Source organism: Pelodiscus sinensis, chromosome 1 (assembly GCF_049634645.1).
Source record: "Pelodiscus sinensis isolate JC-2024 chromosome 1, ASM4963464v1, whole genome shotgun sequence".
In the NCBI taxonomy this organism is placed as follows: Eukaryota; Metazoa; Chordata; order Testudines; family Trionychidae; genus Pelodiscus; species Pelodiscus sinensis.
Window position 1 is genome coordinate 127,583,745 of NC_134711.1, and position 70,301 is coordinate 127,654,045.

Consider the following 70,301-nt stretch of genomic DNA (forward strand, 5'->3'; position numbering starts at 1 on the left):
ATAAAGATAGAAAAATAGAAATAATGGTACCAAGTAACAGCTTACTCTTTCTATGTGTACACTTAAGACAGAGGACCACATCCAGGTACAATTTTTACCCCCTTCTGTGCCTCTCGACTCCAGCATGTCAGGCCAGGGCCTGTCCCTCAATTCCTAGGAAAGACGAAAATACGAGGTGGCCCCATAGAACCTCGGGAGGTCAAACACCTAACCCGACCAGCAGGTAGAGGGTAGAATGACACTCAAAGTGAGTGTGTGCTGGGCCCATCTTTTATACTCATGGGGTCACGTATTTCTCTTTCTTATCTGTCATGCCAAATGGGGCTGGTCTGTCTTTTGTGAGACCAGTTCTTACAAGGGAGTTGTGAACTTAATTTACACTTGTAAGAGAGATAACTAAATTGGAATTACTGGGGATTCTTTTCTCAGTGGGAAATTCCTCTTCCAGGGACTGTGTGTGTGTTCGAATCAACATAGGTGCCAGCTGGTGGCAGTCTTGCATATCCTGATCTCTCCTCATATCTATGTTTCAGCTTCTCAGGATCAGATGAGCCAGCATAGACTATGCTGATTTTATTGCTCCTTCTCTGTCCTGTATGCTTCAGGGAGGCAAATAAGATGGATGTGATGGAGGCGGGCTGTCTGGCCACAGATATACATAGATCGATTATAGAATATATATATATACAGAATAATTATAGATTCTATATTAGAGATAGATAGATAGATTATAACATAGCGAGAGATATCTCTATCTGTCTATACCAATTCTATCTTTCTCTCTCTTTCTATCCATCCATCTATCTATCCAACTAACTGTATCTATACTATCTCCATCTACCTATTCTATATCTATCTATCTATCTATCTATCTATCTATCTATCTATCTATCTATCTATCTATCTATCTATCTATCTATCTATCTATGTCAAACTAAAATTATACTATATCTATCTATTTCTATACTATCTCTATCTATCAGAGTATTCCTGGCATGGAGACCAGCTATCATCCTCTGTTTAAGTTCCAGGATTAGTATACAATGGAGAGAAAGAAAGAGTTTTGAGAGCCTTACCCTCGAGCAGAGTTATTTATTTCTGGTCTAGCAGAAGACTTACTCCAGGAACATGGATAGATGCCCTGTATGTATTTCAGAGAACTGTGTACTAGAAGAGGAGTGCTGTGGCTTATTCAAGTATTGCAGTTCTCCTTCTCCTCTCATCACCAGCTACAGGTAGAAGCCTTGCAAAACAGAACTCTCTGGTCCGGCAACATCCATGGTCTGGAAGGAGTACAGATGTTCCCAGACCAGAGAGTTTCAGTGGAGGGCTGGTGATTGGGCTCCTAGCAGTTGGGCTGCCTGGTCAGGTGGGAGCCCAGCATGCTGGGAGCTGCGCTAGAGATGGCCTGCCTGGCTTAGCAGGGAAAGGGTGAGGGTCTGGTGGAGCACTGGATTTGCAACAAGGGTGGGGGAGCCATCTGGGAGGCTGGTGACTGGGCCAGAGCAGGGGAGGTGGGGTGGTGGTAGCAAGAGAGCCAGAGATGACCTCCCTTCGATCAGCAAAATCCCTCATCTGGGATCAATCAGTCCCAAGGGTTCCAGACCAGGGTGTCTAACCTGTACAACTCTTTCCCCTGCAACATTTATAATGATGCATCTCTAACACATGAGCTTCTCTCCTTTACAGGTTCTGGAGACCTGGGGAGCCCAGTGAACTCAACAATGAGAATTGTGCTGTCATGCATGTGTCAGGAGAACAAAACGCAAATGGAAACAGGAACTGGAATAATGTCCCTGTTCCAATACATTCCATCGGATTTGTGAAACTGCAGCACTTAGATTTTGAGGGCAGAAACCCCATCTGCCCATCTCTCGCTTGGGGTCATCTCACAGAGAGATCTGACCGGGGGGAAGGGAGGGAGTTTGGAAAAGCCCTGGGCTATTATGCCATTGGGGTAAGTGGTAGAGGATGATGTTGGGGCCCAAACTCTCACACTAGATTAATTTTGAAGAAACCTGAAAACTGCTGAAAATATCTTAAGTGGAACTAGCAAAGTGCAGTCAGCTCTGCCCTGTGATGTCATTGAAGCTCCCAGATACGTGGTGAAAGAGACAGGCTGGGAAAGGCAGGATCTGCGGGTTTGCCATGCAGAATGTTGTAGGGAGGTTTCCTATCCATATTAACCTTCCTAGGGCTGGTCAAGGTAACAACTTACATTGTCTACATGCTGCAGCAGGACTTGTTAAAATCAGGAACAAGGTCCTGTTCAAGCTGCAAAAATAACTAGGTCTGACAGATTTCCTCTTGACTCTGCTATAGGTCAGTTCCACCTTATGCCAAAGATGGTGCTTTTTCCATGTCCCTGAGCAGGGACGGGGCATGTCTATTAATGGAATTAAACTGAATTACAGCAGTTTACAAACCAGTTTAGCTACATTGGTGCAACCCACTTGTGTTCAGACTTTTATTGTGGTTTAGGACTGATTCTTTATACCAAAGCAACTAGAAATCACCTAATCCAAATTATTATTTGGCTCTTTTATAAAGTAATAGCAGTGTCCGCATGGACCATTTTAACCCAGTCAGCATCTAAACTCATTTAGCCCTGGTCTACTTTAGGACCTTATTTCGAAATAGACTCCCACAAGGTCAAATTTGTAAGAGGTGTGTCCATACTACCAAGACTGTTATTTCAAAATAATGAGCTTTGGAATTCAAAATCTGTACTCCTGCTTTTCATCAAAAGTAACTCTTATTCTGAAATAGTTATTTTGAAATAATGGTGGTGTGGATGCTTCGGTGCTGCCATTTCGAAATAACTACCCCTCCCCCCTGGGTAATTCAAATTAATTACTTCCCAGTGCTTCCTAGGGCTCTAAGTCCAAGGTAGCACAACTACATCAAGGGAGCCTGCCTCAGACTAACTTCAAGGCTTCCCTGTAGTGGGAACATGCTAGTTCAAATTTGTTAATTTGGGAGTTAAATTGAATTTAGTAATTTTGAAATAATTTCATAGCGTATACCTGGCCTCTATGAAACTGGTGCATTTGTCTCATGGAGAAAAGTCCACAGCTGAAATCAACAACACTGAGCCCTGCTGGGTTGGGAGAAGTTTCTGTTTTAGCTGGGCCCTCTAATCTGGCAGCACTTGCCATGTAAACAATGCCTTAGCAGTACAGCAAATAGCTACTATTCCTAATAATTTTTGTCTGGGATAAATGTTCACAAGTACCATGTGAGCAGAAGGGCTGTAAAACCTCTGTAAAAACCCAAACTGTAAGTATTATGGCCACTGATTCTTGTCGGCAGTTTAAACATATTCTTCCTATCCCACAACAAATCAATGATTGGGCTACAGCCACAAACACCTGTTGTGCTGAGGTGCAGAAAGAGGGCAGGATTTCAGCTGAGACACTGATCCTAAGACTGTAGCTCCTAGGCATTGAAAAGACTGTCTAGTTCACAGCTCACCCTGGTCTGGGTACCAGGGCAGAATAATTCCCTCAGCACATACTCCACTTCCTTATCTCACCCAGCTTTGAATGACTTGAACAATGAGAGAAACTTAAAAAACAGCAAATGGTCTGGTAGCACTATAAAGACTAACAAAACATGGAGATGGGATCATGAGCTTCCTTGGGATCAACCCACTTCTTCCAAACTATTTGTTGTTTTTTAAGTTTATCCTTTACAGATTAACTCAGCTAGTCCTCTGAAGCTTTTGAACATTGTCTGGTTCCAGTTCTGCCAATGCCTTTCAGCCCTGATCTGAAGCCCCCTGCTATTCCAGCCCTGGGCTCCCCACACAGCTTGACCACTGCACCCCTGTGACTTCCCACAGGGCTCCTATTTCTTTTAGTTTTAGAATTTAAGGATGGATGGATAGGTTAGACAAATAGCATAAGGGTTTATTAGAAACAGATCCTATGTATTCTGAGCAAACCACTGTTTCAAATGTTGCACCAACCAAAGAGACCCAGGAAATGCTCAGACCTCCTAAATAACACTCATTTTACATAATGGACATGTAGGGTGACTGTATGTCCTCTTTTGGCCAAGACAGTCAGTACCTTTCTTAAGCCCTCTTAAGGATTTTTGTTTCTTTATTTGCAAAACTGGGCATTTTTCTCGAATTCCTCTTGCTAACTGATCATCAAAACCATGGTTTTGCCAATAAGCAGGTGAGACCTCTAGTGGAGGACAGAGAAACAGAAAGGGGGCGCTCAGGAGAGTGGCTCAGTCTGGGCCACCCTAAGTGGGTGGGTGGCAGGAAGGGATTGGGTGTGGGCCAGCCCCATGCAGTGGCCTGTTTTCTCTTTGGGAAAATATGGCCACCCTAGAGACACCTGATATAAGGAGGCATGATCAGGCACATTGGAGCGCCGAGGGGGAAAAGGAGCCAGTCCCTAGAGAGCAAGGAAATGAGGCTGGAGTTGGCAGGGCTAAACTGGCTGAGTCGCATGTAACTCTCACAGGGCACAGGAGGGAGCAGGTGGATTTAACAGCTGAGAGAGGTAAGCAGGGCAGCAGGAGGAGAGTGTTGGCACTAACTCCCTGTGTGGGCACTCTTATTTACTGTATACCAAGGGTGCCCTTGGGCAGTGTGGCTTGAGGCTCAGTTACAGCGTATTAAGCACTTCGTCAATTCCTGGGGCATGCTCGCCTCCCACCTCCCAGCCCTTCCCCACAGGCCCCATCCCCACCCTTCCTCTTCCTACCCCCGCTCTTCCCCCCTGCACCTTGGGCATGCCACTGAAAAGCTGATTGCTGGGGGTAGGAGGCACTGACTGACAACGCCACTGGCGGAAGGAGCTGATCAGTGGGGCTGCTAATGGGTGCTCAGGCCCCAGAGCAAGCACAGAGTCGGTGCCTATGCTAGTACACAGAGACTTACTCCTGGGACACCCTTTAAGTGGTCTAATGGGCAGCATTTCCCTCAGGGCTCCCTCCTTAACCGTTCCTTCAGCTAGTGGGATTTGATCCCCCCAGTCCTCAAAAAAGCTTGTGGGGCTGCAATCCAGCTCTCAGGAGACCATCTAGAGCCACCTAGTCGGAGTCCCTGTGACTTCCCCAGGTCCTCGGTCCCCAGCACACAGCCCAGTCACAGCAGCTCCATGGGGGGCATGCTGCTAGTGCTTTCACAGCCAGTGTCTGCCTGGGGGACACCCATTTAGAAGGATTCTCCTCTCAGGGTATACCATGTGGGGTGAGCAACATCCCAAGGAGGAATTATCTACCCCAGGGAAATCCCACAAGGCCTGAAGGAAAGGATGTGTGTCCTCTGCGCACCCAAGGTCCCTCTGCCTTAGGAGAAGGGACTGAAGTTCTGTAGAGGGCAGAGGGGAATCATAGAATCATAGAATACTAGGACTGGAAGGGACTTCGAGAGGTCATCAAGTCCAGTCCCCTGCCCTCATGGCAGGACCAAATACTGTCTAGACCATCCCTGATAGACATTCATCTAACCTACTCTTAAATATCTCCAGTGATGGAGATTTCACAACCTCCCTGGGCAATTTATTCCAGTGTTTGACTACCCTGGCAGTTAGGAACTTTTTCCTAATGTCCAACCTAAACCTCCTTTGCTGCAGTTTAAGCCCATTGCTTCTTGTTCTATCCCCAGAGGCCAAGATGAACAAGTTTTCTCCCTCCTCCTCATGACCCCCTTTTAGATACCTGAAAACGGCTATCATGTCCCCCCTCAATCTTCTCCATTTTCTCCCTAACTTTGGGAGCTTTATTTATTGGCTCATTTTACTTTCATTTCTTGTTCCTCTCTCAGTGTTTTTCCCATGTGAGAAGAAGTGATGCAAGAGACAGCAAACCTTCTTCTTCCCCCTGAGCCCACTCAGCAGGGTTTCTTAACTGCTGGTGCTGAAATTTATATTCTCCTTGGTTGTGTCTCCAAATACACCGCAAGTTGAAGTCCACACAGCTTGTAACTCACACATCTGCTGGGTGCGCTACGCTGTCCCATCTAGTGGCACTGAGACCGTTTACAGGGAGAATAATGAGTCTGCTCAACAACCTTAGTTGAGAGACCCTGGCTGAGCCCCTTGATCACTGAGGGCATCTCCCTCCTGTTCCTTAATGCCTGTTATGTCTCCAGCATCCTCAGTGGGTTTTGCCTGCAGCTTATTCAGCTGGATTGGAAAGTAAAACAAATAAGATGCAAGAAGCTGGGATCATGCATGACTCTCTGGGGGTATGTCTACACTACAAAGTTAGTTCGAACTAACGGACGTTAGTTCGAACTAACTTTAATAGGTGCTACACTAGCGCTCCGCTAGTTCGAATTTGAATCGAACTAGCGGAGCGCTTAGTTCGAACTAGGTAAACCTCATTTTACGAGGACTAACGCCTAGTTCGAACTAGCTAGTTCGAACTAAGGGCTGTGTAGCCCTTTAGTTCGAACTAGTGGGAGGCTAGCCCTCCCCAGGTTTCCCTGGTGGCCACTCTGGCCAACACCAGGGAAACTCTATGCCCCCCTCCCGGCCCCGGACCCCTTAAAGGGGCACGGGCTGGCTACGGTGCCCGTGCCAGGTGCAAGCCTGCCAGCACCCAGCTAGCAGACCCTGCACCTGGCACGGCACAGAGCCACCCACCCGATGCCCCCCAGCCCACCCCCTCTTGCCGGGACCAGGCTGGCGGCTCCCGGGAGCTTGCCCTGGACCGCAAGAGGCGGGCACCTTCCTGGGCTAGTGCGGACATCGTGGACCTCGTCCACGATCTCCGCACTAGGCACAGGAAAGTGGCCATCTAGGGCAGGAGAGCTGCCAGCCTGGCCACCCAGGACCAGGTGTGCATGAAAATCAAGGGGGTCCACTGAGGCCCCCGACACTGAGCCCTGAGCTTACAATGGCCGTACTGGGTCAGACCAAAGGTCCATCTAGCCCAGTAGCCTGTCTGCCAACAGCGGCCAACCCTAGGGACCCTGGAGGGGATGGACCGAAGACAATGACCAAGCCATTTGTCTCGTGCCATCCCTCTCCAGCCTTCCACAAACTTTGGGCAGGGACACCACTCCTACCCTCTGGCTAATAGGACTCCATGGACCCAACCTCCATCACTTTATCTCACTTCCCTTTAAACTCTGTTCTAGTTCTAGCCTTCACAGCCTCCTGCAGCAAGGAGTTCCACAGGTTAACTATTTGCTTTGTGAAGAACAACTTTCTCTTACTAGTTTGAAGCCTGCTACCCATTCCTTTCCTTTGGTGTCCTCTAGTCCTTCTTTATGGGAACTCAGGAAGAACTTTTCTGAATGCACCCTCTCCACCCAACCCCTGCTTTTAGAGACCTCTATCCTGTCCCCCCTCCGTCTCCTCTTTTCTAAGCTGAACAGTCCCAGTCTCTGTAGCCTTTCTTCATCTGGGACCTGTTCCCAACCCCTGATCATGTTAGTTGCCCTCCCCTCTCCCAGCCTTTGTCTTCCCCTCTCCCACCTCCTTTTCCCAGTCTCCCCCAGTTTTGTTCAATAAAGACAGAGTCAATGTTGGAAGAAACGTTATCTTTATTTTGTACATCAATAAGAAGGGGGGCTAGGGAAGGGTAAGTGGAAGGAGGTGAGGGAGGAATGGGGTACGAGCCCCCGATGGGGAGGACTGGGCTGGCTCTGCGGGCTTCTGGGGGTGGAAGCTCTCCTGCAGCCCCCCAATTACTCCCTCTCCCCAGATGGCAGCCTGCGGCAAGTGCAGCCGGGCTGATGGCCGAGTGGTGTGATGTGCCCCTTAGAACTGTGTGTCCGGGGTGGGGGTCGGGACCCTTTAAGCGCAGCCCTCGGCTAGCCTGAGACAGTATCTCCATGCTCTAAGTCCTCCTTTTATGCCCTGCCGGCACTGCTTCCGGCCATCCTTAAGCCCTGTTCAGAGTCCACTCAATGTGGACTTACTAGTTCGAACTAGCAAAACGCTAGTTCGAACTAGTTTTTAGTTCTAGATGCGTTAGTTCGAACTAGCTTAGTTCGAATTAACTAATTCGAACTAAGTTAGTTCGAACTAGCGCTGTAGTGTAGACATACCCTGGGGGAATTTCCCCCTTGCCGTCCGCATGAGCTGTGTTATGAAAGGATCTGTCCTGATTTTTCTCTCAGCCCTAACTTACAAACGTAAAGATGTTCCTAGAGAAATGAGTACATTCAGAAGCAGTAAAGGGAAATGCAAGTTCATGTGGGAGGTTGACAGCTGATAATTCACTGCTTAGGAGGGTCACTTAGGCTATGTCTACACAGCAGCATTATTTCGGAATGATATCCGTTATTCCGAAATAACATAGTCCAACTCTACACAGCAAGCAGTTATTTTGACATAATGTCAAAATACTCTCAAGCTGGAGGACTGCTTACTCCGACTCCTGTAACTCTCAGGCTGTGTCTAGACTACATGCCTCTGTCGTCAGAGGCATGTAGATTAGATAGATAGGCAAAGTCAAATGAAGCTGCGATTTAAATGATCGCGGCTTCATTTACATTTACATGGCTGCCGCGCTGAGCCGACAAACAGCTGATCAGCTGTTTGTCCGCTCAGCGCTCTAGTCTGGACGCTCCCCTGCTGACATCAAAACCCTTTGTCGGCAGCCCCGTTATTCCTCGTGGGATGAGGTTTACCGGGGCTGCCGACAAAGGGCTTTGATGTCGGCAGGGGAGCGTCCAGACTAGTGCGCTGAGCGGACAAAGAGCAGATCAGCTGTTTGTCGGCTCAGCGCAGCAGCCATGTAAATGTAAATGAAGCCGCGATCATTTAAATCGCGGCTTCATTTGCCTTTGCCAAAACAACAAATCTACATGGCTCCGTTGACAGAGCCATGTAGTTTAGACGTACCCTCATTGTATGAGGAGTAAGGGAAGTTGGAGGAAGAGTACTCTAACTTGGACTTCCTGCTGTGTAGACAGCGCCAAAAGCCAAAATAAGCTATTTCGACTTTAGCTACACAATTGACACAGCGCCAGTTGTGTAGCTTATTTCGGCATTAGCACAGCTGTGTAGACATGCCCTTAGGGTATGTCTACACTACCACCCTAGTTCGAACTAGGGTGGTTAATGTAGTCAACCAGAGTTGCAAATGAAGCCCGGGATTTGAATTTCCCGGGCTTCGTTTGCATGTTGCCGGGCGCCGCCATTTTTAAATGTCCGCTAGTTCGGACTCCGTGCCCGCGGCTACACGCGGCATGAACTAGGTAGTTCGGATTAGGCTTCCTATTCCGAACTATCTGTACACCTCGTTCCACGAGGAGTAACGGTAGTTCGGAATAGGAAGCCTAATCCGAACTACCTAGTTCATGCCGCATGTAGCCGTGGGCACAGAGTCCGAACTAGCGGACATTTAAAAATGGCGGCGCCCGGCAACATGCAAATGAAGCCCGGGAAATTCAAATCCCAGGCTTCATTTGCAACTCCGATTGACTACATTAACCACCCTAGTTCGAACTAGGGTGGTAGTGTAGACATACCCTTATTGAGATACAAAAACTGGATATAAAATAAGACTAATTACATTTATGGGGGCAGTATCATTGGTGCTGCTAGCATGGATAGAGGTACTAGCCAGCCTGCTTCCAGGCATCATCTGCAGAGGTCAAGTAGCGTCCCCCTTTCCTCCAGTCTGGGATCATGCTGCGCAATGAGGGTATGTCTACACTACAGAGTTTTGTCACAAAAACAGCCGTTTTTCTGACAAAACCTGAGTAACCTCCACACTGCAATCACATTCTTTCAAAAGTAAATCAAAAGAACAGAGGGGTTTTTCCAGCATTGGTAATCCTCTTTCTATGAGGAAGAAGCCGTTTTGTGAAAGAGCTCTTTCGGAAAAAGGTGTGTGTGGACGGGGAAGAGGGAGTTCTTTTGAAAGAAGAGGGAAGAGAAAAAAGCACAAGTGCCCTGGTGGCCACTCCGTCTATAGCAATCACAGCTTACATGTGAGAGAGTGTCCATTCAGTGTGGATGCTATCTGTTGAAAAAGTCGATTGCTTTTTTCATGCACTTTCTTAGTATGGACGCTCTTTCGGAAACGTTTTTTTGGAAGATCTCTTCTGGAAAAGCTTCTTCCGAAAGAAGCCTGCAGTCTAGACATAGCCTGAGGCACAATATGTGAGAAAGGGGTTTCCTGTGAAGCACTAGGCAAGAGACTGACCAAGAGTCTGTTCTCACCCATCAGAGCCAGTGTCCACGCCCACTGGCTAATGCTGTAATTCTGGTTTTCATCCTCTTTGTGTCTGTAGTTACTTAGTGTGGGACACTAGCACGTAGCACGAAGAGCAAGAGGAACTGTCTTGGCCGCACTGGTATCTGAAGCAAAGAACTTGTCTCAGAGGATCAGGCAGGGAAAGGTCCATGAGAGTGAAAGTCAGCAGAAATGGCGCCTCAATACATGGGATTCCCTTTCTTTCCCAGACCTGGAATCTGATTTAAACTCCTATGTGAAATGAATTGGTTCTCACCTTTCACAGGGCTGATTAAATGCAAAGTCCACACAAACCTACTGGTCTGGCTTGGCTGCATTTGGATGAATAAACAGGCAGTGATACAGCGAGAGCTGGAGGGAGGAGTGCTGGAAGTGGAAGTGGTGATGTTCTCTCTGAGACAGTAATGAAGGTCTCTTTGGGGAGAACTTAACATCAGGAAAATCAAAATGAAAGATTTTTATTTGGGGAATAATTAAGCAGTTCATTTTCTGGTGCCAGTTTGAAGCTCTCCCCCTTCAGCTGGCTGTATTGAAAGCAGTGGTTCAGATCCTGCTTATATGACACATACGTAAAGCAAGGGCATGTGCAGTGAGGTGCATGCTGATTGCACATAGCATTGACTGTGAGAGCCATATGTTCCCTCTGCGTCCAGTCAAAGCACTGCTACGGTTCAGTCAGCACATCCAGCAAATTCTAGGTGGGCAAATACAATTAGCAAAACTAGCCTTTCCCGGAAGACCATCTTGGTTAGGACAAGCTTGCAGCCCACTGAGATGATCCACTCTCTAACTCTCTAATCATATGATCCACTAACTAACTTAGAGTGCCCATCACTGATTTAGTCTGAAGTGCCTGGAAATGGACAAGATCTGTTAGTTCACACATACCCCTTGTCTGGCAGCCAGGGTTTAACCATAGTTTCTCAGTTAGGATATGTCTACGCGACAGGCTTCTTGTGTAAGAAACTTTTTGTGAAAGAGATCTTCTGCAAAAACTACTTGCACAAGAGAGCATCCACACTGCAAAAGCGCATTGAAAAAGCAATGCGCTTTTGCTCAAGGGAATGTCTAGACTGCATGGACACTCTCTTGAAAGGAAACTCTGATTGCTATTTACAGAATGGCCACCAGGGCACCTGTGTTTTTGATTGCCTCTTTTTGCACAAAAAACCCTGTTCCGCATCCACACGCGCCTTTTTGTGCAAGAGCTCTTGCGCAAAAAGGAGTTATTCCTCAACTCTTTCCATTTTTTTGTGCAAAAAACGCACTTGAGTTGTGGTTGCAAAAACAGCCATTTTCCTGCAAAAACTCTGTAATGTAGACATAACCCCTGTGTTGACATAGCTTGTCCTTGGCTGCACGTGAGGTTAAGTTACACTCATCACTGGGTAAGTTGCACTCACTGTTGTCGAGCATTGTCAGCAAAGCATAATGTAGATGAGGCTGTGGAGTCACACCAGGCAGATAGAGAAATAACCAAGGAACCACTCTCTTGAGAAAAAGTGAAGGAGAGACAGAGAAAGAAAAAAAAGGGTCAGGTGCACAAAGAAAACTAGAGAGGGAGACGAATATGTATTTTTATTGGGGTGTAGGATGCAACTTGACTCCGCTATGAAGTTCCTGTTTTTTTTAAATAAAACCATGAGGAGAAAACCTCAGACTGGTTTTCCGGGTGAAGAAACACAGAAGTTATATCAAGGGGTGTAACTCTGTCTCCAAATGCTTCTCAGCTCAGCTTAAGGGCTTTCCACTCCCAGTTTCTTCTCCTCTTGCAGGTGAGAGAAGGGGTGGCAGACACGACTGAAGGGAAGGACTCCGTGGCTAGCCAGTGTCTTCTTCTGGGCTCTAGGCAATTAAAAGTTCAGCTTTCAATGTGATGGCCACAAATATATAAAGAACGGGTAGCAGCCACGGTCTGTGAATGGAGTCAGAGATCATCTACACTGAGGTGAAGTTCAAGAATGCACCACCACCTGCAGCAGCCACAGGTAAACAACAAGCTATTTAGGGAAAAGGTGGTTAAAGGATTTGTGAGGACTGTGCTATGGAGCTTTGCACTTTTGTGCCATTGGTTCCTCTTCAGCTCCAGATTAGGGACACGGGGTGACTCAGACGGATGAGGGAAGGGCTACGGAGCCTTTCCCTTCTGGGATATTGGTTTCCATTTGGCTCTGGGAAAACATTGATGCAAAGGATCTGTCTGCATTCCCCATGCAGTGGGAAAAAGGCTTTTTCTGGGGTTATTCTGATTAGCAATCTTGTGTGCAGTGCTATACATTTACAAGACACTTTACAAACATGTCCCCTGACCTAAAGACCCTACAGCCTAACGGCAAGTTCCCAATCTGAACAGTCTAGGACGGTGTTTCTCAACCACTGGTATGAGTACCTTTAGGGGTACTCAGAGAAGTCTGGGGGGGTACGTCAACACAACTTCAATTTGGAGAAAACTGAATTATTGTTGTAAGTTTAATAGCGCTTTATTATTTTTGTACTTTTTACACCCAAAAATTTCATCGCCCGCCCAGCTACGATTAAGTTGTTTAAACAAATGTGTTGCAATGGTAGAAAAAAAAATCGTGCATCTGAAAACTCCAGGTACTGGGGGTACTTTTTTTTTTTTTTTTTAAAGGGGTACTTTTATAAAAAAAAAAGATTGAGAAATACTTGGTCTAGGACAGGCCAAGAGCAGCAACTGAAGGAACACGCGCAGCGGCCACGCAAGGGGAGTCGGTAGGTCTCATTCCTGGAGGAAAGAGGTTTTTAAGAAGGAAAGGGGACCCTTAAAAGGACAGAGCAGAAATGTGAAATTTGGAAAAGGCACATGGCTGAGAATGAGAGAGAGAAACAAAAGGAGTGCTGAGGAGACAGGCTCAGCGAGAACAGAGGGATCACATCTGCCGTCTGGTGCCAGGTGAGCCTTGTGAGGCTCCAGTGCATGTTCATACATGGTGGCAAGCAATGTGGGGCTTCTGACACTGGGTTGGCTGTCGCTGGTGCATTGCTTTTAGAGAACAGTAGAAATAGCTGCAGATGCTTCATGCTGTGACAACATTGTCTTTCCTGGTCCCAGAGCCTCTCTAGCTGTCCAGGGTGAGTGACTAGAAGAACAGGGGTGTGAACCGTGAGGGAAGACTCTGCCAAAGAATATTCTGCCCACAGTATTTTAAATTTTTTCTGCAAATGTGATTTATCAATAAATAAATGCAGAGATCCCAGCTGGCAGCGGGGAGCACAGGCCACTGGCTGCACAGATGTGGGAGATCAGCGTCATTGTTCAAATCCCTCCCAGCTTGGCAGTGAGGCTGCACCCAACTCTGACATCACACAGAGGACCGGGCCTATGCCAGAAACCCCCCAGAGTCCTAACCCACCACCCCAGGCACACTAGCTGTGGGCAAGCAGGGTCCGAGTGTGGAGGGGCTTAGTGTAGGGGGATTCAGGTGTGGGTTGAGAGGTTCTGTGTGATGCGATTTGGGTGTGGGCTGAGTGAAGTGTCTGGGTGTCGGGAAGGAACTGGATGCACAGGGGCTTGTTGGGAGGTTCAGGGTGCGGGGAAATGGGACTCTGCAGGGAGATCCAGGTGAACATTTCTGGGGCTCATCAGGGGGATTGGAGTGTGGGGGGCTCAGTGGATGCTAAGGGAGTGGGACTTGGTGGGAGGGGGTCTGGATGCAGGCTCTCACTGGGATGGGAGTTCAAGTGGAGGAGCTCGGTGCAGTACAGGAGTAGGCGTCCAGATGCAGGTGGAGTGGTGTGAGGCTTGGCAAGAAGATGGGGCTGAGTGGGGTGTCTGAGTACCCAAGGGTCCAGATGCAGGTTGTGAGCTCAGCGGGGATGGGATCAGATGCGGGAGGGCTTGGAGGGCTTCTGGGTGTAGGTGATGAGGCTTGGCAGGACTGGGGTATGGTGGGGGTCTGAAGGCTTGAGGGTTGGATGGATTGGGGAGCCGCTCCCTGTACAGTGACACCTCTCCCAGTGTCTGAGGAGCAATGGGGGAAGAAAACGTGAGGGGTGCAGCTTCATGAAGGGGGGGAGGTCTCTGGAGGTGGGTCTGACCTGGCCCCAGCCCCAGACCTGGCCACTCCTTACTGAGAAGAGGAAGTCCTGTTCTCCCCAGCCCAGCTGGAGTAGGAGCCTCTGGCCAGAGTGTCCCCCAACTGTCCCCCCATCAGGGATTTAGTTCTCTGGGCATCTGAAATGGCACGCCCACACTGCTGGGGAGGGTCGCATAGCCACGTTTGTAGTTTCCCTTCGCTTCCTCATCAGAAAGTCATTGCTCTGTGGGGAAGCAAAGAAATCTGGCAGGGAACATAAATTTTGCAGGAGAAGAGTGTGAACAAAGTACTGGCTGATGTTCAATTGCTTGTGGATAATAGCTTTGTCCATGTTGATCCCATGCTCAGAAACAACATCACTGACCATAAGGTTCCCATTTTCTAACCTGGGTTTCCCGCAGAGTGTCCATTCAGTATGTGTTGAGCAGCAGAGAGCATGTCTTTCATGAGTAGGCTAGCCAAAGACATACAACTGGCAGACCAACATGAACATGGGAATAAGGAAGCATTAACTAACCCACAGCAACACTGGGAGGGCAATTGCTACAATGGACAGGCAAAGAAGGATGGGCTGAGCTCAAGCTGCCTGCCCTGGTATCCATGGTGCAGTCAAAAATAATCTCCAACTTCCTCAAGAAGCTTGGAAACTCCTAACTATGTTGATATGCTGGAGGGAGCTCTCAGGAACGGCACGTTACAATGTCAGCAGCTCAGTAAAGATTTCATTGCATCTGATTGAGGAGTTTCACTTCCCCTTTGACCACTGCCAAGCCAGTCACTCAGGGTATGTCTACACTGCAGAGTTTTTCCGGAAAAATTAATATTTTTCCAGAAAAACTACACTGACATCCACACTGCAATTGCATTCTTTCAACAGAAAGTCGAAAGAACACAGAGTTTTTTCTGACCGCAGTAAACCTCTTTCTACGAGGAAGAAGCTTTTTTCCGAAAGAACACTTTCGGAAAAAGGCATGTGTGGACAGGGAAGAGGGTTTTTTTTTCCAAAAGACGAAGCCTCCAGGAAAAAAAAATCACAGGTGCCCTGGTGGCCACTCCATCCACAGCAATCAGAACTTAAATGTGAGATAGCGACCAATGAATTTGGATGCTATCTTTCGAAAAAGCAGATCGCTTTTTCAGTGTGCTTTTGCTGTGTGGACGCTCTCTTTTGAAAGTTTTTCTGGAAGATCTCTTCCGGAAAAGTTTCTTTCAAAAGAAGGCTGCAGTCTAGATGTATCCTCAGAGACTGTCACAATGCTAGACAGAAAAATAGATCCATGCCTAAACAATCTGCCATTTTCCCATTGGAGTGAACTGGAAGGAACAGCAGATAGGGAGAAGGAGGCCTCCTGGTCTCCTTTACAAAGTTCATGCCCAGACACCGCAACACATGAGAGGCTCCAGTGGAGAACCTAGGCTTATGAACACCACTGGGAATGGAAGTTATTCATAACTCTGAAATGTTTGTAACTCTGTGCAAAATGGTATGGCTGTTTTTTCAAACATTTACAACTGACCACTGAATTAACACAGATTTGAAACTTTACTATGCAAAAGAAAAAGGCTGCTTTCCCCTTTTCATTAGTAGTTTATATTTAAAACAGTACTGCGCTGTCTAAGTGGGGGTAAGGTTGGTTTTTGTCTCTGCTGCTGCCTAATTGCATACTTCCAGTTCCAAACACGGTGTGTGGTTGATGGGTCAGTTTTCAATTCCGGTGTTTGTAACATGGAGGTTCTATTGTACTTGGCACTGTGCTGCAGCTAATTGAGCTGATGGTATTTTTTTCCCTCAGAAAATTAGAGCAGTGCCAGGAGAGAATTTTTGTTCTATCAAAACTCCAAATTCTCTGTCAGAAATGTTTGTTTGACCAGCCCCTAGCTGCAGAACTGCTGTATATTTAAGGGAAAAGGAGTACCCTTTCCGAGCAGCGTGCACAGTCAGGCCTTGCTTCGGCCTGTACACTTCCCTGCTTTCTGCTGCTACAGGATGTGACTCAAGATTTCAGACTGAAGAATGAAAAAAAAACAAAACCCTGCATCTCTGCAGTCCTAAACCACTGTAATAATGGCAGCCGCTGGAGAGATTTTTCACCTGGTGTTGGCAGTCCAACCCTTTTGCCTCTCCCTGCAAGTAGTGCTGCCACTTCTAGTCCCATCCCTCAGTCTCCATGCACAAGTCTGTGTTCTTCCAGCGCTTCTTGTTGGGACCTGGAGCTGCCAGTCCCTCAGCAAGTGTTTCCCCCTCCTTCCCTCCGTATGTGATCCACAACCTCCCTCTGTCACCTCCCTCATACCTGTCGTGTCCCTCGCTGTAGGGAAGAGAGGGGACTCGGGTGTATTGTATCTAAAAAGGACTCTTTAGTGAGGCAGCTGGACACAGCAATATACCCCTGTGATTATCCCTGATGAGTGACTGAGCTAGTCAGGGCTGCTTAGCATCACCACAAGCCTCTGGGATCAGCAATAGTGGAAGGGATGGCTGACTATGCTAGGTGGTGTCTTCTTACCATTTGCCCTTCATGTGTCTCCATTCTACTTCTTGCCCACACTCCTGCCCGCTCATCATATATCACCTGCTTGTCCACCACCCACCCCTGCATCAAAACAGGCCAAAATGTTTGCTCTCCCCTGTTCCAGATCCTATTTCCTCCTGAGGGGCCATATCTGAGTATGGAAACTGAATTGCGTGAATACTGACAAAATTGGGGTTGGGGTACAGGAGGGGACGAGAGCTCCAGCTGTGGATGCAGGCTCTAGAATGGGAACAGAAATGAGGAGTTCAGGGTGTGGGAGGGCACTCTGGGCTGGGACAGGGGGTAGAAATGCAAGGATGTTTGAGGGCTCAGGTTGGGGAGGGAGTGTAGGCTCTTGGTGGGCCAGAGATGAGGAGTTTGGGCTGCAGGAAGGGGGATCCGGATTGGGACAGCAGGTTGAGGTACAATAAGGGAGCTCGGGGGTTCAGGCTCTGGGCTAAGCTTATCTCCTCAAGCAGCTCCCAGCAGCAGCATGTCCCCATTCCAACCGGCTCCTACCTGGGTCACAGAGACATGGTCAGGTGGCTCTATGTGCTGCCCCACCATCCACAGGTATGTCCCCTGCAGCTCCCATTGTCCATGGTTCCCAGCCAATAGGAGCTGAGGGGGTAGTGCCTGGGGTAAGGAACAGTGTGTGATGCCTTCTGGCTGCCCCTGTATGTAAGAGCTGGAGGGGGACATGCTGCTGCTTCTGCTTCTGCCCCAGACCCCACTTCCCAGCAGCCGCTCGAGGACCAGATTAAAATGGCTGATGGGCCAGATGCAACCCATGGTCCATAGTTTGCCCACCCCTGATTTTGAACTAGAAAACGTTCCCCGAGAATGCCCTAAACCAGTGGTCACCAACCAGTGGATCAGGATCTACCAGTCGATCTTGGAGCCTCTGACAGGTGATTCTGACTGGTTTGGCTGGGAGGCTATCAAGAACCAGCACTTCATCTGCCCCTCTCCCCACTGCCCTGCTGCTCCTGCCCAGACCCTCAGACCTGCCCCGGGAGCCTCCTACTTGTTGTGCAGGATGGAGGAGACAGAGGCAGGAGGGTGCTGATATCATTCTGTCCCCCTCTCCTGTGCCCCATCTTCACAGAGTGGAGAAGGCGGGGCCTCGGCGAAGGTGTGGAGCAGAGGCCAGGCCTTGGAGAAAGGATAGGGCAGGGGAATTTGGGTCTGAGGTAGATCCTGGACTGACTTAAATTCAAGAAGTGATCTTGTGCTTAAAAAGATTGGAGACCCCTGCCCTACAGAAAGCTTCACCTGCATTATAGGAGATCATACTAATGCTTAGTTTTTATATGGTGCTTCTTATCACCAGCAGACCTCAGAGCACCATGTGAACTTTGGCCACTCTGGGCATACTCGGGAGAGATATGAAGAGCTCCCTCAACCACATAATCCTGTGTTGGGGCCTCACTCCAAAACTTGCAGTCTGAACATTTGCTCACTGGATGGGGCAGCGCTGAGAAAGGTCAGAGTCAGCTCAGAGCTCATCAGCAGGGACTAGTCTGCTCCTGTCTCTCAAAACATTGTAACTCCTGAATAAGGGTTGGGTCTCTTTCAGAAGCTTTTCATTCAGTTGCATGTCCCTAGTAGACGAGGCTGGTTTAAGCAGAATTAACTTTTGGGATATTTGGGTATTTCTTACCCTTAGCACCCCCAGCGAAAAGCACACCTCCGAGTGCACCCCAGAAGCACACCCACTCTCTCCTGTGGTTGGTCTCAGCTCTGTTGCTGTTGCTGTGTCTCTCTCTCCTCGCTGCCCTCATTGGTAAGTATGTACAGGCTGGTTATCCAAGGTTGGGGGAAGGAGATTGTTTGGGGAGGAGTTGGAGGGAGGAGAACTGGGAGTAAAGTGGATAAAATTGAACAAAGCAGGAAAATCACTGCTAGTGAATTAGGAAACAATTCCTAACAAAGAGAGGAAGAGGTGAGAACCCAAACATTTGGGTCTGGAGAAAGCCCTGGAGAATGCCTAGCAGAGAGCCCCCTTCCTTGGCTAGCAAAGCGGGATGGAGAGCGGATGGTGAAGGCAGTGGGCAAGATGGTCTCACAGGGAGTGTGTTTGAGGGGTATGAGGGAAGTTTTGGCAGAGAAAGGAGTTGGGTGGTGGGAGGGGGGTGGGATAAGGAATCTTTTACATCTATATCACCAGTTCCAGGGGTAATTTTTAGCTTCCTACAGCTTTTTAATTTATGTATAGAATTTCTTTAGGTATTTTCAGGACACTTGTCCTCATTGAAGACATCTCTGCTTAATAACCTTGCTCATTGGTAGCAGCAGTAGCTGCACAGTAAGTGCTCCCAGCCAAAGGGGCAGCCTGTGCAGATTTGATTGTGACGGGAAAGGAAAGCCAAGCAGAAGGAATCACAATAATTAGAGATGGAATTTCCCTGCTAGGCTACATTGGCATTGTCTGTAAACAACACTGAATTGTTCCAATCAGTTTATTCCACAGGGATTTGACCTCTCTCAGCTCTTAGGCTTTGTCCAGAGGATACCCTGTTAGAAGGTGTTAACTAGCATGTCCAACAAACTGAACACTTACAAGACAATATAGACTAAGACAATAATTGACATGTTCTAATAACATACTCTTAAATCCTTTACTGGACAAAGCCAACATTACTCAGCTAATGCAGATTCCACCTCTTTCTTTTGGGACACTCATCCATATTCTAATAATTTCTCAGTGTAAAGAAATGTTTCCTCATCTGAAACCTGAAATGTTTTTTCTTTTCCTCCTCTTTATCCTTTCCACTTCTTCCCACTCTCATTTAACCCCTCCACCAAACTAAAAATCAAAAATGAAATCATGTTTGTTGGACAAGATTTTCCATGAAACCATATTGATTATAATATATTACATTCTTATTTTTTAAGTTTTTAAAAATTGACTCCCATATCAATTTTCCTTTTCCACCCAATTGGTGGAATTGTAATCAATATATTTAAAAATGTAGAAAAACATCCAAAAATATCTTACTATATATATATTTTAGAAATGTGTGGCTGTCTTGTCTGTCTGTCCATTTGTGAGTCCATTTGTTCAAGAACTTCTACTGAATGGTAAGAGCTAGGACCCCAAATTTGGTAGGCAGCTTCCTGTTATCATAACTAAAAGAGCAAGATCAGGGTTTGGTTGCTCCAGGACAATGGGACGTGCCTGGAATTTGATTGTTTCTCATAAAATGGAAAGGGAGAGGTCTGGCAGGATGGTCAGCTGTGCTGTTTAATGACCTCACGGGGGCAGCAAGGGGACTGGGACACCAGGGTCAGGAGTGGAGAAAGGGACCTATTATATATTTCAGAGAGTTTGTCGGTATGTCTGTTTGTCTTCCTGCCAGGGGACATGCACCCCTCCCCGAGCTGTCCCCACTGCAGCTGCAGCAGCCATGGATAAGCATTTCTCACCTGACTCCAAGCTGCTGCAGTGACAGAGGGCTGGGGTTGTCCTCTCTCCCTGGGACTGCCTGCCTACTGAACCCCTCACCCTCAGCCCCACCCCAGAGCAATGACTGAAATGAAGAAAAACACAACTTATTAACTGTGATTAATTGATAGCAATATAATATAATATAATATAATATAATATAATATAATATAATATAATATAATATAATATAATATAATATAATATAATATAATTAATAAACTCTTCTTAAGCAATTCCCAATTTTCATTCACACTTTTCTGTCGATGTTTTCCTCCAAATCAAATTTACTTATAATTTTCCTTGTTTTTGGGAAATTAGCACTCTTCTAACATCAACTATATATCTAACTAGTTGGGACTAACCTCTGTTTGCCCCTAATGAATGTCATTGAGTCAGGATCACTGGTTCTTAGGTAACCACCAACATTCAGATCAGTGATCTATTAATTTTTATCTATATAGTTTCCTTCTGTTGAGTGAAATACCTTTTGTTAGTCATTTTAAGAAATTAACAATCTTTTACTCCTGGTGGTTCTCCAGCAGGGAACGGACTTATGAGGCCCCAGTGTTGGCTACTGCTGGGCAAAGGATGACAGTTTTAATGAGTTGTTGCCTGGCCACAATCACCACACCGACCCCGGTAGGGTCAGAAACTTCTCTTGCCTCATTGACTGAGAGATCATGGCTTGCTTTGATCAGTCTGTCAAAATGGTCCCCACAGCCAGCAGAGAGATAGAGATGAAGGTAGCTGAGCTGCCCTATTCTTTTCCTGAAGGGGACAGTTGTTGGCATTTATGAAAATAAGGGAAGCCCAAAAAGGAGTGTACATATTCCAACTGTTCTTGGCCAGGAGATGGAGAAAAAAAAATCATGTTGCACCTGGAGTCGGATGCAATGGGAGGAACAAGGAAGGAGGAAAATAATGTACCTGTTCTCTCTCTTTTTTCCAGTTACCCTCCTTAATCCAAGCTGTGAAAAGCACAGGACCCTGTCCCAGAGTTCCACAGAGTGGCACTGTGTCACAGGGACAGCTGAAGGGAAAGGTCAGTATCATCAAAAGAGAGAGAGGAATTAATCTCCACAACAGCATTACAGATGAAGGGACCTAATTTGCACCCAGGTGTGGACCAACAGCAAACACTGTCAGAGGGCTGGAGAAAATGACTTATGAGGGGAAAAAAGTCTGGAAATAAATGAAGTCTGTACAGTGACTAAGTGAGGGCAAAGGGAAAAAATGCAATATTCTACAAGTTCTGGTAGAATATGAACAAGAAGGAGGAGGGGTTAATTGAGAATAGTCATAGGTGAGAAAGATAAAGGGGAGGAAAAAAAGATATTTCAGGTAGATATGAGGAAATATTCCCTCACACTGAGGGCCTATTAGACTATGAACAAATCTGCCAAAGGAAAGGGTCATTAACTGAGATCTGATCAATACTTAATATTTTGATCAGCCTAGCTACAATGCTCAAGCATATGAAATGTTCCTACACCTTAGTGCCATAGTTAAGCCAACGTAAACCCCTTTGTAATTGTGGCTACACTGACAGAAGAATCATAGAAGATTAGGACTGGAAGAGACCTCAGGAGGACATCTAGTCCAACCCCCCTGCTCCAGCGCCCAGGACCAACCCCAACTAAATCATCCCACCCAGGGCTTTGTCAGGCCAGGTCTTAAAAACCTCTAGAGATGGAGATTCCACCCTCTCCCTAGGTAACCCATTCCAGTGCTTCACCACTCTCCTAGGGAAATAGTTTTTCCTAATATTCAATCTAGACCTCCCATACTGCAACTCAAGACCATTGCTCCTTGTTCTATCAACTGTCACCACTGAACAGTCTCTCTTCATCCTCTTTGGAACCTTCCTTCAGGTAGTTGAAGGCTGCTATCAAATCCCCCCTCACTCTTCTCTTCTGCAGACTAAACAAGTCTGGGAGGGCCCAGAATTGGATACAATACTCCAGATGTGGCCTCACCAATGCCGAATAAAGGGCAATAATCTGCGGGCAATGCTCCTACTAATGCACCCTAATATGCCTTTAGCCTTCATGGCTCATATCCAGCTTCTAATCCACTGTAACCCCCAGGTACTTTTCTACAAAACTGCTGCTTAGCCAGTTGGTCCCCAGCCTTTTACAGGGCAGACTTGGTCTGTTGACCTCACCACTAACACTAGGAGAGCAATGCAGAAACCCCGTCCATCAACATAAATATCTATACTACAGTGCTACAACAGCTCAGCTGCAGCATCTTAGCTGTAGTGCCCAAAGGATAGACATACCCTAAGTCATTTTAGCTTTGTCTAAATGGTGTGTGGTTAGTACATGTCAGCTAACTATGGTGGGTCCCATTCTTCACCTTGGTGAGGTGGGCCAGAGAGCTGCCACTTGCCCCTGTTCTTGGGCATTGTGAACTCTGCTCATGCCCCAGTAAGACACAAAGAAAAAAGGGCAGGTTGGAGAGGGGATGTGGGTCCAAGCCGAAGCCCTTCTCAGCTCCTGTGCATTTTTTACTCCCTCCTCCCCTGAGGTAAGGTTACTCTGGGTTCTTGATGCTCAGGGAGGGCGTCTCTTCTCTTTCAGCAACAAGGCTCCAAAATCTAGGCCTCTCTCTTTCCTTACTCCACCCAGTCTTGTCAAAGCAGAGAGTGTATAGATTCCTGACAGAGCCGTAATTGATTAAAGTGGCTTACTTAGCCTGTAGAAGGGTCCCGTAATCTAAAGGGAACCATGCCCTCTGTCCCTGTTGTGTCACATATCACATGCTACTCTACTCTGGAGTTATTGATTGTCATGAAACGTCATCTAGTTTTAGAGATGGGATAGGTTAAAGCCGCGTGGAATAAACTGGAGGGAACAATTTTTCACAGAAAATGCCACAGAAAATGGCAAAGATGCAGCCCAGTAAGGATTTCCCATCTTTTGTTTGTTTGTTTGTTTGTTTGTTCTCCTTGGCCTACTCCTCCCATACAGGGCGAATCTATATGTGTTGCCCAGTGGGCTGGGATTCCTTTCAGGACAGCTGCTACCATTTCTTTAATGACAGCATGACCTGGGGTGACAGTGAGAGGAACTGCACTGGGATGGGCTCTCACCTGGTGGTGATCAACACGGAAGCTGAGCAGGTAACTTACTGGGGGGGAAGTCTCCAGTGGAAATTCAATGCCTAGGCCTGGAGGGGATGGATACACACACACACACACACACACACACACACACACACACACACACACCTTACGCTTGAATTTGAGTGGAGAATTCAATCTCCATGTCAATTCAGCCCTGGGCTTCTTCAGCCATCAACTCCACCATCAGACTCAAATTGCACAAGGTCTCCTGATCCCTACCAACTGCTCAGTGATGGTATCTGATTTTTTATTTTATTTTAAATCTAGGATTTCATTTCTGATTGGATAAGAAGAACTGCTACAGGCAGTGACAAAAAGGATTACTATATTGGTCTGACTAGCCAGGAAAGGGAAGGCCAGTGGCACTGGGTGGATAAAACTCTGTACAAAATACCACAGTGAGTATCTTTCAATGTATAGACCATTTAGCATGGTCCTCCTAGTCCAAGAACTAGAGACGTGTGTGTGCGTTGGAAAGACTACTGTACCTAAATGTATTTGATCCCACAAAGGGAAGATTTAGACTATAAATCCATTTTAGGGAATGGAATATAAGGAGAGAGGGGAATCTCTGAATGATTCAAAGGTTGTGCTTTTCCCTACTCCTCCATCTTCACCAGCTACAACCCTTTCCCCTGTGACACTCATAACAATGTGTCTCCGATGCATGAACTTTTCTCTTTTACAGCTTCTGGATATCTGGGGAACCCAATTACCTTGACAGAGAGAGATGTGCTGTCTTGACTGTACAGGAAAATAAATCCCCACAGAATAACAGGAACTGGAATAACATTGGGTGTTCTTTATTACAACATCGAATTTGTGAAAGTGCAGTAATAAATAGTAAATAAAAACTCCATTCTGTGTATGAGTACAGAAAACGTCCTGTCCTTCACTAGGGACAGCCCACAGAAATCTGAAGTGAGGGTTTGTATCATTGTGAGCCCTGGACTATTGTCATATTCTGGGGTGCCAGACCAGTGAGGGGTTGTAACATCCTGGCCAGCAACTTGGGGTGCCTCACGATGCTTTGCTGTGGGAGTTGTCATCCTAGCAGCATGTGGGTCACAACCTGCGTGTCTCTGAATAGCTGCTGCTCTAGCCCAGCATCTCTGATCACAGCAGCGACACACTCCAGTTATACTCAGACCTTCACCAGTCTTGGTTACAACTTGCAGGGTGATCGCTACACACTTCCAGTCATTTCCCCCCCAAAACAAGCATTCTGCATAATCTACCCTTCTCATGGACACTTCACATATTAAAGGTCTGTTGCCCCTGTAAAAAGTCAGTTATTCAGTAGTTTGCTACTTTAACTGATGTAGCCCAGTGGGCCAGCTTACCTCTATTACATTCACTGCTTTGCATTTGTCTAGGCTGTTCCTCACTCTGGCACTTGGAGTGCAGAATGTGGAGGCCCACAAAAGACTTTAAAAATACTTTTCCACTGTATGCTTCTGCTTAAAAACTCCCCAAGGTCTCAGAGTCCCTGACTTTGGGTAGTACATTGCCACCACCCAAGTGAAAAAAAAACTTTTGGAACCCCGGAAGATTCATTTGGGAACTTCTTCCAAAGGGTACCTCAAGCTCTTTTACCACAAGAGAGAGTGAAAAAAACCCCCAAACCCTGTATTCTCAGTCTTAGGTGTGCATACATAGACCTCCTATTACCTTCCAAGACACAAGAATCAGATCATAGTCTTAAAAAAGATGATTTTATTAACAAAACTAAATGAAATACTTGATAAATCATATTTGGTCGCTAGGTATTATAAAGCAACTAAGAAAAAACAGATTAAAGCAGAGAATTACTCCCTTGGGATTCAGCTTTAGTTACAATGGATGGGGGGGAGGCACATGGACTCAGCACAGAGACGTATAACCAAACAAAAAAACAAAGAAAATAACCTGATCGCATCTACCTAATACATTCCCTATCTACTCACATACCCATACTTCCAAGGTTCAGTCTATTTCTAGGCCTAGGTTTTCCTGCCTGGTTCAAGTCATCTTTTCCCCTGGTTTGAACTTCCACAGAAGAAAAGCAGCAAGTAGATACCTTTTCAATTCAAATCTCAACACTTTCTTCCCATTGGTTTTCTTCCCATTGATTCTCCTGGTTCCCTCCTGTTAGGAGGTGGTGGGGTCCAAGTCCTTACTTGGGACTTCTCCCCGACCACCTATTTGCTCTCACTCTGTTCGGGGTCCCCGCCCAAGCAAAGCCCTGCAGGGAAGGAGCCCCCGTACGGGCTTCTCACTGCTCCTGGTGCTATTTACCACTCGCACCTGCCAGAGTTGAGATCCAGACCTGATGGGGAGGGTTCAGATGGGAAAGGGAGACTCGGGCCCTCCCACTCTCCGAGTCTGAGCCCTGGACCCTAGGGACACAGGGACCCTCTGGCCCTGTCTCAACTGGCAGGGCTGTTGCCCTCAACTCGCCAGCCCATCAGCTTGCAATTCCTGCACCCGTCCTGGGCTACTTCCTTTCCCCGTGTTCCCTCTTCCTTGTGTCCTATTGCTGGGTCCTCCCAGCTGCCTCCTCCAGGGACATGAACGTCAGACTCACTCTCGCCTGGTCTGGTATCCGTCCCGTCCTTTCTCTCGTGCCTCCTTCTTTCCTCCCCTCTCGGGGTTTCGTCCTGTGTCTTGGGGACAATCTCCCCTTCGCCTCCAGTTCCCCTCGGCATTTCACGGGCAACCTCTTGAGAGACCCACTCTTACCAGGCCCCTTCCCTTGAGGCAGCATTGGAATGTTCCGTCACGCCCAGCACGACCCCTTCACTTACAGCTTCAGCGTGTGTCGCGCTGTCTGATGCGTCCCCTGCCCCATATCCGAGCCCCAGCGGTTGAGGTCCCAGCTTTATGTCCATGCCATTCTGGGCACGAGTGTGGGGCTGTATTGCCCCATCACACCTCCCAACACTCCCTAGGTACCAGGGTTTAACCCTTTAGTTACTGAATGCTAGGATATTTAGAAAAGGACAGCACCTCTCCCATCCATCATAGCATTAGCATAGCATTATATTATGCTTTATTATATTCCATAGTAATGCCAGGAATCTCCAGGTTTGTATCCTGCAAGACACTAGCTTTTGCAGTTAGCATGAGTCTTGAGGCCTGCAAACTTTGGTATAGATAAATTTACCACAAGTTATGGGGGACCAGAAGTAGGATGGAAGGGGGAGTTTTGTCCATAATGACATCTGCTGACCATATAATATGAACTGACACCAGCTTCTGGAAGGTTTGGGTTAGAACATCCAGTTGCAAAGGTGCCATGGCAATGAATTGACATATCTGATAATGGGGTGACATTTATAAATAAACTATCCTAGAGAAAAAGAACACATGGAAAAAATTTAGGAGAGGAAATACAAAAAAGGAAGAGGAGAAACTCAGTGGACATGGTAATATCAATGTAACATATTATAAAAGGGGCAGCACAGGTAGAGATGTAGAGTGAATGAGAGGCCAGTACGATCGCCACAGGAAAACATGAGGAAGGTGATGGTGAGAAAAATAATGGTAAATAGTTCAGGTTGTTCTTCAAGGGTTGGTGTGAGAATATGGATGTTCAGGTGCACATTCTGAATTCTATCTGCCTTGCTGTTAGAATGTGTGTAACTTCATTAAATGTATTCATAAATTATTTCTTTGTAAACATAAAAGAGTTCCTCTTGTGTGAGTGTTGCACCTGTGCACACTGAGGTCCCCAACCATAGAATAATTGTAATAATAATCTGAGTGGGCCTGATCTTGGGACAAGACCCTGTCAATCCTCAAAGTGATAACAGAATCTTTAGCACAGGCTACGCTAAGGTTCCCAAACGGTGCAATTTCAACACTGCACTAGATTGGTTTAGATTAAAGAATAAGACAAGGTTGTTAACAAAGAAGATTGTATTTTAACTTAATTCAAATATAAGAGACAAATTTAGAGATGGTTACAAGCAAATAAAAATGACAGCATGTGTCTAACCTAATCTAGTAAAATTGGGTTCAAGTTTTTGTTTAAGTTTGGGTTAAGGCTTTGTCTTATTCAGACTCTTCTAGGATGACTGTCCCTTTGCTTGGTCAGAATCTCTCCCAAAGACCTGCAGGTACCTTTGTCTTCTAAAGTGAAAGAGGGAGAGGGAGAGAGACCTTGGGGTTCTCTGCCTCTTTCTTTTATATTTCAGTTAAACCTTGTAGTGAATTCTTCAGGAGATTAGCCCTCAAAGCAACATTTATTCAAACAGTAAAAAAAAGGGGACATGAAGGGTATGTCTACACTACAGAGGGTTTTTTTTTTTAAAGGCTATTTTTCCAACAAAACCTGCATTACATCCACACTGCAATCACAATCTTCCGAAAGTAAATTGAAAGAACAGAGGGGGTTTTTTTTGGCGCTGGCACTCCTCTTTCTACGAGGAAGAAGCCTGTTTCTGAAAGAGCTCTTTCGGAAAGAGGGGTGTGTGAATGGGGAAGAAGGAGTTCTTTCGAAAGAAGGGGAAAGAGAAAAATCACAGGTGCCCTGGTAGCTACTCCATCCATAGCAAAGATAGCTTCCATGTGAGATAGCATCCATTCAGTGTGGACGTTATCTTTCAAAAAAGCAGATCGCTTTTTCAATGAGCTTTGGCAGTGGATGCTCTTTCTGAAGAAGATTTTTCAGAAGATCTCTTCTGGAAAAGCTTCTTCCGAAAGAAGCCTGCAGTCTAGACGTAGCTGCAGTCTGGTAGTGAAGGAAACCCCGGAATCTTTCTTCCCACCTCTGGGTTCTGAAATGCAAAAGTGCTTTCTCTCCTGCCCTTATCTTTGCTTGATGGCTCAATGACCCTGTTTACTGCTTATATGTAAATTGAGGTAAGCATTAAGAGTTAGAATAGATTTGTTTAACAACATGGTTGGATATTAGGAAAAAGTATTTCACTAGGAGGGTAGGGAAGCACTGGGAGGTGGTGGAATCTCCATCTCTAGAGGTTTTTAAGTCCCATCTGGACAGAGCCCTGGCTGGGATGATTTAGTTGGGGTTGGTCCTGCTTTGGGGAGGGGTCTGGACTCGATGACCTTCTGAGGTCTCTTCTAGCCCTAGGATTCTAGGATTCTTTGAAGTTCTGCTGGACTGTATTGTCTGAACATGTGCTAATGGCATCCAAGAGAGGGATTCCTTATCTTTGCACTGAACATTGTTGTATACATTTCACCATTATATTATCAAATAGTGAGTTGTTAGTTTTCAAATGATACTTCACCAGGCATATTTTATACATAGATTATTGCAATACCATGTGGAGCATGAATACAGGGGTGCTTCCAGTCACAGCTTTAAGATGTAGGAAGGTGGAGGTGGAGGATACCAAGTTTGGTGACCTGAACTAATCCTTCCCAGTCTTTCCCACCTCCCCCTAAACAAAGAAAACCTTTAACTGCAGAAAATTACTCAAGTGAAATAACACCGGATTTAAGATGGGCTCTGTTTTGATGCCAGGGAGGCCTTCCTTGCACTCAGTCATTAATGTCATGTCCTGTAGGATCGTGCATTTACCTTGGAGCTATCCTTGTGAGGATTTGTCCCTTTTAGCTGTATAGAAACATTAGTGGGAGATGTGAGCACTTCTGAAGAGTCACCTAAGCTGCAACACCAGACTGCTTTGCTGAGCTGAATCTGTAATACATGGTCTGTTCTGATCTTCCTGCAGTTCTGAATCTCTTTACACAGCACCCATGAGCACTGGACAGTATCAGGGACCAGTGAACAAAGACAGAGTGGAGACGAGCGTAGAAGACAAAAGCTGTAAAGAAAATTGAGCAGCTGAGAGCACCACTGGAACTGAAGTTATCGGATAGTACAGCAAATAAATGGAAGGGATTTCAACACAGATTCAGCCTGTACATGCAAGTGAGCTGTTTTGCTGAAAAAGAAAATAAGCAGCAGAATGGAGCTATTTTTAAAAATCTCTAGATATTTCCAATAGCATGCAGCTGAGTCAGGCAGAAAAGCATGCTATAAAATGATTATACAGCAATTTGAAGACTACTGCACATCCAAAACAATTTCTGAAAGATATAAACTTCATGAGAACTTATGGAGGAGAGTCATCTGGAGAATTTATGGTAGATCTCAAAACTGCTGAAACAAATTATGGACAGTTCAGATTCAATAATCAGAAATCAATTGGTGACGGGTATAATCCAAAGATTAGACAAAGACTCTGAAAGATCCAGATGAAACATTAAGAGCATGCCAAGCAAGAGAGGTTATCCAGAATAGATTGATACTTTTGCTGGGAAAACAAGGCACTGTTTTGATGTATTGTTTTCCCTCAGTGCAAAGGGAAAGCATAAATGCAGTAAAGAGAAGAAATGTTCAACAAGTCTGTAAAAAGTGAGTTTCAAGAAAGGAATTAGGTTGAGTACAACATAAAGCATTGCACAAGGTGTGAAAGCAAATTTCAGCAATGTCCTGCATTTACACAACATTGCAAGAAGCTCAAGAAATGCAATCATTTTGCAAGAATGTACAAACAAAGCAGCAGATGCACAAAAAGAAGCTATGTATGCACAGTGTGTAGCATAAGGCGATTTGGTACTAGCAGCACAGAAGAGTTTTCTTTAAGAGCTGTGAATGAAGTCAATGCAGCAAAGGATTGGACTATTACCTTGGCAATGAATAAGAACATTTTTTAATTCTAAACTATACACTAGTATAGTATACACTTGTTATATACACTCAAACAAGTGTGGTAACAACATTTATTTTCAGGGTCTATAAAACGGTACATTGTTATTAGATTGGTGAAGTGAAGGGCTAACAGCGGAGAGTTCATTTCTACTCTGCACTTGTGAACAGGCCTGTCAATGGTGGAGGGGGAAGGGGAAAAGAGGGCAATTGCGCTGGACCCCAGTGATTCAAAAGGGCACTGGGGCGCCCAGCCACCACTACCACAGGAGCAACAGTGGCCAGAGCCTCAGAAGCTGTTAAGGCTGGGGTGTGTGTGTGTGTGTGTGTGTGTGTGTGTGTGTACGCGCGCGCACAGTGCTTGCCCCATCTCCCTCTTCTGCTCAAGTCTCTGCCTCTTCTAGGAGAGCTGAACCCCATTTGCCCAGGGGTCGAGCATGTCTGTCAGGCCCCCTGCTTGTAAATTAGTGGTAAAGTTAAAAATAATATTGAAAAATAATACATTTTACAATAATGGAAGATAGTGCATGTGATCCTTATAAAGAAAAACTATTCTGTCTCTGACAAAATGCGGACTGTGTTTGCTGCAACCAAAGCACATGATGAGACCTTGCAAAAAGTAATAAAACGTATAACTGTAGGTTGGCCTGGACACCTAGTCCATATTTTCTCTTCAAAGAACTTTCAGGCCTGGTTTACATTAGACCAGGACAATTGGCTTAAGGTACACAACTACAGCTACGTAAAATGCTAAGCTAAGCCTTGATGGCATCCACATAGCAGGAGGCTGATGGGAGCAGACACTCCCATTGGATTCCTTTATTCCTCGAAAAAGGAGAAGTACCAGATGCTGGTGGGAGAAGCCCTCATCATTCGATTTAGACACTAGACCTGCTAACTCAAATGCCAAAAGATCGACATCCAGAGTGTCGATCTTCTGGTAAGTATAGATGTGCCCTCAGAGATTAATGGTGTTTTGTTTAGAAACAGCCAAATAACTATTCTAAAAATGTTACAGTCTGGTGTGCTTGTTAGAATTCACAAAGAACATTCAGGAATTAAAAAGAGAAAAGAGGGGTCAGAGATATGTTGTGTTGGCCTCAAATGAATGAAAAAGGCAGTTCAGAAATGTGAAACATCAGAACTTGTAGCCCAAACCCATGAAAGAACCTGTGCCGGTACACCAGGAAGCTTTTTATAAAGTTGGCATTGATTTATTCAAATATCAGGTAAAGACTATGTTTTGATATTAAACTAGTAATATCACTTTCCAGAGATTGCACTACTGGGCAATACCATTGTAAAGCCTGTAATAACATACATTAAATCAGTATTGGCTAGATACGATATGTTTTCGGTAGTAATGTCAGAAAATGGCCCACAATCTGAAAGATATGAATTCAAATATTTTGCAAGGTACCATGGGTTCTAGCATAATATAGCAAGTCCTAGATAGACACAGCCAAAAGGGCTAGAGGAAAATGGTGTAAAAATTCCAAAAAAAAAAAAAAGCTCCTAAATCCCTCAAAAGCAAATCTATTTCAAACCCTCATTTAGGATTGCTTAACTCTAGGGTAGCCACCTTGAAGTGTAGATTGTCTCCTGGCTGCAGGCATTATAATTAAGAGAGAGCTAAATGCAAGACCTTCTAATAGTGTGGTGAAAGATGTTACAAATGAACATGCTATAGAAGAATTGAAGAAACCAGACAGAAAAAGACAAACAAACCAAAAGCAAAAAAGGATGATGGAAGAGCATCATTCCCTGTCTACATTCCCAGTATGCATTCCAGCACTTCTGGAATCATGGGACTAGTCCTGCATAGTCAAGGCAAGGTCTTGCCGCATGCGAGCCCCCTCCTTCCCACCAGCACATGCTGTCTCCCTCCCACCAACACACCCTTGTGTATCTGATTCCTGGCAAAACCAGTTCTAGTTTTGTTTGAGTACTGGAGAGGACACAAATACTAGAAAAGCACGGCGGGACAGTTTAATACTGGGCAAGTGGCTTGCCTATGCCAGGAAGTATGAGACCTTTACTGGGGCCCTTGGAGTTTCACAATATGGATTGCATATGTGATGAAAACTGCTGGGAACAAAGGGCGAACATTATTTGTGCAGTGGTTCCTGGGTCATAGGAAGTAACCCCTTTGAAGGACAGACCTCCGAAGGAACAGGAGACATCCACGGTATGTTTCCAAAGAAAGGGAGGATAATAGGTAAGTACTGAACTGGAAAGGTAAGTGGAGCAGGAGACAGAGCCACAGACAGCTAAACCAACTGATTCAGTATTCTTGTCATTCAGAGCAACCAGACTGTGTTGGAAACCGCAAAGGCAAATTGAGAATTGCTGAAGTTATAACAAGCCAAGTTAATTATATATAGATAGTGGGGATTTTAGATATTGTGTAATTGAATAGTCATGTAACTGCATGAAATCTTAACGGTTACATGACTATTTGATAGTCCCCGGAGGCAGGGCTGGCAGCCAGTATACTCTGACCCCACTCCCAGGGAGCCCCGTGCCACTCTATGCTGCTGCCTCTGTATCAGAGGCAGCAGCGCAAGGTAGCAGGCAGAAGCTGGTCCACAAGGGAAGCCAGTTTAAAAACCAGCTCCCTGCACAGACCAGCTGCCTGCTGTTGCGCTCTGCTGCCTCTGATACAGAGGCTGCTGCCACAGAAAAGCCTCTGTCCGCAGGGAGTTTGGGCACACCATGGACAGAGGTTGCTTTGCAGCCTTAACCCCCCCCCCCCCCATGCTTTGTCTGTGATAGAGGCAGCAGCATGGGAGTGGGGAAAGGCATGATCGGAACCGGCTTTTAAACCTGCCCCCCCCCTTGCTGCCTCTGTAGGAGCCAACAGGCATGGGGGGCTGGCTTGAAAGCTGGCTCCCCGTGAGTATTGGCTCCAGCCTGCTCCCCTCACCCTCTGTGCTGCTGCCTCTCTATCAGAAGTAGAAGCATGGGGGGCAGGGGCAGGCGGATCCAGTACTTGTGGGGAGCCAGCTTTTAAACCAGCTTCTCACAGGTACCAGCTCTCATTCCCCGGCTTACTGGTTACTTGTGTAGTTGTCTACACACCGATATCCCTAATAGATCATTTGTTTATATACAATTTTGAGTAATGTTCAATAAGATTGTTAGTTGGAAAAGGGGATATATGCGGATATGTTCCTGTAAGATGGAGGAGGAGAGGGGGGAAAGGATATGTTCCTGTAAGGCAGAGGTAGGAGGATATGTTCCTGTGGCTTGCCTTGTTCCGGCTTTTGAGCCCCCTCCCCACTTCTGCATGGTTGCAAGTTCGCACTGCCACTTCAGCCACGAGCAGTCCCATGGCTGGATATCAGCACCAGCAGGCTCACACCACTGTGTGGGCAGGGGGCAAGCCCCAAGTCTTGTGGGCCTGATCAAAGCAAGCCACAGGCCAGATTGCAAGCCACAGGCGGGCTCTGCCTGGCAAGGGAGGGGGGAAGTATCTCTGAGCATTTTTGCATGCTGCAGTGAAGCATTCCCTTCAGGCACTGCTCTCCCGCATGGGCTGGAGCTTGAGAGAAATCCCGTTTCTCAAGTTGGGAGCCACATCTGTGAGTGTTTTTGTTTTTCTCCTGCTCACTTGGGGGCCAGATCGGGAAGGGTTGTAGTGGTTTTTGGATTTTGTGTTTGCTTCTTCCTTGTGTGTGGCCCCTGACTGATTTTTCTGTGGGTCAGTGGCCCTGGACCCAAAAAAGATTCCCCACCCCTGGTGTAAGGGTTGTCCCAAGTTTAGCTGAACAGATCCATTAGGGAGATCTGCAAGCACTTCTGAAACAACCACCTAAGTGCAGAGCTAGATCTATAATAATAAATAATATATTCTGATCTTCCTGATGCTACCTCCCATGCCAGTATCAGGCTGGCTTAATCTGTAGCAAGTGACATCTGACAGGCTAATGATTCCCCCTCTCCCCCTACAGTCACAGGACAAACCTAGCTAATTAAGGGTTAATGTTCCATGTTGCAAAAACCACATGAATACTTTCGAAACAGACTATTTCAGGGATGAGAAATAGTTCTTCTTTTCTGGCCTCACTTTCTTCACTTTGTTTCTGTATATATTTGGGGGCAAAGGATAGGGTGGAATGTTAGTTGCTTTTATTACTCATAATAATGCACTTCTGATTTGAAATGAGACATCACAAGACTGGTTGGGAACTTCCTTCCTTCTACTCCCTGAACATCTCATCAGACATCATTCAAGCTCTTGCTTGTGTGTTTGGCCAACTCAGAATATAATTTGCTCTTCTGTAGAACAGCCCCTTGTGCTGGGGGCTGGGTGAAGACCCTGGAGTTACCCGTGGGGACAGTGAGGTTCGGAAAGAAACCATGAGCCCAGCAGGGAAATCCAGCCCAGGAACTGCAGGTGAGAATGGGGATTTTATTTCACTTTGCTGGGTGGGATTGGCTGAAATAAGGTTTTGGGAAGGCAATGGAGATGGAGTGATAGAGGAGAATGGCTCTGGAGAAAGACCATGTAAAATGGGAGAATGATGTTTGGAAAGGATAGAGGGGCAGAGAAAGAGTGAGAGGGAGTGACAGGGCTGGAGAATGGCCCAAAGCATTGGGGAAGGGAGAATGGAATTAAGAGTGCATCTATTCTGCACCGTTATTTCGAGGTAACTAGCGTTATTTCGAAATAACAAAGCGAGTGTCGACACAGCCATTCAGTTATTTCAAAATAATTTTGAAATAACGGACGGCTTATTCCGAAATCTGTCAACCTCATTCTACGAGGAATAACGCCTCTTCCGAAATAGCTATTTTGAAATAAGGCGTGTGTAGATGATCCACAGCTGCTATTTCAAAATAGCCCCTCACCAGGGCCATTTTAAGTTATTCCTCCCCAGTGCCTCCTGGGGCTCTAAATCGAGAGAGCACGTCGACATTAGGGGAGCCTGCCTTGGACTAATTTGAGGCTTCCCTGCAGTGTAGACGTGCTATTTCGAAATTAGCTATTTCAGAATAACTATTCCAGAATAGCTTATTTTGAAATAAGCCTGCAGTATAGATGTACCTTAGGAGAGAGAAGCAGTGATCTTCTGTCTCCTCAGTGACCCCACAGAAGCAGTGTCCAAGAAGGGGTGGCAACCATAGCCCATTAAATGAACCAGCCGAAACATATTTGGCTTATTTGAACCCTTAGCATTTTCTCCAATTTCTACAATCTTACAGCTCATTACCATGCCAACCTCTGACCTTACCATCATGATGTTTTCAGTGTAAACAATCCAGTTTGTAGCATTTGTATTTGTCCCCAATTCTGACTTTTATAAACTACTGTCTATGAGAAGCCGAATGGGCACAGAACTGAAGAGTCAGGTTACATATACACTGCAAATGAAGGGGTGATTGTAGCACAGGTAGGTAGGCATCCCTGTGTAGCACTAATCCAGCTAGTGCAGACAATTGCAGTAGAGATGTGGCAGCCTGGGTCCCAGCAGAGGTGAATAATGCAAGTATCCACCTAGGGTCCCCAGTGAGTCTGTACTGGGATAGGCAGCCAGTGCTGAAGCTCAGCCCATCCCGTCCTCACTACCATTATTATGTGTAGCAGATATTTTACAGCTGGCACAGGGATGCCTTACCCATGCTGCAATCACATGTCCATTTATCTTATGCCCACAGGAGGGCAAGAGGTGTGATTCCTATATCAAGAAGACATACCCACTCTAGCATTGTTTGAACTAGTGCCCTAATAATAGACTGTACCTGTAGCCGTGTAAGCAGCAAGTGGGGGTAGCTGCCACAAGTGGTGTTGTCAGATATGCTAGGCATGTCATCAGGGTGGCTGTCCCCCTCCGGTGGCACATGGCACCATGGCTACAGCCTATTTTTAGCACAGTTGCTTGATCAAAGCTAGTGCAGGCGCATCTCCTCGAGCTGGGACTCACCCTCCTACAGCCAAGTGCGGACAGATCCCTAGAGAGCAGGGCAAGGTGAGGAGAGGAGAGAGAAGAGAATAAACAAGGGACTGAACAGGGGAGGGAAGCAGAGAAGATGGGGATTGAAAGGTGAGGTAAACAGGGACAGAGGTGGAGGAAGAGACTGCAGTCGGAGAAAGGAGGAGTGGGTGGAGAGAGGGAAGGAGAGAGAAATGAGGGGAGATGTTATGGGAAGAAAAGGAGGTGCTGGGGGACCAAGTAATGGAGCAAAGGGGAGGGAGGAGGAGAGACAGGCCTCATGGGTAGAGAGAAAAAAGAGAGAAGAGTTGGGGGACTCGGCCCTAATCCCAGCTCCTGTGTCTGAGCCACTTTTAATTAACAGACTCCTGGGTGCAGGTGTCATTCTAGGAAAATCCTTCACCTCTGTCTCAGGACATTCTATTGGAAAAGTTGACTCTTGGGTAGGGCAAGAAGGGCCATGTTCCTTCTCCCGGAGGCTGGGGGCGGCGCATTCAGAACTGCAGCAGCAAAAGGAGCAGCCCCACACCAGCAGTTTCTCTGGCACAGCTGTACCACCCACAGCCCTTCCCTGCAGCGGCATCTCCTGGCATCTGTACAGTTCCCTCCTGGGAACCGCAGCGGTGAAAGCAGTAGAACATGGAGCTTCTGCTCCAAGGCATGACACTGTCCCGGTACCAGCTCCTGCCCCCCTTGTGCCACTCCAAATAGTTGTGTCTACTGCGCTTTTCTCTTTGGAAAAGGTGTGTGATTCTTGTTTTCACCTTGTGTATTTCAGCCCCACCAGAGGAGAGGAGACGTTGCTCCTGGCTCAATCCCTGGGTCATTCTGGTGTGTGCCCTTGTCCTCAAGGCTTGTGTCATCTCCGGCTGTATGGGTGGGTTTTGGATTTTATTTGGATGCATTGGAAAGAAATACAAGAAGGGATTGTATTGCTCTTTAGAATCCCTTCCCCCTGCCTCTTTCCTTTCTCCCATCTTACAAAAACAAAGGATCTCAAGTAAGATCGTGGCTGGTAAATTTAGAATCAGTAAAATGAGGTTTGTAAAGTCAAGTTGTGGATCTCCCTGCTGTAGGGAATCAACCAAGCCTGGTGCAGCTGCTGACTATAAAAGGGGCAGCATAATTAAGCAAAAGGTAATAAACCCTCATGCATCACAGGATAAATGACCTCTTCAGAGAGTTAGGAAGAACTCCCTCCCCCGGCCTCCACCCTAAAGTGGGACCAGCTGCTAGATATGGAATATACAGTATTTTCATTTGAGGCATCTGACATCCACCGCTGCCAGAACCTTAATGCCAGGTTAGATAGAACAATAGTCTGCTCCTCTACAGCTAATCCTCTGCTCCATTCCACCTCTCCCTTCTCCCCTATTTATTTTGGGTCTGCACATCCTAAACTCAAAATTCCAGTCATCTGAAGAAGTGGTCTGTGCCCATGAAAGCTCATGATACCCTCTACATGGTTTGTTAGTCTATAAAGTGCTACCAGACTATTTGTTGTTTTTTAAAGTTTGGCACAGAAAAGTTTCCCCTCCTGAGTCACCAGCACCACTCCCTGCAGCACACTTGTGTTTCTGGGTGGTTTCCATCCCACGTAGGATGAAGACTATTAATAACTGTGTCATGTCACTGGGTCTCCCTCTGCTTTCACTCACCCCTGCCAGAGGTGGACACTTCTATAGTCTTGAAAGGAATCTGAATGAGTCCACTGGTTCCAGAGACAGCTGTGTGGGTGGGAGGTTTCATTATTTTTCTTTAACAGTAAAGTCACTGTTACTGGACTTTTCTCTCCTGCTGTCTCAGAGAGACACCACAGCATAGGCTGAGGAGGTAGGCTAGCCAGGCCAGGCTATCATATACCACTGGGACCTAAACACTGTGATGCTGAGGGAAGGGTGTGTTGAAGGTCACTCAAGAGGATGCGCCTCCCTCACAATCTGACCCTGAAGTGCAAGGGACTGCTGGAGGTGCCACCTTTTGTGCAACAGGTAAAACTTAATGTGGCTCCCTTGTGGAAATGAAAGAGCGGGCAATGTATTTCACATCAATAACAGCTTTTAGTCAGGTGTCTATATCAAATCCTGCCTCCTGGAGTCCACTGGGATTTTGTTCTTTACCTACTCTTTGTGTCATTTAACAGCTGCCTCCTTTCACCTCCAAGGCAACTGATTTTCTATGCTTAGAGATGTATTTCCTGTAAATGCAGCCAGTAAATGCAGAGTTGTAGCTTCTTTCCAGAAGAAATGGACTAGCGGGAAACAAGCTGTTATTAGTGTTGCCAGGTCTATGGAGGCCATGGATTTCAGTGTCGCCAACTGTTGTTATCACAAATTTAACAATATTTGCTGTTTTTCTTAAAGCCCTTTATCTGGAGTCATGAGATTATGCAGGCATGTTAGTTGAACTGTCCATAGGTATATGATGTTATCCAAGGAGCTTTATCCTTGTTTCAAGAGTCAGGAAGATCCTTTGCTGTTCATCCCTTCTTGTGGATTTCCCATTCCCTTGCTGATTTTCTGTGTAAATGAGGACTCCATTATTTTGCTCACACTTTGCTTAACTTCATTGAGGACAGATAGATAACTGTGACATTCCATCCTGACTTGGAGAGATCTCTTTCTTCCTTTGCTTGGGCACACATGTAAAAGTATAAAAACAATTATTTATCATAATCCCTGATGGTTTGCAAATACAGATGTAACCCTTCTTCCAGGTAGTGCCAGCAGCAACTAGGGGCCAATTCAATATCGAGGGATTCCTCTCTGTGACAGGGCGCCTGCCCTGCACTGGCCCTTTAAGACCAGGACTCAGGCCCTGAGCCAGGGCTAGAAAGAAAGAGGCCAGCTGGAGCGGTTTAGGGCCAGAGAGAGCCCAGCTGGCAACTATCTAGGGCAGCACAATTGGCTTGTGGAAGCCAGCTGAACCCATTAGGGGAGTGAGAGCCCAGCTGGCAAGTATATATAGAGAAGCACAGGTTGCTTAGGGAAGGCCAGTGGAGGGCTGACTGCAGAGGAAGCAGGAGCTCCTTGGAGGGAGATCGTAGCCAGCTGGGCAAGTCCAGGGGAAGGAAGCCCGGGGATCCAGGTAGGAAGTGGCCCAGGGCAGGAGCGGGAGCTGCCCCTCCCGGCCCGGGAACCTCAGTGCGTTTCGGCTGGATGGCCCCACCGAGGGAGTGACCCGGTACATGGTTGCTCTCAGGGCCCTAGGCTGGGACCCGGTGGAGTAGGGTGGGCCTGGGTCCCCCTACCTGGGGTGTGCCCCCCTACAACGATAATCTGTTTTGTGGACTTGGCCTTGCTTAAAGGGCCAGTTATAAACTGCTTTGTGCCTATGATGAGCAACCCAAACAGACTGTAACTTGCCCTGCGAGGGGCTATATGAGGACAGTCAGGGGCACTGAGGCACACAGGGGGTGTGCACCCCCTGACACTCTCCATCCATCCAACACAGAACTGGCTCAAACCTCCACCCACTAATGTGGGAAATTCACCCCCCCCCCCCCCCCCCCCCGGGGCAATGTTTCCCCACTCGCAAGCGCAGAGTCTGAGCGTAGAAAATAAACCTTAACTAAAAGGGGAAAGAAGTAATGTGGCATTGATTTGAGAAAACAGCACAATCACGGCTCATAACAAACCCGCGAGTAACAGTCCCACTCCAATAGGTTGGGCAATGCTCTTTTCCTCTCAGGTTCTCAAGTCCAGCAGTGTAAATGTCCCCTTCACATGCCCAATCCTTCTCTGCACCCCACTCACAGTAGCTGACCTTGGTCAGGGCAGACCCAGAGTTCAGAGCTGCATCCACAGAATTCACCTCCCATCCTGAATAATGGAGTGGGGGGGGGGGGTAGAAGGCAGCTTACTCACTCAGTGGGTCACTCACCATCCACCTGCTGGCCGCTCATTACGTGTCACTGTTGCCTCTCTGCTGGCTGCTCATTGTGTTGCTGCTGCTCTGCTGACCATTCATTGCATCTTCCACTGGCTGGTGGTGGATTTGGCTCTGGGCCACGCCTAGTGATTTCAGCTCTTGGCCCAATTCACAGTCCAGCCATGAGAAATTCTAGCATCCACTGGAGTAAATTTAAAATAAGAAACGAGTTCTGTTAGAACCGGGGGGGGGGGGGGGGGGAGGGGAAGAAGAAACAGGTTGAACCGGTCTTATAGCTCATGCCTGGAGAGCATGAAGCCTGCTGATACAGAGTCCTTCCTCCCCAGTTAACTTCACAGAGCTTTGGGAGGGGGATCCTTGTCCATCAGAGGTACTTTATTCTGACAGTCTCTCTCCTTTGAACTGAGTTAAACACAGTCTGACTTTTCTGCATTCCCCCAATAAGTGCCAGCATTGGTGACCATACTTCACAATTCCTGCATTTAGTGTTAACACAGTTTGAGACCCCACAACAGCCAAATTGGTTACAATGGGCAAAACACCATTGTAACAATTAAATATCTAGCAGGCCTAAGCAAACTGAGTGAACTATATTTATATGCACACATCCAGAATCTCATTCTTTAAACTGAGACTGTTTCCCTCCTTTGTGCCAGGTTAAGTACAGACTTTCTTTGTATTCCCCCAATAATTGCACACATTGAAATCAGTGTTAGCACAATTTGTGACCCAACACCAGCCAAGCTGATTACAATGAGCAAAACACCATTGTAACAGCTGAATATCTAACATGTCAAAGCAAAGCAGGGGCAAACTGTATTTACATAAACACACCCAGGATTTCTTTCCCATTTCAGCTGGCTGTAATGGAAGCATTGATTCAGACCCTGCTTTCACAGACATTGCACATTGGTATTAATCACTAGTGTGACACAGACTTTCATAGAAGATCTTAGTCAATATACTTGCATCATATTGCAGTAATATTTTACACAGTCAGTTAGTATATTGCTTATCTTTTTAGGCTGAGACAGGGCAATCGACGGGGCTGGGGAGGCAAAAGGGGTAGTTGCCCCCAGGGTCCGGCTATGTAAAAGGGCCTGGAGATTCAGCCCATTTCTTCTCCTATCACAGCAGCAGCGTCAGCCAGAGCCCTGGGTCCTTGCAGGGCAGCACTGAGGGCTGGCAGGAGAGGCACGACATGGTCCAGGCGGCACTGAGCGTTGGCTGCCACTAGCCCCACCCCATCCACCTGAGGCCATGCCCCTTCCACAGGACCTGAAGCCAAGCCCCTACTAAGCCAGCAGAAGTGTATTTGCCCAGAGCCTGGCGAAATCGAAGTCTGTCCCAGCCCTGGGTTCAAACCCCTTTTCTTTATAGCTCAGAAAAAGTTTCTCTTTACTGTTTGTTAGCTTTATAGCCATGTTTACCTAACATTTAAAGAGGCTTTCGCTGTCTCTGCCTGATTGCCCAGCTGGTCAGAGAAGCAAACACATTCCTTTCTCTAGGGCAGACCTATTTACCAAACCCCCTCACATGCCTGCTTTAAACACATTTTAGCTGTTATTCCAACATATCTATTCATAACTTTAAATACATGCTGAGTACTTACATCGCACAAGACTATTAATGATCAGCAACTTATTAGTTTTCCAATGACATATTATGTGACACACATTAGGCACAGAATATGACATCAATGAACTGGGGTACACTGAACTGCTCAGGCCAGCTGAAACGTGTTGCTTGTTACCAGTTGGGGTGATCTGAGTTTCACAGCCCTCCGCCATCTTTCTTACCTACTTGATCCTTCTAAACAGATTATAACTAGTGGGGTTGTAACATTCCAGTCATGTGAAGCCTCTTACCAGGTTTCAGTAGTACCAATTATATCAAATTTCTTCTTTGCATTTCCAAATCCACCTATACCTTACCCAGGCTGCTGGCACTGGTGTGTATGAAACTGAAAAAAAACCACTTTTCACATTCTTTGCCACCTCAGTTCAGCAAGTTCTCAACACCTTGACTTTAAGTTATTCAATTAAACATTTGTTCTGTATTTGCCTTCTCAGACCCCTCTCTCATGTGTTGTTAATTCAGCATCCTCCTGGATGCCCCAGCCAGCCAAAAGATTAGTGCCACCCCCCTTCTCCCTTATGAGATGCAGGCCATCTTGTGCATACTGTCCTTTCTTTGCCTGGAATGTGTCCAATGTTTTACAACACCCAAAGCTTCGGCTTCACACTGGTCTCATGGCCAGTAACTCACCTCAAGTAAACTCTGCCTTCCCGTTCCTGTGTGACTATACCACTCTTAGTTCCATGTTGCAGGTTCTTTGGGTGGTACTGTGGTAGACAGCAAGGGTTTTCTCTCTGGCTTAATCTGTGCACAGAGATTCAATTCCTCTGGCAGGGCAGCTTCCTGGGACATGATGGTAGTGTTTGGTCTAGGAGCTCTGGAAGAGATGATTGCCTGGAAGTGGCGCACTCTTTCAATAGGCTAAGAATATATCCAGATTCCACAACACTGTAGGCCCCAACATCTGCTTCTACTCAGCAAGAGGTGACAATGTTAATAAACTGTATCCTGGGCACGCCCGCCTCACCACACCCCATGTGGGTCAGACACTTCTCTTGCCCCATTGATCAAGAAAGATTGACTTGCAGCACCCAGTAACACTGGTCCCCACCACCAACAGAGAGTTAATGGGAGCTGAGCTGCCCTCTTCTCCTCCTATGGGGGACGGGTTTTCGTATATATGAACGTAGAGGAAACCCATGTGGGAGTGACCACATTGTGACAATTCTTGTCCAGGAGATGGAGAAGAAATCATGTTGTACGTGGGGGCAAAAGGAGGGAAGTATTTTGTATTCATTCTCTTGTTTTCTCTCCTATACCAGTCTCTCTCCTCAAGGTAAATCCAGACTGTGAGGTGCACAAGGCTTTGCCCCAGAGTTCCATAGAGTGGCATTGCATCGTGGGGCACGACGAAGGAAAAGGTCAGTGACACTGAAAGAGAGAGCGGAAATCTGTGTCAGTGTTTTGGGCTAATGGCCTGGTTCACAGCCAGCGTAAACAGTGACAGTGGACTGGAGGGATTCGCCCCTCTATGCAGAGGGTCTAAGTGGAGGCTAAAGAAGAGAAATAGCAATGTTCTACATGCATGGGCAAAGTGTGAACAAGTAGGATAGGGAGGGGCTAATTGAGAGAGGTCAGAGACAGGAGATATAAAGGGAGAAAAAGAAGAGCAATTTAGGTTGAGGATGAAGAAACATTCTCTAACCCTAGCATTCCAAGCAAAAGTGTGGAAACTCTATTAACAGAGTCATTTTTTGCTCTGTCTAGATGAGAATGTAAAGGTACGTGGTTAGAACATTCCAACTAATACATCTTCATCTACCTTGCCTTGTCTACCCCAGGCTTACTGTGGGTGTTAGCTAACATCTTCTGACACAATTCATCTTACATCTTCATTTAAACAAAGCTGAACAGCTGGGAAAGATCAAACCCTTCAGAATAAACTGGAGAGAACAATTCAGCATTGTTCATAGACAATGGCAAAGATGTCCTAGTGGAGATTTTCCATCTCTAATTATTGTGATTCCTCCTTGAATTTTTCTTCCCTCGCAGGGCGAGTCTGGACATGTTGCCCAAAGGACTGGGAGCCCTTTCAGGCTAGCTGCTACTACTTCTCTAAAGACATCATGACCTGGAGTGACAGCAAGAGGAACTGCACAGGGATGGGTTCCCATCTGGTGGTGATCAACACAGGAACTGAGCAGGTATCTTGCTGGGGGTCAGGCTCTATTGGGAATTTAGTGCCCAACCTAAGAGGAGACCTATACACATACACACACTGCTCTTGAATTCGAGCCGGTTGTTCTGGCTCCATGTTCAATCAGTCCTGGGCTTCCTTAGTCCTCACCACCTCCAGCACCAGACTCCCCCAGAGATTCCTGCCTGCTGCAGACTGCTAAGTAACTGCATCTAAGGACATTTAAAATTGATTTTTTTTTAATCCAGGATTTCGTTTCCAGTTATGTAAAAAGAACAGTTATTGGCATCCAAGTGGAGAATTATCACATTGGTCTCACTCAACAGGAGAGGGGCCAGTGGCGCTGGGAGGATCAGACTCCATATAACAAGACAGCAGCGTGAGTATATTTCGGCATAGTGAATGGTTGCTTTCCTCCTCTCGGTCCAACAATCAACATAGTGGATGTGTGTGTGTTTCAGAGAGTGATCTCTGTCACCTGCTGGAGCAAAATGTTTCTGGCCCAGGAAAGGGAAGGTTTTTAGGGCATCGTGATCAGAAGCTACAGATCCATTTTAGGGAGGAAGGAGAATCTCTCTGGAAGATCAGAGGTTATTATTTCCACTACAACTCTTTCCTCTGTGACACTCATAATGGTACGTCTGACACATAAGCTTTGTTTTACAGGTTCTGGATACCAGGAGAACCAAATAATCTCAGTCTGGAGAATTGTGTTGCCATAGATACATCCCAAAAGGGGATCAGGAATAACTGGAATAACTTCCCATGTATTTTACCATTTCATCGGATTTGTGAAACTGCGGCCACAAATATTTAATGACATGAAAAACCCCCATCATGGAAGTGAGACCCAAGAGTGAGTCCATCTCTCACCCCAGGCAACTCACGGACAGATCAGATTGGGGGGTTTGTAGCACTGTGAGTCCTGGGCTGTGTAATATGCAAGAAGGCAAGCTGAGCTGTATAGTCAAAACAATATATAAACTTCTGAAAATGGCAAACGTGGAACACTACTGGACTTCAGCAGAGGTCTGCTCATGATGTCAGAAACACTGCCTGTATAGTCATCCAACAAGTCCAATGTAGAAGGTGGTTTGGAAAGGGGAAGGCCAGAAGATTTGTCTGAAAGTGTTGAAGGGAGACTTGCTAGTCACAGTATAAACTCGGCCAGTGTTGCTAAATGTAATAACTTCCCTTGGTCCCAATACGTCAGTCCCCGGGAATACGTGTGCTGTGATGGGAGTGTCTCAGCATGTCCACGTTGCTCTGTTGGGTGTAAGAAGAGATTCAGCTTTAAGGAAAGAGATGCAGGAGTAAAGGTCCAAATCTCAGCAGAGCTCTTAGGTGTTCCAACTCCACTGGAAACAGGCATCTGTGCTTCCAGCTGGAACTGGTAAAAGGCCACACAGTTCATTATGCCTGATCCAAATTTAACTTCTTTGGTGATGGAGTGGAACAATTTATGCCCAGAGAAAGGACAGGTTTTCAATCAAGAGACTGATCCTAGCCCAAATCTCCTAAAGCAGGAAAGGATCTTTAAGCCCAGTTCTTTCCCATTGCCCGGGAACTACTGCTGGGTTGGTACTGATCATGCATTCTTTGTTTAATGCTAGTTTTGCATGGCAGGAGCAATGACACTTCCACCACTTCCTCTGATGAGACCACAGACCTAGCTCTCATTGCCAATGAGTTTTGAGCCTGAATGTCAGATGCTCTGTATAAAGTTGTCTCTGGATGTGTATCACCTTGTTCTGTTCCATCTCATGCGGCAAGGGTGGGGAACCTTTATTGGGTTGGGGGCTGCTGACCCACAGTAAAATCAGTCGGGGCAGCAAACAAGTAAGAAGCAAAACATGAAAAAAAAAAAAAAAAAAACCCTCAACCAACCAATTAAACCCTCACTGCTATGGTCCCCAACTGAAAAGAAGAAAGACTCCCGACAGTTTACTCACACAACAGAGCCTATTGGGGCCCATGAAAGTAGATTTTGTGTGCTCCAGCACGATGGGCTCCTCAAGCTGGATGGGAGGAGCCCTGAGCCTTAGGGGCTGGATTCAGGCAAGCCGAGAGCTGCATCTAGCCCCCGGGCCTTCAGTTCCCTACTTCTGTCTGACTGATTATTTCTGACTCTTGCTGCATACAGTTCCCCTTCAGGAATTCCCTGCTCATTTCAGGACTGGTTATAATATTGTGTTTATCTTAATAAAGTCGAGATGCAAACAAGAGGCTCTGATCCAGTTCATTCTGAGGTTGCGTCCACACTGCACCATTATTTCAAAATAACAATGCGAGCATCTACACAGCAATTCTGTTATTTTGAAATAATTTAGAAATAGCGGACGGCTTATTCCAATTTCTGTAAACCTCATTCTACGACGAATAACGCCTGATATTGTTCTTGCACAAGATGTTCTTGCGCAACAAGCCGCCAGTGTAGATATAGCTTAAGCGTTTCCTCCCGTGAGCAGAATGAATTTTGTGTTGTGCACCTGTACTGAGTTCATGTGGCTTGTTTGGATGTGCCACTGTGGCACCCAAGTTATTAATAAATATCTTATAAACCTTTACCTTTTCTCTCTGCTGCCATGTTTCCTTCCCTTGCTCCATCATCTCCCCTGGTGCCTGTTGCCCCCCAACACCTCACCTTCCTCTGCTATCCTGACTCCTGCCCTTCTCACTGCCCTCAGCCCTCCTGAGACCTGCCCCCCATCAGCCCTTCTCTCCCCCCCGTGCCCACTCCTCCAGTAGCCCCACTCTGATCATGTGAGCTACCCCTCCTCATCCCCTCTTCTAACACCTCCCTCTACACACCTGTCCTGCCTCTCTCCTCTGGTGCTGGTCCCTCCCCTGCAGGGGTCTGCCCTTCTGCTTCACCCCCAGAATCCCCTGGCCCCTGCACCCTCCTGGTGCCTCCCCCTTCCCTCACTGCCCCTGCCCCCTTTGTCCTCTTTTTCCCTGATGCTCACCTCCTCATCACCCTCTGCCCCCATTCCCCTCATGCTCCTGTGCCCTCATACATGACTTGTTCCATCTCCACCTTCCTCAACTCCACCCCTTCTTTCAAGCCTTCTCCCAGCACCTTCCCCTCCCCCCCAGCCCTCAATGCCCTTACCCTCTTCTCTCCCAGCATCACCCTGTCCCCCTTCCCACTGACACCTCCCCTCCTGCCCTTTTCCTCATTGTCTCCAATTGGCCCCCTGGCATTTGTCTCTCCGCCACGCTGAGCCTTGGTGCCTTCCCCTTTCTTCTCCTGACCTGCCCCCCTTCCATCAGCACAAGCCCCTTCCTCTCCCACCCCTTCCCTCTATTTTTCCCCCTCCCCTACCTACTGTCTTCCAGTTTGCAGGGCAGTGGGGCTGGAGTCTGTAATCAGACCCTGCCGCCCCTCTGTCTGTCAAGGGGGCACAGGCCACTCCGATGTCTGCTGCCTGTTCCTCCTGGGGCTGCGGAGTCTGGATGTCCGCCCCGTGGGGTTACCTGCCAGGTCCCGGCTGCTGCAGGAGGGTGGGTGCTTCACTCAGCTCAGCACAGCACCCAGGGCTGGGTGAACTTCTTCCCCCTTGGCTGCTGCGCCACTGGCATTTAAAATACCTGGCACGTGGCGTGAGCATGCGCCGCAAGCGTGCAGGGGCGGGGTTGGCCCGCCATGCCCGCTTGCTGCAGTGCCCACCCAGCGGAGAGGCCTCCGCATCCCATCACCCCTGTCTGGTGCACAGATCCCTCCTGATGAGACAGAAGCAGGATGGGACTGCTGAGCAGCAGCTCCTTCCCCATTTCCAGGTTCTCTCAGTCTCTCCCCATTTACTTCTACCCCAAATAAATAACCAGAGTTCTTTTTTTCAAAACCAAACTTTTTTTTTATTGTCTCTGCAGGGTAGGGGGATGGAGCGGGGAAGGAAGGGGTTGTTGTAGGAAAGGCAGAGAGGGGCAAGGCACAGGCCCCTAGAGAGGAGGGTCTGGGGAGAGCATCACTGGGGTCCTTGTGAGAAAGTCTCCCTCAGGGCTTCCTGGATATACACTCCTGCCTGCTGGGCCTGCCGGACGGCAGCTGTGTGGGGCTTCTCAAAGACTTTGTCCTCCTGGTCAGCCTCCCCCCAATCCAGGGAGGAACACCTCCCCCTTTCTCTCACAGAGGTTGTGGAGCAGGCAACACATGACCACCACCTGGGGGATGTTCTGCTCCCCTACATGCAGGCGGGTCAGGAGGCATCTGAACCTCACCTTGAGACCCCCGAAGACACACTCTGCCTGCATGCAGGCCCAGTCTAGCCAGGCAAGCGCTCCTTGCTGGGGTCAATTCCAGAACAGCTTATTCTGAAATAAGCATGCAATGTAGATGTACCCTGAGATGTCCATTTCCTAAGAAACATGCCTTGACCTCCCACAAAGGAAGAGAACCTCAGGGTGCTAGAATGAGCTCTTAATCCAGGGGCTTTGGTTCACACAGCACAGGACAGCTCTCAGTACACAGTAGGGTGTCTCTATTGTTATTTTCAAAACACAAAAGATTGTTAATTCCTAGGACCTGAACCTCAACCCCTCCCCAACCCTGCAAAGTGCTAGGACCTCAGTGTGCTAAGGTCTGAGAACAAATGATATACTTACAATGTAATCACAAACAGCTGAGGTAAACATGCCTGGTAAACAGTTAGTGTGGGTCCTGGAGCAGCATGGTTTCAGCGCAGGCTAGTCACCTGAGTTTTTAGCAGGGTTACAGGCAAGTTTGAAAAGGCCACACTAAAACCCATCCTACCATGATTTCAGTATCTGAGCTAGCCAAATTTAAGATAGCTTGATATGAAAAGATAAGGAGCACCATTCTTCTGGAGCAAGAAGAGGCCTGTAGATGAATGGCTAATTAGCATTTACTGCTTCATCTGGGAAAAAAGCCTGCACATGTACCTGGCTGATCCTCATAAAAGGAGGAGGAAATGCAACACCTGTCACATGCTGGAGCAACTGGTGGCAACAGTGGCTCCAAGAAATAGATGTATAGAACTGAGACTGGGGAAAGTCCTGTTATCACAAAGATTCTGAATACAGAGCTAGGAATTTTCAGGTTGATGAACTCATGGGGAGAAGAGACAGACTTGAGAAAAGGAACATCACTGAGACAGGCTATACCTGTATGTTCACCACTTTTACAGGACTATGATACATTTTGTACTGGTATCATGTGAAAGTTCATAACCTACTGAACATTATTGTGCCAGTAAAAATGTGTGTAACAACATGCTCCAAGTTTAGAAAAGCAGCCCAAACAAGTTCCCCGGGGACTAAAGGTTAGCCAGCGCTGCAGCCAGTTGTCAACATAATCAAGTGGACAATTACTGTGTTGAACAGCCATTCTTTGGCAGGAAGAAGGATGAGAGCAAGAAAATTACATTTTGGTAGTGGAACAACTGGGGGTTCTCATGAAAAGAAACCGATTTGCTGTGACGTGAACCCCAGCTGTAGATGATTCTCAAAGAATAGAAATGTTTTATGAAGGGGAAACAGAGGACACAAACCATCTCTCTTCTGGCCCTCATCTTTACTTATGGCATCAGCAGCATTTGGAAGACAAAATTGAAAGTTGAACTAGGGGAGAGATTTTGACTGAAGGAGTTCAGCCAGTAAACTTATTTGGTAATGTAGCCATATGCAATGTAATGTGCCTCCGTGTACCTTGCCAGCCATCCTTTTGACTAGTAGAAAGGAACGTCACCACCCCACCCCCCTTCACCTTCCGCCGTGGTGCTCGGCTGACTTCTGTGCTGCTCAGCCAGGCCGCCGCGTGGGAGCAAGCAGCGCAAGCGACCGTTTGGGCTCCGTGCCCCCCATGCAGCACAGGGAGTGCAGAGCCCTAACGGCCATTTGGGCTCCATGGTCCCCCGAGTGAGAGGCGGGAGGGGGAGGAGAAATGAAAGAGAGAGATAGAGAGAGAGGAAGGAGGCGGAGAAGAGCTGAGAGAGAGAGGGGGGAGGCAGTAGGAGGAGGGAAGAAAGAGAGAGAGAGAGAGAGAGACGGAGCGAGAGACCTCAGGAGAGAAGACTGATGAGGAGGAGAGACCTGAAAATCCCGTCTTATGACGGGCTAATTGGCTAGTTATGGAAGAATTTGTAATAGTTATTTTAATCTTAGAATATTTTGTACTGATCTGTTTTTATAAAAGTAACAATGTGATCCTTGCTTGTGTGAAGCAACTATGTTATTTTTGTTTTTGTCAGCAAAGAATATGAATGTCTGTTTCAAAAGAGTTTAGTCTGAAGGCCAGCTCTGCATGCAATGGTCAGAGGAGGGGCCGGAGATTTGCGGGCACAAAGGAACTATCAAATGGGCCCACAGTATTCTGTGATGGATAAGAGGCAGACTGGCAATGCTCAAGCTAGAAGCAAGCATTCCCAACGTGTGAAGATAACAAATCCCAACAAAACCAGGGAGTGGCAATATCCAGAAAAGTTATCTGCAGACTGATAGTAAACAACAATGAAAACAATCTCCAGATAAACATATGTTGCAAAGTGATAGATTACAACACAATGAAGCAAAATCCATAGATTTGCATGAGAAGGGATTCCTATCAAAGATGGGGTATTGTGCATGGTCCTTTGGGTCTTCATCCTGCTAAGACTGAAGTGACAGAAGCTCAGCTTCCTCCTCCCACAAGGTGTGACCTCTGCCCCCCACTGGAGCTAATGGAGTGGTCCACAATTTCACTCTGTCAGAATTCCAGTAGACTACATTAAAATATTTCAGCTGTTCTCCTATAAATCCTACAGGGGACCCAACAGCCATGCTGCTCTGATTTGCAGCCTGGCCCCATTCCTGAGCCCCTTTCTGCACCTTAGACCCCTCATTCCAGCCCAACCCCTTGCCCCAGCCTGGTAAAAATGAGCAAGTGACAGCAGGAGGGAGGGGATGTGGTGAGTGGCAGCAGGGCCTCAGGAAAAGAGTGGAGGTAGGATACACGTGTTCGGTTTTCTAATATTAGAAACTTGGAAACTTTAGATGGGCCCATTATCCTCATGAAACTCAGTGCAACTCTGGCCAAGAGGGAGGATGAGGCTGCAGTGCCAGGGCCACTCAGGTCAGTGCTGCCAGGTGCCACCTCGCCCACCTTACAGAAGCAGTGCTCACTGCTGCAGCCCCATGCATGGCAAGGCAGGAGGGAGGGAGCCAGTCTGGGCTTGGGAGAAGGGTGGACTTGAGTCTTAGCTGGGTGGCTCAGTGCTGGGCTCGGGGCATGGTGGAAGATAGGACAGCAGGGGATGCTGGGGACCTCACCCTGTGCCTGGCACTGCTCCTGAGCCAACTGGCCCAGCAGCCCACGAGTGCCAAAAACAACAGCAGCACAAGCGACTCTGGAGCAAGTTGTGGAGCCCTGGGGTATGGGAGCCTGCCTCCCTTCCCATCGCAAGTGGGCTGCACTCGGCCTCGCATGAGCCAAAGCAGCCCCTGGACCAGGGGATGGACCACCCGAAAGGCTGTGACCAGGGCTGAGCAGGCAGGACCCTTGGGAGGTGGAATCTGCCCAGGCTGGACTGTCAGGCAGTTTTGCTGGTCCCCGAACAGTGTCTGGGGCAGGGAGCGTGTGCAAGGGCAGAGACTGTGGGATGCAAAATGGCATGATGATGTCACTCTGTCATCCCACAAGAAAAGTTTTTTTTAATATACAGAGGGAGATGTGGGAGCTGAGTCAAGGATAAAGATAGTTACTGGAAACAGCCCTGAGCAGCATTACATTCCCACTTGATTCTGTGTATCTTGGACCCTCTCTGTCATTTTCTTCCACCTATCCTTCTTCTGCAGATCCCATCTGGGCAACAAATGGCTTCCCCAGCAGCAGAATAAAACTGGCATGATTCTGACTGGTCTCACTCTGCAGTGAGCAGAACAAAAGGTACAGAACAGAACAGATCCTTCTCTGCAAGATTGTCCAGCCAGTAAATCTCTTCAAGGTGGAGGAAGAGATCCCTAATCCCTCCCTGAACTGAACCTCATGGAATAGGCCAGTGTCCGGGGGAAGGGGAGGAGACATGAAGCTGCCCCCATAGCTCTTATGGTAGTGTTTCTTAAACTGTGTTCCATGACACACTGGTGTGCCGCAAGACAGTCGGAGGTGTGCCACAGAGAACAAGAGTTCAAAATGGTGACCCTTAAAGGGGCAGGCAACTTTTTTTTTTTTTTTGCTCAATAACTTTCCCCCATGATCCTTTTTTTTGGGGGGGGGAGGGGAGGGGAGGTCAATAACTTTTCCTCGCCCCCCTCCCCCCCCTTTTTTTCTTTTCTTCTCAACAAAAAACCCTTGGTGTTACTCATAAAAAAAATTGTTTGGTGTTACTCGGTCTTGAAAAAATTTAAGAAACAGTGTCTTAGAGAGTCTGTCCAGAGTGGATTCTCTGGTGTACAGTAAGGTTAGTGAGCGGACTGAAACCCCTTCCAAAGTTAGCGCACCGATGAGGTTCCTTTACCATGTGGATTGTCAGGTGCTGATTCAGGTTGGAGCTCCGGCAGAAGCTCTTCCCGCACTCAGTGCATTTGTAGGGCTTCTCCCCCGTGTGGATCCTCTGGTGCTGGATAAGCGTGGAGCTCTGGCAGAAACGTTTCCCGCACTCGGTGCAACGGTAGGGCCTCTCTCCAGTGTGGGTCCTCTGGTGCTCACTGAGTGAGGAGCTCTGGCTGAAGCATTTCCCGCAAGTGGGGCACTGGTAGGGCCTCTCCCCAGTGTGGATCCTCTGGTGTTTGATCAGGTCCGAGCTCTGCAGAAAGCGGCTCCTGCATTCAGAGCACTGGTAGGGTTTCTCCCCCATGTGGCTCCTCTGATGCTGCACCAGGGCCGAACTGCTCCGGAAGCTCTTCAGGCAGTCAGCACATTGATAGGGTCTCTCTCCCAGGTGTGTGGTCTGGTGCTGGCTCAGATTGGAGCTCCGCCCAAAGCGCTTCCCACACACAGCACACTGGAACGGCGTCTCTCCTGTGTGCACCCGCTGGTGAGCGATCAGGTCAGAACTCTGGCGAAAGCTCTTCCCACACTCAATGCATTTATAGGGCTTCTCCTGCAGGTGGGTTCGCTGATGTCTGGTAAGTGTTGAGCGCAGACTGAAGGTTTTCCCACACTCGGGGCATTCGTAAGGTCTCTGGCCTGTGTGAGTCCTTTGGTGCTGAATCAGATTTGACCTCCGGCTAAAGCTCTTCCCACAGTCGGGACATTTATGAAGTTTTTCTCCAGTAATAGGCCTCCGCTGGGCAATGATGTTTTTGAGTTTCCTGAAACACCTCCCTTGGGGAGAAGATTCAATCCATTTCTTTCCTGGATGGGGGTTTCTCTCCTGATTTTCTATCTCCCACTCATCCTCACCGTCATCTGTCCAGTCAGAGGTCTGGGAACCTTTCCTGATGGATGTTTCTGACAATGCTAACTTTGACTCCTCTGTCTGAAGACTCTTCTGCTGTGGATTCTCCTCCTCATTTTCACTCATTTTCACCTGCTGGCATGAAGAGAATCAACACATTATTCATCTCTGTGCCTAGGGGAAAGGCTGCCTCAGCCAAGGAAATCACAAGTTGTCACAAATCTGAAAACTTTACAGTCTGGCTTAGTATGCGCTGCAGGGGTATGTCTAGACTGTATCCCTCTGTCGGCAGAGGGATGCAGATTAGGCAGGTCGACATTGCAAATGAGGCAGGGTTTTAAATATCCCGTGTCTAATTTGCATAAAAATGGCCGCTGCGTTTTGCTGGCTCAGCACTTTGTCGGCAAAAAGCGGCAGTCTAGAGGGGGATCTGTCGAGAAAGAAAGCCTTTTTCGACAGATCCCTTATGCCTCCTGCAAGGCTTTCTTTCTCGACAGATCCCCCTCTAGACTGCCACTTTTTGCCGACAAAGTGCTGAGCTGGCAAAATGCAGCAGCCATTTTTATGCAAATTAGGCACGGGATATTTAAATCCCTGCCTCGTTTGCAATGTTGACCTGCCTAATCTGCATCCCTTTGCCGATAGAGGGATGCAGTCTAGACATACCCCAGGGTTTTTGCGCAAGAAGCCTTTTGTGGAAGCGTTCTTGCGCAAAAACTTCTTCCACAAAAGCACATCTAGACCTCAAAGTTCATCACAAAAGTGATGTGCTTTTGCGCAAGAGAGTGTCCACACTGCATGGATATTCTTGAGCAAGAAAGCTCTGATGGCCATTCTGTTAATGGCAATCAGAGCACCTGTGCTTTTTCGGATAGGGGTTTCTTGTGCAAAAAACCCTTCGGAGCATCCACACCTGCCTTTTTGCGCAAGAGCTGTAGTGCTAAAAGGAGTTATTCCTCGTGGGGAGAGAAATAACTCTACCAGCAAAAGCCCTCTGTTCTGACGATTTACTTGCGCAAAAACATGCTTGAGGTGTGGATGCTCCGCCGGTTTTTGCACAAAACCAGCTATTTTTGTGCAAAAACCTTGTAGTGTAATCATAGCCCTTGATCCTAAGCTTGTCAAAGTCAAAAGCAGTCATTCCAATCATGTCCACGGGTGCTGAATCAGACCCTTTGATAAGATCATAAAACAGGAGAAAAAAAAACACCTGAGCTTTTTATCACAACCTGAACCAATCCCTCTGTCTGGACAGACACCAATCTGTTGTGAATGAACCCACCTCTGGATCCCACATGCTACTTAGATCTGGGTAGTGATTAGTTACTGTTCCCGGTTGCCGTGTCTTGCCATCCTTCCAAGGGACGTGGGGCTCTGTGGGTTAAACCCATAACCAGGGCCTTCGCCCACCCAAGCACTTATTTGCTACAGGTGTGTCTGCATTGGAGTGGCACATCTATGGCACTGCAGCTTCACTACTGTACTGCTATAGTGTAGATGCTTCCTACATTGAGTGAAGGGCCTCTTTCCTCAAAGTAGGTAATCCACTTCTTTGAAGGGCAGTAGCTAGGGTGACAAATAATGCTTCTGTCAACCTACCTGTGTCTACAGCAGGGTTAGCTTGACCTAACTATGTTGCACAGGGCACAAAACTTTTAACAGACGTGAGTGATGTCCCCTCTACAGCACCATCTAGGGGACACTCTAAGATGCTCGGCTAACCTCTTCAGGGAAAGTGTGGCAAGCAAATGAGAAATACAAGCTTCACCAAGGCATTTCTGAATCACAGCCATTTTTACTCCTCAGAAAGCACTAGAGTTATAAATCCTTGCAAAATAACAAACAGTTCTGCAATGTTTCCATCTCATCCTCTTACATTGCTCTTACCACACAAGTCCAGGGTCTGGTCAGCATTTCAAACCTAAGTAGACTTGTCCTCGCTCTCTAGCCCAAGTTTCTGACTTACAGTGGTGGTTGATCCCTTTGCTCAGAAAAGCCCCTTCCTTTTTAAATACAATGTTTCTTTTTGCTCATCTGCTCTAAATGGGATTTCCAGCCTCTTGCCCCCAATAAGGCTTCTCTGGAGAATCTGCTGTCCCATGGCAGTGGGCCCGTAGTTGAGATAACAACCAAAGTTGATGGCCCACAAGTGCTCCATGATGGCTTCACAGCCATAGACGCCACTAAGTGTAGACTACAGAGCCTATGCTGGCTCCTGGTGTAGATGCACCACATGCTGACTGAAGGAGATTTTCTGCCACTGCCAGTGCAGGAACACTATCTCTGAACAATGTTAGCCTTGCTGACAGAAGGCCTCTTCTGATAGTACAGCAGGGTCTATACTGTAATGTTGTTAGCACAGTTATGTCAGCTAAGGTATGTGGGGTTTTTCACACCACTGAGCGACACAGCTATGCTGGCATACATTTTAAGTATAGACAAAGCCAAAGTCATTCAAACACTAATACAAAATGGATGTTCTAATCCAAATACAAGGTTCTGCTATTAAATAAAGGTCACAATGAAGGTTACAATCCAAGATGGCAGTGGCAATACAAAATAGAGTTCACAGTTTGGTACAGACATACCCCACTCGGCCCCACCTTTCCTCAGAACATCCCCAGAAGCTGACCCAATGCTATGGAACTCTCTGCCCTAGAATAAAGTTATGATCATGGTCATCACCGCCTTTAAAACTCTGGCTTACAGGAAAGTTTTTGCTACAATACACTTTGCAGGGAAGGGAACGCTTAGCAGTCTGTGAGGACTGATGTTAAACCATGATTGGCATCTGCTTGCAGCTTATTCTAACAGCTGCTACAGTACTAAAATTAGAGATGGTCTACAAACAAAAATTGCACTAAATATGCAATTTTGATATCTGTTAGATATTTGTCCTCAATTGGGACAAAAAGCTGAAATATTAAAATGTTTTGCTGTACAAAAAGTTCAGAAAAGTTTCAGTTAAATGCCTACACACTTCTTTTGGACATTTTTCACTGAAATATGTTGAAATTTCTGAATCAAAATGTTCTGTTTTGGTTTGTTGAACCCCATGGAAAGGCCTTTTTTCAAACACATTTTCACATTGAACTGTGACTGCCTAAGCTGCTGTGGTACTTCAGAGGAACAGCAGTAAGGGGTGCTGACGGCCTCCTTGCATCCCTGGCCAAGGCGGGGGAGAAGGGGGAGCCCAGCTCTGTGCTCCCTAAAGGTGGAGGGCCTCAAGCAGAAGGGGTGGGGCTGCGGCTGGGGCAGCCCCAAAGTGAACCACTGTGTCTCCCGCCAGCATTTTGAGCAGCACAAAGCACACGGTGCAGTGCTCTGCCAGTGATTTAAAGGGCCAGGATTCCAGCCTTTGCTGCTGCTACAATAGCAGCAGTGGCAGGTGGGAGCCCCGTGCCCCTTTGAATCACCGGACCCCATGGCAACTGTCCCCCATCCCACCCCAGTCAGCAGGCCTGGTTGCAGTTCGCCCCCCATGTAGCATGCCTTTCCTCTATGGTTTCAGAGGGGTAGCCAAGTTAGTCTGTAACAGGAAAAACTTTAAAAACAACAAACAGTTTAATAGCATCTTAAAGACTAAATAGTTATAAAGAGGCTGATAAGAACCATTAATTAGCACTTGGAAAGGAAGATGACCAACAGCAGATTCTAAACAGACATCAAGACAGGATTCCTGGCTGACCTACACCTTTCATGATGCATTACAGTCATGAAACACGGCACATAGCCATGATGTCCTCCTGAGGTTCTACCAAAAGGGAGGCAGTGGTGCATCATGGGAGAGATAGTCCAGCCAAGAGCCTGGCCCACAGAAGAGAATGGGGGCATGAGACACCTGAAATACAACTTCCAAGAACATAGAAAACAGTTAAAGTATCCCACAATAAACAGTTTGATTCACTTCAACAAACTCAATTGTTTATATTTGGGTTGACCCAACACAAAACAAAATATCTTATTTTGATTTTTCTGATAAAAAATGAAGAATACTGGCAAAGTCTAAATTTCCTTTAAAAAAAATGTTGATTTTTTTTTGGTTGCAAACTGAATTTTTTGTTGAAAACAAACAAACAAACAAACAAACAAAAACATGTTGATGGAAGATTCCTGGCTGGGTCTAACAGAAATAGATGAGACAAGACAGAAAAAGGTGAGTTCACAACAGTTATGTTGGAATCCCAGTGTTTTTATTCCACCCACTGATGGCTCCTGGAACTTATTCTTCACCTGGAATCTCTCTTGGGATCTCCCTGTCTATAGAGGCATGAAGACTGGGGGACACATGGCTCTTTCCCTCATTGCATCTAAGAGCTTGCAGCAGTTTGTGGAGCCTGCAACCCTGCTCCAGGGACATAAAACAGGTGGCTATTGAATTATTAAATGCTTGAATATGTGTTACAAATACAATGTGAACATTTTAAACACAGCCCTTTTATTTGCTGGAGGAGAGGGCCAGAAGGCAAAGGCAGAAGCAGGATCCATTGGGAGTGCTAGATTTAAAATAATAATGTTATACTGGAAGGTGTCAGTGGCTACCATCTAGCCATCTTTGATCAACTGATCAGTTATTAGGGTGTGTCTAAACTACATGCCCCTGCCAACAGAGGCATGTAAATTAGACATACTGACATAGTCAATGAAGCGGGGATTTAAATATCCCCCGCTTCATTAGAATAAAAATGGCCGCTGCATTGTGCCGGCTCAGCTGGTTGTTGGCACAAACCGACAGGGATCGGTTGACAAGGAAAGCCTTTGCCGACCGATCCCTTATACTTCGTGAAGGCATAAGGGATCGGTCAGCAAAGGCTTTCCTTGTCGACCGATCCCCGTGTTGACTGCCGGTTGTGCCGATAAACAGCTGTGCTGGCACAACGCAGCAGCCATTTTTATTCTAATGAAGCGGGGGATATTTAAATCCCCGTTTCATTGACTATGTCGGTATGTCTAATTTACATGCCTCTGTCGGCAGAAGCATGTAGTCTAGACATACCCTTAGAGATGTGATTAAAATCCATAGGTGGGGAATCATTTAGCCCCTGAAGAGGGCTATATGTAAAGAGCAATTAAATCTCCTTATGGAGTGAGATGACTATAGGCAATAGACGCTATTCCCCAAGGCAATCAATTGCATGACACAGATTGAACAGGGTTAAACTGTGTAGTCTGAGATATTTCTCTTGGACTTATTGCAATGCAGGATCTAGAGGATTGGTTTTGACAAGCTGTGTGTTTGTGTCAAAGACAACAGGAAGCAAGAAGCCATTGTGTGAGTGACTCTGAGAAGGAGAGAGACAGCTCCTTTGGGCACAGAACTTGTTGAAAAGGTAGGCTTGAAACCTGAGCGAGGATTTGCTGCTACTGTGTGTTCCTACTGTGTGCAGGGAAACAGGATTTTTTTGTATACTTTCTTTGTACCTAAACAGGAGTGCACCTGATTCATACAATTTATCCTCCTAACAGAAACAATCCTGAAACCCCCCAATATTGGCTTAGCTCTTGGGACAAAGTAGCAAAAACAATATTCCCTGAGGTAAATCCCAATGAACCACCCTGTTGGCTCTTGAGTGACTGTTAAACTAAACTTTGGAGGACCCTAAGGGATGGCTGCTTGGCTCTTCCTGAACAGGCTAGTGACTCCCAGAGACTGACATAGACTATGAGTTATACGGGCCTGGGGTGTCTGTGCCCCACTAATATTCAGAGCACTGGGGCCTGGCTCCACCAATGTTTGGGGCCAGGCCTCTTCCCCAATCCCTCCCACTGTCCCCATGTCCCTCCCCCATCCTCCTTCCTTGGCCAAGGCCACAAGCTCTCCTCTCCCCAGCCCAGACAAGCCCTGAGCGCACACACATCCCTCCTGCCTGGAGGAGACAGAAGATACACTGTGCCCACCCAACCAGCTCTGGGGAAACATCACAGCATTTCTTGAGTCAAAGATATAGCCCAGGAAGAGTTTTGATATAGCCCAGGAAGGTTCTGGAGCAGCTTAGGCAGCAGTATTTGCTACTCTGCTGCCCAGCTACCCCATGGAACACCTGCATGGAACATATCAAAAGTATCTTTGAATCAAGAGATGCTTTTCCCCAGAACTGGCAGAACTACCATGGCAGTGGCCAGGGCCTCTGGGGCCTTTTAAATCACTCACACCCCTGGATAATTGCCCCTTCTATCTACCTGCCCCTATCAATGGGCTGGGCAGGAGAGATGGGGTGGCTCCTCTCCCAGAACTTGCAGCTCCTGGCAGCAAGAGGGCTGGGGGGAGTCCAGCCATGTGGCAGCCTGCCTGCACTCCAAATTCCTCATCCCTGGACCCATTCCAGAGCCCGAACCCCCAGCCAGAGCCCTCACCTCCTGCACCCCAAGCTTCTGCCCCAGCCTTAGGCCTCCTCCAATACTCTGAATCCCTCATATCTGGCGCCACCCCACAGCCCTTATCCGCACATCCCAATGCTCTGCCTGAACCCTGAATCCCTCCCACACCCCAAATCCTCCTGAGCCGCAGCCCCACCCTAGAGTCCACATCCTCAGCCAGATCCCTCATCCTTCCCACTCCGTATTGTGCAATAGAAGGAAACTGTTAAACACTTAACAGTTTCCAGTAGGGATATTAGCTAGTGTGCAACTGAATAGACATGTAATCACAAGATATTTTAGCAGTTACATGACTATTTGATAATCCCCAGGGGCAAGTCCAGCAGCCAGTGTGCTCTGGCCCCACTCCTTGGGAGCCCCCCTCTCACTCCATGCTGCTGCCTCTGTATCAGAGGCAGCAGCGCTGGGTGGCAGGTGGGAGCCAGTCTGGGAGGGGGGCCAATTTAAAAACCAGCTTCCCGTGCAGACCGGTTCCCACCTGCTACCCTGTGCTGCTGCCTCTGATACAAAGGCAGCAACATGGGGTGACAACAGCCCGTCAGTGTGAGGTCTGAGCTTCCTGTGAACAAAGGCTGCTTTATGGCAGCTTTCCCTGCCACCACACCCGTTGGTGCCCCCAACATCAACTCCTGTTACCCTCACCTGCTGCCTCTTTAAGGGGGGGCAGGTGGGTCCACGGAGCTGGCACATGTGGGAAGCCTGCTTGAAAGCTGGTTCCCCTTGTGTATCAGCTCCTGCTTGCCCCTCTCACCCTCCCCGCTGCTGCCTCTCTATCAAGCAGGCGGATCCAGTGCTTTTGGGGAGCCAGCTTTTAAGCCAGCTCCTCACAGGTACCAGCTCCTGCTCCCCCCACCCCTTGCTGCCTCTGACACAGAAGCAGCAAGAGGCCAGGAGTGCCTGTAGTTGACAAGATTACCCGATGAGCCCAGGCTTATCGATTAATCGTGTCATCTACACATAAGCTATGTCTAGACTGCAAGCCTCTTTCGAAAGAGGCTCTTTCGGAAGATACTTTCGGAAGAGCCTCTTTCGAAAGAGAGCGTCTAGACTGCACGTTGAACTTTCGAAAAAGCGGCTTGCTTTTTCGAAAGAAAGCACCCAGTGAGTCTGGATGCTCTCTTTCGAAGAAGCCCTATTTACATTGAAGAACGCCTTCTTTCGAAAGAGGAACTTTCGAAAGAAGGCGTTCTTCCTCGTGAAATGAGGTTTACCGCCATCGAAAGAAAAGCCGCGTTCTTTCGATTTAATTTCGAAAGAACGCGGCTGCAGTCTAGACGCAGGTGAGGTTTTTTCGAAAAAAGGCTACTTTTCCCGAAAAAAACCCTGAGTCTGGACACAGCCATAGACATCCCTACTGTGCAGTGCCTTTTTACATTCTTGTGTGTGTGTGTGTGTGTGTGTATTTATATATATATCGGCTTACTAGGCAGGTGTGTGTCTGAGGGGGGCTTGGGCCGCTTCCAGGCACCACCCAAAATTATACCAACCTGGCACGCATGGACACTGGGAGCGTTCATCGCGATCACGGCGCGATCCCTTTCCAGCCACAGTTCAGGCGTCAACCCCCTTGTGCTGAGCAGCTCCTGGTTTCTGCGCTGTCCTCTGCCCCCGCCCCGGGCGCTATTGCTCTGCTGTGGCTCTGCCCCGGGCGCTGCTGCCGCGGCTCGCCGCTCCGCCGGGACCCATGCCCTGAGCGCTTCAGTGGAGGGGGCTGTTTTCACAGGAAAGGAAGCGTCCGCCGCTTGGGGACCCATGGCGCTGGGAGGGAAATGTGGCTGAGAACAGGAAATTCCCGTTTTCATTGAGCCCTCCCTCTGAGCCTTGCAGCTCCTCTCTAGGGCATGGTGGGTTAAGAAACTCTGTGGTTTTAACCTCAGCCTCCCCAGATTTTAGACAGTCATCTTCTCTATTCTTTCCCGTTTTCTGCACAGCATGTGCCGATCTCTGCACCCTTGGTAGGCATCAGCCCCATCAGCCCCAGGGCTTCTCAAGGAATTCCTTCCCCGTCTTCCTTGATCACACTGGAGCTGCGGAGAGGAGAATCATTTTATTGGGTGCTCGCTCCAAACAACCTCCCTGAGCTGCTGAAGAACTAAACTCGATCTTTACAAACATTACAGCCCTTCCACCAGAACCATGCCCAAATACCCCCACCGGCTTCCCAGTCATTTCAGAACCAAGTACAGTAAGCGGTGCTAGTTTTTAAAACTTGCTCACAGATCAGTTCCTTCTCCAGTGACCTCGTCCTGACTTTGTTATGTTGGCTTTGGATCCACAGATGTGCTTAGCCCAGTGTTTACCAAATGGTGTTTGTTCCACAAAGAGAAAATAAGGGTTCTGCAAGAAAATTCCATTACAACAATATTTTATGATTTAAAAAAATAATAATTAATAGTATGTGATTTTTGTTTTTAAATATGTACAATTAAACTAAATGTTGATCTCATGACCTTGTTTAGCATTTGTTTATTATTATCCTGATCTATTTGTGGTCTACTTTTTCAGCTCCATATATTAGACTGTTATTGGGGTTCCGCAAAATTCTTTCAAGTTTAAAAGAGTTCCATGGCCAAATAAAATTGGGAAACACTGGTTTAGCCTATTGAATATGCTACATAAGTTTTTTACTCTCTACCGCCCCCCTAAATTTTATGAAGAGAAGCTAAAGCAACTGGGACTTCAGTTTAGAAAAGAGAAGACTAAGGGGGGATATGATAGAGGGATATAAAATCATGAGTGGTGTGCAGAGGGTGAATAAAGAAAAGTAATTTATTAGTTCCCATAATAGAAGAACTAGAGAACATCAAATGAAATTAATGGGTAGCAGGTTTAAAACTAATAAAAGTTGAATACAGTGAGTATTCAACCTATAGAACTCCTTGCCAGAGGAGGCTGTGAAGGCTAGGACTATAACAGAGTTTAAAGAGAAGCTAGATAATTTCATGGAGGTTAGGTCCATAAAAGGCTATTAGCCAGGTGATAGAAATGGTGTCCCTAGCCTCTGTTTGTCAGAGGCTGGAGATGGATGGCACGAGACAAATCGCTTGTTCATTGTCTTCGGTCCACCCCCTCTGGGGCATCTGGCATTGGCCACTGTCGGCAGACAGGCTACTGGGCTAGATAGACCTTTGGTCTGTCACAGTACGGCCATTCTTATTTTCTTATGTTATGTTCTAAATTCTTGTGGGCTATTCTCCAAGGAGCTATGGAAGCAGGAAGCACACTGTGAACTGCAAATGCACACCACAGTGGCAGTCTGAATACAGTAGGTCTAGTCCATCTTTTACTTCTGGCCTAGGCAACCACACTGGAAAAGCACATTAGCTGGATGTTTCTGCTAAAATAATCCGCAAGAACAATTCCAATGTTGACATTTACATTATCGTAATTAATTTCCTAATATCCTATTTGCGTGAATAGAGCAGTTCATCAATCTCTTACTGCTATTGTTTAGCTTACCTCTGCCATCTGGTGCCATGACTGTAGAACTCCAGGGCAGACACTACCTAAATCCATGGGAGGAGTTCAGTACCAGCTGCAAAATTTTTCCTTCCACCTAACACTGTCTATTCCAAGGGCTAGGTTGGCATAGCTATCATACAATCATAGAACACTAGAACTGTAAGGCAATTTATTCCAGTGTTTCACCACCATGACAAGACATTTTTCCCAAAGTCCAACCTAAACCTCCTTGGCTGCATTTTAAGCCCATTGCTTCTTGTCCTATCATCAGAGGCCCAGGAGAACAATTTTTCACAATGTGGATTTTTCACTTATCACTTGATGATCACCTATTCTGTTCATTCCCTCTGAAGCATTCTTGGAAGGCAGGATACTGGGCTAGATTATGTGAAGTGTTAATCCATAAGCAACTATACTTACTGGTTACCATTAACCAGTGGGGCCTGGAGCAGCTCACTCCCCCCCCCTCCTTTCCGGCCTGTGGTGGGGAAGCAGGGGGCCTGCTTTTAATTGGCTAACTGGTTAAACATAATGTTTACTCAGTTAATTAATTACACAGGATTTGACATGCCTAAACTAGATGCCTACATGCCTAGGATTCTTGGTCTGAGCCAATTTCATGGTTTTGTGCCAATGTAACTTGTGATCACAGACCAGCCCAAAGTCAGCACCACAGCAATTCACATTTCAAAGATTTTCTCTGCAAGGGCTAAAAACATAAACATATTTGTTTTAATAGAAAAAGATTAAATTCAGCAGATACGAAGGTGCTTCCAAGTGCTTCCTAGAAAATTAAGGCATAACTACACTGCTGACAGGGGTACCTAAGCTAAACTGAATCCCTTTGTAGACAGCTATAGGTCAGTGGAGGAAATCTTCCATAAACCCAGCTACTGTCTCTCTGGGAGATGCATTACCTCTAATGTTGGTACAGGTAGTGTCTACATTAAAGTACTACAATCACACAACTACAGTGGTGCTACTGTTGTGTTTTAAATGTACATAAAACCCTGTCACTAAAATTATCCTGGCAAACATCACAGGGGAGGACGGTTATTATGAATCGTCTTTGTTACTGCTGAGACTCTTGTGGACTGTAAGCTTTCTGGAAGCAAGACTATCTTCGTCACTCACCACAACTGCAGCTCTAAACCATATGCCAATTTAATTTTCTAGGAAGCACTTGAAAGCGCCTTTGGGTCTGCTGAATTTACATCCTATTCTTTACTTAGCATAGGTTTTGTGGAGAATTTTGCTTCTGTTTTTTATGCACTGCCACTGTGGACTCAGTCTTTAGGGCCCTGTGTGAGCACATCCTCACAGGAATAACAAGAAAAAAATGTACCATGAGTTAATAAGCAGCTAGGAAGACATAGATATGCCAAGTACTGACAGTTACAAAATGGCAATTTTAATTTTGCAGCTGTCTAGCCATAAGTCCCTCTGTCTTTGGTACTGGACCTGCTTGTTGGTCCTGTTTAGAACTTTAACCATAATTCATCATGGAAATGCTTCCACTATGGCCAAGCTGTAGAGATTCTACAGCCAATAGAAGTTGAGGGGCCTGGAAGAAGACAAGACACAAGAAGGGTCTTAGGACTATGGTGCACTGTGGGAAAACTTTACTGCTATGCGCACACACATACACACATACGCATCCCAGGAAGCTTCTTGCTCTGCAAAAGACTTATCAGTTTGCTGTCCATTGGAAACCCAAGAGGCTCTCTGATACTGTGCTTACAGATCAGTGATCAGAAGAGAATGGGTTAATGGTGATCTGAGCTGTAGCCATTTGCAAAGAAGGGGTCATGGCTTCAATTTTCAGCAGGATGCAAGCAATTAGTCGAGTCACTACTTGGGGAGCAGGAGCCGGTGCTGGGGGGAGCCAGCTTAAAAGCTGGTTTCCCCCAGCACCATCTCCATGGTGCTGGTGCGCAACGGGGGACCGGGCACAAGCTGGGACTCAGCTGTCGCGGCTCACACCCGGTCCCAGAAGCTGCGTCTCTGCTTTTGAAACGTAGCAAGAGCTGCAGATGCTTAAATTTCTTTGAGGAGTGCTCATAGGCCACACCTTTCTCCTAGGCATTTCTTATAGCTTAGTGTTTCAGCACTAAGCGGCTACATTGTAGGCATAGAGAAGGGACCCAGCAATCTTAGCTGCATGACATTGGGAACCAATTTCTGTGTAGGCTAAACTTGGTAATGTCATTTTTATGTCAAACATTTAATCATTTGAATCAGTAGAGTCCTTGCTGTAGTTTAATATTAAACAACTCACAATAAACTTCTGGTGTATGCAAACAACAACAAATGCTGACCTCGAGCGAACTCTCTCACATGTCATAGGTTTGTACTGAAGTAGTCACCACTAAAATGAGCACTCTGTCCCTTTCGAGATCAGATCAATTATAACTTCTCCCTTGGGCAAGAATAAGCAGTTTTAGTCTCCCTTTATGATTTTTGTAATTATGTGAGTTGTCACCAATATATTTATTTTTTATTCAGATTCCTGTTTGTTACGCTGGTGCAACCTTGTTATCTTCAGTGAGTTTGTGCCAGCATAATTGGAGGCAGACTAAGGTCCAAAGCAAGTGAGAGGCTCCCCACCCTTTCTGCCTGTGCCCCCCACCTCTTTCTGCCCCTTCCCTGGGGTTGGGGCCTACCCCTGTTGCACCTACGGGCTCTTCATTTCACTGCCCCCACAATAGCCCTTTAATCCCTTTTGTTCCTTTCTGCACCGTCCTTGACCGTGCCCCCAACACCATAGAAACTCTTTCCCCCTGCCACAGCTCCGGGGCTGCAGCAGGTGGTGAGAATTCCTTCATTCCCAGGTCTGCAGCCAGGTCTGGGTGCTGGGGCTTCCCATGCTGCCCGCCCTCCCTCCCCACTTCCATAGTGGACAAATGGGAGGCGCTGGGGTCTTCTCCCTTCCTCCCTATTGCTTCTGATAGAGAGTCGGCTTGGGCACAGGGGCTTCCCTTGCCAGTCTGCAATTTTTGTGGGGGACTGGGCTTCCTTGCCCTGGGGCATCTGCTGGGGACAGGGAGCTATTGGGGGAGCTTCCCCCATCCCATGGTTTCAGTTTGGGTGTGTTTGGGTTAAGGGGGAGGCTTCCTCTGTCCTGTAGTTTTGGACAAATATGGGGTCGGGAGCTGCTGGAGAGTGCTTCTCCTGCCTGGCACTACTGCTGTGGAGCGGGATCAGGGTGTGGAGACATCCCCTGCCCCTCTGGTGGTTGGGGGTCTGGACTTTTGCCGTCAACCACTGGCATAATGAAGGGGAGTATTTGACCTTAAGCTGTCAGTCTCTGGCTGAAAAAGCAGACAAGTAGTTAGTACTGTCTGTGTGGAAGTTTTCCAATAAAGGTGCCATTAAATGAGCTAGCGTCTGATTCTAAATGCAGTGGTGCTCTAAAAAGTGGCTCTGTAAAACTTCAATTGTGAGGTTCCATATTTGTGTATCTCTGCATATCCACAAAGAGCAAGTCTATTGAGTGAGACTATTGAATAAGTTTTCAGACAGAAACATCAATTTAAGCTTTTGATGTAATATCTACTGATTTATTACACTCTCAGGTTTGCATGCTCTAGATCTGCTTAAATCAGTTTACATTGGAAGTAAAATATTTTCTCTCTCCTCAGGATTGTGACATGCTTGCTTACCATAATTACGGGCACTGGGCTTTGTATTTTATTGAAAAGGTATGAGCACACTTCTACATCTATGTGCTATCCATTCCAGGTCGATGAATATTCTTATATTAATAAACTTCAGAGGAATAGCCAAGTTAGTCTGTAACAGGAAAAACTTAAAAAACAACAAATAGCACCTCGTAGCACCTTAAAGACTAACAAAACATGGAGATGGTATCATGAGCTTTCATGGGCAAAACCCACTTCTTCAGATGATTGGAGTATAATAAGTCCAGATGCAAGAATAAATAAGGGAAGGCGGAGGGTTGGGGGGGGGGAGGAAAAAGGGGAGAAGAGGGGAGGGCAGGAAGAAAAAGAGACAGTGAGTAGATAGTACAAATAGTTACAAGAGGCTGTTAAGAACCATTAGCACCTCCATTGTTTGGTTGGTTGTTTAAATCATTAAAAGGTGGAAGATAGTGTGTGAGCCATCCTATATCCCAGTTCAGACCATTAGCATGCTATCTTCCACCTTTAATGATTTAAACAACCAACCAAACAATGGAGGTGCTAATGGTTCTTAACAGCCTCTACTCACTGTGGGTATGTCTACACTACCACCCTAGTTCGAACTAGGGTGGTAATGTAGGCAACTGGAGTTGCAAATGAAGCCCGGGATTTGAATTTCCCGGGCTTCATTTGCATAAAGCCGGGCGCCGCCATTTTTAAATGTCCGCTAGTGCGGACTCCGTGCCGCGCGGCTACACGCGGCACGGACTAGGTAGTTCGGATTAGGCTCTTTATTTAACAAAATGGGCGGGGGGAGGTGGATGAACTATGGTGAGTCTGTGGAAAGGAGGCAGGAAAGAGGAGAAGAGAGGGTGGGAGAGGGGAGGGGGAAACCTGGGAGGAGGGAGCTAGAAGGGGGAAGCAAGGGGAAGAATTGGGAGGGGAAGCTCAGGGCTCAGGGTTGTGGGTCTCGCCGTATCCCCAATTTGATTTTCATGCAAATCTGCTCCTGGGTTCGCATGTGGCCTTTGGTGGCCAGGCTGGCAGCTATCCTGCCATACATGGCCGTGTTCCTCTGTCTAGTGCAGAGATCATGGACGTTGAGGGCATCCCCCACAAACCTGAATAAGGTCCATGGTCTCCACCCTGGACCAGGAAGGCGCCCGCCTTCTCTGGGCCCTGGCAGGGTCCTAGGAGCTGGCAGACTGCTCCCGGGGAGCAGTGGAGGGCTGGCTGCCAGTGGCTTGCTAGCTCATGTTTTAGGGCCACTGGGTCAGGGGCAGTGACTGCTGGCTCTGGGCTGGCAGGCTTGGAGCTGGCACGGGCACTGTGGCCAGAGTCAACCCCTTTAAGGGCTCCGGGGAGCAGGGAGGGAGAGGAGTGTTCTTGGTTGAGGCTGGAGTGGCCACCATGGCTCCCTGGGAAGGCTGGAGGCCCCCTATTTCGAAATAAGTGTCTACATAGCACTTATTTAGAAATAGCTATTTCCAATTTGGCGTTATTCCTCATGGAATGAGGTTTACCAAATTCAAAATAAGTGCTCCGCTATTTCGAATTAATTTCGAAATAGAGGTTTCGCTGTGTAGACCCTACTTTACTTTTTACTTTGCTGTGTAGACATACCCTTATATTAATAGGCAGCCCTGACAAAAAGAGTTTGGTCTACTTTCCTCCCTTCATCCCTTTCAATGTTTTAAGGAAAATACTGAGTTATAATTTGCAGTGTTTTGTACTTTACTAAAGTGTTTTCCAAAGTGATATTTTAGAAGGAAACAAAATCTAAAAGAATCTAGAGACATTACAGGCATGTAGAGAAATTACTATGATTCGAAAATCAAGTATGTTAAAAACACATTCTAAATTGATTTTGAGATAGAAAGATGTTCCCACTTCTGTAGTCCTTGCATATGCAAAATTCCCATTTAATTAATGTAATTTGTCCCAATTTGTCGTTCAGTAATTAATACAAAACTTTATGTTACAACCTAACTGGGGAGGGTAAGATAAAGCAAGCCCCTTCCTTCCTTTATTGAAAACTTCTCCATGCTACTTTTCTTCCTACAGTTCCCCTTCTAATAGACATGCGTGAACATTTACTTTATATTGAATTTGTTTTGCACGTACAATGAAATGAGATTTCCATGGTAATTTTGCCTGGTAAATCTAGTACTGTATGTACTCAGGCTGAATTTTTCTTTCAATATCTTCAGATCTCTTTGACTAAGATTTGAATGAAAGCCACAAGATAACTATAGAGTTATTTTGTGTTATATATATATAATTACTTTTTATGTAATATGACTTGAGCTACTCTCCTCCTGGGGCCTATAATACACATAATAATAAGATGGTAGCCCACTTGTTCACTTCTCCCATACCAAATCTGGGCATATTGCACATTCTCATATGGACATTTATTGATGGGATCTCCAATATTCTTTTTTAAATGTGTTATTACTAAACTCTAGCAGTCACCTTTGGATACTGTGTCCTAAAGTTCACAATCATCCTTTGGTTTTTCAGGGTGACTATGAGGCAGCTTTGACAATTTATGACAATCATGTGAGTATAAACCATTTCTGGTGCAGTGAAAAGACATTGTTCAAATGAAATGGTGTACATGTGTTTCATTTTGTATTTGATGTAAAATATATAAAGAAGGGATATAGTTTTCTGGTTTTATTTTGAAATGTTTAATTAGCATTTTACAGTGATTACTCAACTCAGCTGACTAAAGTACAAGTGAAGTTACAGAGGTCCTCCTAAATCTGTGCCAAAACTCTCACATCGTATTTAATGTAGTTCATACCATATTTTATTTTTTTAGAGTTTTCCAATTATTTTATTGGCACCACTTTCATATTCTGTTATCTTTACTCAGGTTGCCAAAGTTCCTATGTAGAAGCATTGGAAAAACAGGGGAAGAAAGATAATCTTTACGGCTACGTCTACACTGGCCCCTTTTCCGGAAGGGGCATGTAAATTTCACGAGTCGTCGTAGGGAAATCCGCGGGGGATTTAAATATCCCCCGCGGCATTTAAATAAAAATGTCCGCCGCTTTTTTCCGGCTTTTAAAAAAGCCGGAAAAGAGCGTCTAGACTGGCCCCGATCCTCCGGAAAAAGTGCTCTTATTCTTACTTCAAAGTAAGAATAAGAGCCTCCGGAAAAGGGCACTTTTTCCGGAGGATCGGGGCCAGTCTAGACGCTCTTTTCCGGCTTTTTTAAAAGCCGGAAAAAAGCGGCGGACATTTTTATTTAAATGCCGCGGGGGATATTTAAATCCCCCGCGGATTTCCCTACGACGACTCGTGAAATTTACATGCCCCTTCCGGAAAAGGGGCCAGTGTAGACGTAGCCTACAAGTTTAACATTATATAAAATAGTTTTTCTGTAAATCTAAGATGTCAGGATTAAGATCAGAGCTCGCAGGTTAAATACCAACCCAATTACTACTTAAGGTTGTTCTTCCTTAGTAATGTCTTTTCCTTTCAGGCTGATTTGTTAAAATTCTTTGCTGTCTGAAGTATGGAGGAATTTTTCTAAAATAATCCACAGCAAATTAATAAGGAGCCTGTATAAAAGGTCTTGTTGTGCCTGTTTTGGTGTTTAGTTTTTCAAAAATGTCTTGTTACAAAGTAATAGTGGTATTTATGATCCATTTTGTGGAGATCTGGGGAAGATATAACATAATTCTGACAGCTTGTGGTGGTTACACATACAGAGGTTTTCCTTGACACAGCAATTTCATAATATCAACCATAATTTATGAGAGAAGACAGACTGTCCCCACATCATCACAGTTGTCAATAATAATTTTCACAGAGCTCTACTGCTGCCAGTCATGGGGCCCTCATCTGCAGTTTGCTTTAGTAATCATATGCCCCACACACATC

The 70,301-nt window shown here is 46.7% G+C and overlaps 3 protein-coding genes across 7 annotated transcripts; 2 read left to right on the forward strand and 1 right to left on the reverse strand.

The window, feature by feature from the left end:
- Positions 1–11,855: 11,855 nt before the first annotated feature.
- On the forward strand, positions 11,856–24,192 carry LOC102449267 (C-type lectin domain family 4 member E-like). Of its 2 annotated transcripts, XM_075900834.1 has the most exons (6): positions 11,856–12,167; positions 18,420–18,536; positions 21,151–21,243; positions 23,174–23,325; positions 23,596–23,726; positions 24,017–24,192. In XM_075900834.1, the coding sequence occupies exons 1-6, from the start codon at positions 12,101–12,103 to the stop codon at positions 24,177–24,179; spliced, it is 723 nt and encodes a 240-aa protein (XP_075756949.1). In that variant the 5' UTR covers positions 11,856–12,100; the 3' UTR covers positions 24,180–24,192. The 2 variants fall into 2 exon arrangements, with proteins under 2 accessions (XP_075756949.1, XP_075756958.1); XM_075900843.1 differs by lacking the exon at positions 18,420–18,536.
- A 7,913-nt stretch (positions 24,193–32,105) lies between these two features.
- On the forward strand, positions 32,106–45,816 carry LOC102449499 (C-type lectin domain family 4 member E-like). Of its 3 annotated transcripts, none has more exons than XM_025180907.2 (7): positions 32,106–32,207; positions 34,277–34,388; positions 36,704–36,802; positions 42,717–42,815; positions 43,447–43,598; positions 43,840–43,970; positions 44,258–45,816. In XM_025180907.2, exons 2-7 carry the CDS (start codon positions 34,352–34,354, stop codon positions 44,406–44,408), a joined length of 669 nt encoding a protein of 222 aa, XP_025036692.2. In that variant the 5' UTR covers positions 32,106–32,207; positions 34,277–34,351; the 3' UTR covers positions 44,409–45,816. The 3 variants fall into 3 exon arrangements, with proteins under 3 accessions (XP_025036692.2, XP_075756982.1, XP_075756969.1); XM_075900867.1 differs by having other exon boundaries at positions 32,115–32,177; XM_075900854.1 differs by lacking the exon at positions 32,106–32,207 and adding an exon at positions 32,218–33,573.
- A 5,402-nt stretch (positions 45,817–51,218) lies between these two features.
- On the reverse strand, positions 51,219–61,234 carry LOC102449744 (uncharacterized). 2 transcript variants are annotated; one of them, XM_006115478.4, is made up of 2 exons: positions 60,792–61,234; positions 51,219–53,058 (listed from the first exon to the last, which is right to left on the reverse strand). In XM_006115478.4, the coding sequence occupies exons 1-2, from the start codon at positions 61,104–61,106 to the stop codon at positions 51,946–51,948; spliced, it is 1,428 nt and encodes a 475-aa protein (XP_006115540.3). In that variant the 5' UTR covers positions 61,107–61,234; the 3' UTR covers positions 51,219–51,945. The 2 variants fall into 2 exon arrangements, with proteins under 2 accessions (XP_006115540.3, XP_014425233.3); XM_014569747.3 differs by having other exon boundaries at positions 51,219–53,061; positions 60,792–61,229.
- Positions 61,235–70,301: the final 9,067 nt, after the last annotated feature.

Bases quoted from the DNA above. Each gene is read 5' to 3' on its own strand.
- LOC102449267 (XM_075900834.1), top strand. From the start codon at position 12,101: ATGGAGTCAGAGATCATCTACACTGAGGTGAAGTTCAAGAATGCACCA. The intron at 12,168-18,419 runs GTAAACAACAAG...TCTTACCCTTAG, and splicing joins ACCACCTGCAGCAGCCACAG to CACCCCCAGCGAAAAGCACA. The intron at 21,244-23,173 runs GTCAGTATCATC...CCTCCCATACAG, and splicing joins AGGGACAGCTGAAGGGAAAG to GGCGAATCTATATGTGTTGC.
- LOC102449499 (XM_075900854.1), top strand. From the start codon at position 33,523: ATGGGCTGGAGCTTGAGAGAAATCCCGTTTCTCAAGTTGGGAGCCACA. The intron at 33,574-34,276 runs GTGAGTGTTTTT...GCTCTTCTGTAG, and splicing joins TCAAGTTGGGAGCCACATCT to AACAGCCCCTTGTGCTGGGG. The intron at 36,803-42,716 runs GTGGGTTTTGGA...CTCCTATACCAG, and splicing joins TGTCATCTCCGGCTGTATGG to TCTCTCTCCTCAAGGTAAAT.
- LOC102449744 (XM_014569747.3), bottom strand. From the start codon at position 61,106: ATGAAAACGGGAATTTCCTGTTCTCAGCCACATTTCCCTCCCAGCGCC. The intron at 53,062-60,791 runs GTTGGTATAATT...TCTTCATGCCAG, and splicing joins CCAGTGTCCATGCGTGCCAG to CAGGTGAAAATGAGTGAAAA.